The sequence below is a fragment of the Musca vetustissima genome, unplaced genomic scaffold, assembly GCF_032173495.1.
Source record: "Musca vetustissima isolate MV318-11 ecotype Yass unplaced genomic scaffold, APGP_CSIRO_Mvet_v1 utg21725, whole genome shotgun sequence".
Classification (NCBI taxonomy): Eukaryota; Metazoa; Arthropoda; class Insecta; order Diptera; family Muscidae; genus Musca; species Musca vetustissima.
In genome coordinates, this window is record NW_026879482.1 from 133980 (window position 1) to 206068 (window position 72089).

The 72089-nt window shown below is 34.4% G+C and overlaps 1 protein-coding gene across 1 annotated transcript; it reads right to left on the reverse strand.

Moving 5' to 3' along the window:
• Positions 1-20853: 20853 nt before the first annotated feature.
• Positions 20854-43915, reverse strand: LOC133324400 (putative tyramine receptor 2; the record flags this gene model as incomplete). The annotated part of the gene is made up of 2 exons (XM_061533242.1): positions 20854-22143; positions 43757-43915. Coding segments are annotated over 2 exons (1320 nt in total), but the record flags the coding sequence as incomplete, so codon positions are not given.
• Positions 43916-72089: the final 28174 nt, after the last annotated feature.

The following is a 72089-nucleotide window of genomic DNA, read 5'->3' on the forward strand; positions in this document are numbered from 1 at the left end:
TATAATATCATGCGAACGCACTATCCGATTTCAACCAAAATATGCACAACCTATTATATTTACCAAGCCTATATCAGGTTCGAAGATGGGATTCGTCGGCTCTCTCTTTCTGGTACTCCTTCCCCCTACAAAAGGTCAATATTAAACGTGAATATTTAATTTAAAGCTATTAATTAAATAATCAATCAAAAAAATAAAAAAAAATAAATGGGTTTTAAACCATTGGTCGACTCCTTCTGGAACTTCCGCACAAAGTGTAAAAAATTTCCAATATTTATGAATCCAATATCAGAGGAATGGAACGTCCGATTTGAACCAAACTTAGCACTACCTATTATTTCTACCAAGCCCAGATCGACTTTGAAGGTGGGACCCGTCTGCTCTCCCCTTCTGGTACTTCTCCCACAAAAGGGTCAATATTTTATAAACTTGTAAATTTAATTTGAAGCAAATTAAATAACCGATTTCATCAACATTTAATCCGAAACCACTTTGATAAAAACATGTACCTTATATAAAGTGATTTATATAACATGTGCGTAATTTCGAAGATGTACGCAGCACTGACTGATACTTTTCAGATCGTAAATGGTGAACAACTTTATATTTGTCTGTTTTTCTAGATAATTATGAACCAAAAATCCCGAATCCGGGGATGAGGATGTGATGATGATGATCTTTCATCATTAGCGGCTTAAATAGAAGGACAAATATTTAGACTTTAAAGTGACAAAATCTGTATGACTTTCTGTGGCTCTTTTTTAATAGGTTTATACAATTATGGCCCGAACTTCTCAAAATCTGGGTAATGAATATTCATTACTGCTTTGATTATGATTGGTCGACATTAGCGTGTTAAATGGATAGACTGATAAGAACAAATAAAAAATCTCACTCTATTGCGTATTTGCTTTTTCCAGAATGACATAGTCCAAAAAAGTTGTCTGTGTATCCAATTGACCTGTTCATGGGCTGTGACGGCAGTCGGCAACACTTATACAATAGTTCACCCAAATCTTGTGAGCGACATAGATTGCGATTCAGGAAAATATAGACGAAAATAACGCACAAGAACTCGATATTGAAACAGGAAATGTTTCACAAAAATATTCCTCATTCGATTTGATTGAAGACATGTGATCTCAAAAATAGCTTTTAATAGCCGAATACAAAGATATAGAGCTTTTTTATGTGCTTCGGAGTTACCAGCAAAATATTAATCCCGCCATAACTTTAAAAATGACCACAATTCTGTTTCACAGTGTTAGTCTATCTTCCTTCCTACTACAAACTTAAGAACATTAGAAAGGCTGTTGGACCTCGAAAGTAAAAAAGGTCTTTTGGAAAATATCAATAAATCGAAAATGACTACATCAAAGACTTTGGGAGGAAAATGGATTTCTCCAGCTTTGCATCTCTCTATTTCGCACTCGAATGTTGGGGATTATCGGAAAACGTACACTGGCCTTATGTTGCGGTGGATCTCCCTATATTAACTTACTGATGTCTTGGATGGTGGCAGATACCTGCAAACGAAGACTATGGTCTAATCTAAATAGTGAGCAGTGATCGGCGCCGTTCATTGTAATCATTTTCGTTTATTATTTTCGACAGCGGAATTTTCGACCATTGATTCCGTCCGAATCTAAAAATTCGAACGGCATTCGAAAAAGTACATGTCTGGCGCTGGTATGAACTAGGTTTATTAACATCGAACACAAATTAATAAAATGGCGGACTTATGAAAATTTATTTTTGGAAAAATTTCTCTTTTTGGCCACAAAGCAAGATAGAAATCCGAGATATAGAGTGTCCCCTGAAATGGGATGGTCGGACATGTTAAGAGGAATATACATTAGTCCGGTTTCACCATGGCTGCGTTTCTTCATATTTATATTTATCTATCCTCGCCACTCGAATGTTGGAGATGAAACACAGAAATCGTACACTGGCTGTACCTTACGGGGTTTCTGTATAAGATAACTTGGTACTTAACAAAAGAATATGCTTAACCCATCTAAAAAGTGTGCAGTCGGATAACTGAGGTCCTCAGATATCCAAAGTAGATTTGATAGTTATTATTAATATCCAGCAATTATACTTCTTTTGTTAAGATCCTAGCAACAAGAGAGGCTCAAGCCACAGAGACGATACGGACATGATAGTGTCTTTAACATGATTGGAAAATTGTGATTATAGGCATTTGTCAAATTACGACATAAATGTTTCTACCCTACAATAAAAAATTACAGCCAATTTAATGGGAGAATGTGATAAAAACCTGTACTTGTATATGTCCAAACCTTGACCTAAATTGATAAGATTCTGAAATATGTATGTCAGCCTTAAAACCCCATGCAATGCGAAAGATTTATCCGTTTTAATCCAAACTTTGTATAACCTAATATTTTTACTACAAATATATCTTGTTCGAAGGTCGGAATCATTAGCCCACTTCTTCTAGTACCTCCCTTCAATGAACCATATTTTGAAAATGTGTAAGTTATCCGATTTTGTATAATCTCTGCACATTGTAATATATTTGTAAAACTTTCTTTAAATTCGTTAATTGTATTTATAGAACCACTTTTTGTGAAAATGTGTAAATCTAATACGAACTCCTTACTTTATCCGACACCAACTTCGCACGAAAGAAATATCTATACCACAATCTAAATCATATATGCAGATGGAAACTAACATTCCACTCCTTCCCCAAAGAGTTTAGAACTTTAAAAATGGTAAATCTAGATACCTTCCAAATATGTGTCCTATGGATCCAATCCCTTAGGAGCCTCATCCACAAATTGCCAACATCTCATCTATTTCTCATTTTTTCTTCATACTTTCATACATTGAATTTTTGCAAATTTTTTGGCCCTGTACACCATGAGAACTTTAAATATCAAATTATGTTGAAATTGTGTCCAAGACCTCTAAAACATCAATAGCATTTGTGTCACTAAGGAAAAAATCGACCAGACACAATGTAGGGGTCAAATTTATTCTCAACATTTATGATCAGTTATGTTGTACCGATATCCAAATTCCAGCAACTGTTTTGCGTTCATTCATTTTAGTGTAGGGTACCATTGGGTCACACTCCCTCCCCTTTTCAAAACACGGTTGCTTCTTAGAAATATATATAAACTACCCTTTTGTTTTTTTCCTCACTTTTCGTTTTTAGGTGTTTCTATGTGTCACATCGGCGTTCTTTAACCTTTGTCAGTAACAGCAAGCCTTCGCTTATGTTGGACGTTGGTGAGGTACCTAATTTGCATAATTTTATGCGTCCTTCATTCAAATTCGTCCATTTCGCAACAATTGTTGTTATTTTTGTTATTCGCCATTACTTTTATTTTTTCCTCCGATGTTCATATCATTTGCATACCTGTCCCTTGTCGTTTTGTGTTTTTTTTACATGGATGAAATTTTTTATGGTTTGCTGCTTTTTTATGTCAGTGCTATTTCGTTAAAAAAAAGGATAAGCTGTTTATTATTTTGTTGTTGTACTTTCGGTGTTATTGTTAGTAGGTGCCATTAGATAAATAAAGAGATTAGCTGTTTCGGAGAGAGAGAGAGAGAAAAAGGGTTCAAAAGCAATTTACTTTGAGATTGGCTATCTTTAAATGGGGTTAGTTTTCCGGGGGGATGAGGAACTCTAAAAGTGGAGATTAAAAAAATGCATGATTGGTGGCTAAAATATCTGCTTGGGATCGACTTAAGGGCTACATAAAACGCCTTAGAAATCGCTGGACCTTCATATGGGAACATTGTCAAAAAATTGAAAATTATTGAAAATTTTCTGTCAGGCCAAAATATAACTTCCACTACCAAAACTCTAAGAAGTTGAAGGCAAGAATGTGCAAAAATTCAATGTCGTATTGTGAGCTTTATTCTGATTGGAGTAAACAGACATATTAAAGGCATGTCTCTCTGACTATATTAAAATTGATAACTGGAACCGATGAAGTATCCGATGAATGTTTTTAGTTTTCACAAATTGCAACATTTAATGTACGCTTAACCCTTGGTGGAGGATAACGAAAAACATTTAGGGAGCGTATACTTAATGAGTATCAATTTTTGTAAAAGACCTCGTGTATCATACGCACTGGTGTCCAAACTAGATATGTTTTCTTTGCAAACATTTTAAAATACAAATTGAAATCTTTAGGGAAAAAATTACAGGTTACATCTCCTCCCGAAAAATAACGGTATATGGATAAAACGATACATTTTCCATATCAGAAAATTCCCTTTTGCCTGAGGTCTGAATTTTTGATTTCATTTGTTTGTAGTCGCGTAGTTTTTTATTTTAAAAATAGTGTATAATATTGTGTGTCTACATATGATTTTTTCACATACTTTTTATAATATTATTTTTCTTTTGTTTAATATTTATTTGCTGCTGCTGTAATGATAATGACATTATTTATATGTTTGCAGTTTTTGCCCGGCCATTGGAGAAAACAAATAACCCAACAACAATAACTCATAAATATAATAGGTTTTTATGTAATTAATAGTCATAATTGTATTCATTACTATAGTCATTTTTTATAGTAATTTGCAATTGTATTCCAACCGGATAAAGATTATTTATTAAATTATAATTTAATAGTGAAACATAAATAAATAATTAAATAAATTCCCATGGAATATTTGAAACTGGTTAATGACATTGGTTGAATTTGTATGGATATGTGTGAGTTTATTAAACGGGCACAGCTGCATGTTTGAAATGTTGTTAATTTTTGTATTTGACATTAAGGAAAAATTTACACAGTTAACGTTGTGGGTTTAAGTGCTGACTCGCTGTTTTGAGCACAAGGTTTAACTTCAAACGTATATAAAATATTGTTCGATTTGTATGGTGCCTGTATCCCATTATAACCTCCTTTATTATGTTAAATAGCCTTTTCAAGAAAAAATGCCCCAATGCAACATTCCAGTATGTAGATAAATAACCGATTTCATCAACATTTAATCCGAAACCACTTTGATAAAAACATGTACCTTATATAAAGTGATTTATATAACATGTGCGTAATTTCGAAGATGTACGCAGCACTGACTGATACTTTTCAGATCGTAAATGGTGAACAACTTTATATTTGTCTGTTTTTCTAGACAATTATGAACCAAAAATCCCGAATCCGGGGATGAGGATGTGATGATGATCTTTCATCATTAGCGGCTTAAATAGAAGGACAAATATTTAGACTTTAAAGTGACAAAATCTGTATGACTTTCTGTGGCTCTTTTTTAATAGGTTTAGACAATTATGGCCCGAACTTCTCAAAATCTGGGTAATGAATATTCATTACTGCTTTGATTATGATTGGTCGACATTAGCGTGTTAAATGGATAGACTGATAAGAACAAATAAAAAATCTCACTCTATTGCGTATTTGCTTTTTCCAGAATGACATAGTCCAAAAACGTTGTCTGTGTATCCAATTGACCTGGTCATGGGCTGTGACGGCAGTCAGCAACACTTATACAATAGTTCACCCAAATCTTGTGAGCGACATAGATTGCGATTCAGGAAAATATATATGTTAAATAGCCTTTTCAAGAAAAAATGCCCCAATGCAACATTCCAGTATGTAGATAAATTTACAAATGTCTCCCAAATCACCGTCTCTTGTAAAATATTCTTCCCCAATTGTTTGGGTTCTGGCAAAATCGACTTGGAAGTATTAAATCTGAATGATAGGTATAAATCGGTGGTTTGAAACCGGTAAACATATTAGAATATTAAATCTGAAAATCAGGTTCGAAAACGTAGTGATCTCCATCAGTCTCCCACAAATAAATGTTTTAATAATAAAGAAGAATCTGATAGCTCTTCATAATTATGATCAATAATTTATACGAAGTTGATTAGTGTGCATAGATATAGGTTTACGTTTCAAGAAAATAAGGGAATTTTAACAAAAAATGGCTACCCATTCGTTTTGACTGAGAACATTTCATATCAAAAATATCCTGTAATAGCCCCAAGAAAATATACAAAGTTTTTTGTTCAGAAATTGGATGGTTCACGTCATAACACAACAATCTTTACCAATGGAGAATTTGTACTTCTGGGTTCTTAATATATTTTCCAAGTTGTTTGATGCCCCCAAACCATGTAATTCATTTTGTCATACTGTGTAATCGAATATCATTTAAGGGTACTCTCCATTCGCGGTTTCAAAAATAGATCTTTTAATTTTTTTTTTAACATTAACCTATTACTTCTCAAGAATAACTCATAAAATTTTGATTTGAAAATCTCAACAACTGTTGAAGATGTAGCCGATTTATTGTGTTAGCATCAAGAAGGACATGAGTGATTTTCAAACTTAAAACCCGTGATTCTCAGTGATGTTCAAACTTAAAACCCGTTTTTCTCGAAATAATGTTTTTAATAATGTTTAAAGAAAAGTTTCAGAAGAGTTTATGAACCTATAAGGTGTGGATTTTTTTAACTTCCCTACCAAGCTCCCAAAGTTTCTGGCGTGTCACTGTTGATGTGTTTGGCCTAGCGTTGTCCTGGTGGAACACGACACCTCCCGACGACACCTTGGCCAATTCTGGCCGGTTCTGGTCAATTGCTATCTGCAAACGGCCCAGTTTTTAACAGTAGAGATCAGAATGTAGCGTATAGTCCTGGTTAGACCACCGTTTGAGGTGCTTCACCGCCCTTTGACCACAATCGTTTTCGCACAGGGTTATCGCATGTGGTCCCTTTCTCATCTCAAATCACCATCATTTTAATAAATGGGTCTATCTCATTCAATCTTGCTTCGCAGATGGAAATTCGATCCATCCCATTTTTTTTTTTGTTAATTGGTGTGGCACTCAAATATCGAGCTTCTTTTAGAACCCAGCTTTGTGTAAATGGTTTAAAACAGTTTCTTCGATTTTATCGACATTTTCGACGACCAGAATCTACGAAACAAAAATTGCACTTAATTGGCTGTTACAGTATCGGAACCGCTTGGCTTCCATTTTCGCCTTTGTCAAAGAAAAGATGTAAAATGTACAGAATTGTCTCTTTTTTCACTTCTACTTTGAACACCCTGTCTATCAGTACGGCCATATACCGAAAAAATAATGGATTTATTTTTCCCCAAACTAATATTAAACTACAGACACTCGGCTTGGGCTAGGAACATATGGCAAATTATGCGTTGTTGAAACATATATCTCAAAATCCCTAAAATACCGAATAGTGTGGCTACCATTATATGGCGATATATAAAAAGGGTGCCATACCCAATGAGATTTGAAAAAAAAAACAAATTACAGCAAATTTGTTTTAATAAGGCGCCCAAACTCCCCAAAAGATTTAAATTTTGGAGGATTTGGAGTATATATTAAAATGTTGACTAATATTGCTAGTTTTCGGTAGGAAGATTTCTTCCGCAATAGAATCCGAAATACAAAACTACAACCAATTAGGTTCAAACATATAGCAAACACCGCCAAAATAGCGAATATTGTGGGCTATACCTAAACGTGAACCGTTTTATCCTGTGTTCAATACCAAACATCCTAGAAAAACAAGCAATGCCTTTACAACATTTCAGAGCTCTATCATAAATATTGGGCTCTCCATTAACATTTTCACAGATGGACAGAAAGAAGGACATGTCAACAATTTTCCCGGACATGTATATCTTTTTCTGATCAAAATTGTATATTCTTCCCGACGATTATTTCGAATCGTGGCAAATAGAATTACAAATTTAATATACAATCCATTTTATGAAGTGGGGTAAAAAACTGGTGCACTAAGCATCCAATAGCTCAGGTAATATAAAAAATGTTAAAGAATGTTAAAAAATCATAATTTGTTCAGGGCTTTCGGAAGGATTTCGAGTAATCATAATTTGAGCGTGTATTAAGATTTGTCACGCTTTTTACTTAATTATCAAATCACTATGGGATATTTCCTTCTATGACCAAACCCCCTTCAAAAATTCGCAACCTATTACCATTTCCAAATTGTTCAGATTTGTTCAGTCGTTGAATATACGTATGTATGCATTTTATTCAATTAGTGAAATCTTTCATGTAAATCCATTTTAATGCCAAATTACACACACACAATCACATTTAGCGCTTTAACCGCAATAGTTTTTGTCCAGTTCGGTTAAAATTACTAAAAACAAAATACCATCGAAAAAATATAAATATTGTTGCTGCTGCCGCCACTGCCATTATTTGGCCTGGTCAATGAAATGTGGTTGGCAAAGTTTTTTTGTTTTGTTAGTTGTTTCGTGATTGTTTCGAAATCTGTTGCATATTTTATAGTATTGAATTCAAACAATTCAATTATGTTACACTTTAATCCCAAAGCGGCTTGTTTTGTTCGATGGCAGATCTTTTTTTGTGTTTACCTCTATTGTTTTTGGAAAACAAAAAAGAATATTTTTTTTATTAATTTTATTTTGTTGGTTTGTTATTTTTGACAATATTCCAAAACAAATACAAATATGTCAGCGCAAATGTTATGGACATTTTAGAATAATTTTTTTCTAATAAATTGTTATTTTATAGGGGGTTTAAAAAATATTTAAACATTCTATTAATTATTTAATTTTTTATATTGAATTTTGATGGCATGAATTGAATACTTGTGCCTATATTAAATATTGTGAAGTTAAAAAATCGAATCTTGATATGATTTATCAATGTCTGGATGGGCGTCTGTATGTATTTCCGTATGCAAAAAACTGGTCACATTTAGTGTCTGAATGATCTGAAATTTGGCAAGTCTTATTTATTTGACGATATTTAAATTGGTGAGGGTCGCATTTTAGAATATTTTTTTTTTTCTAGTAAATTGTTATTTTATAGGGATTTAAAAAATACTTAAACATTCTTTTAATTATTTAATTTTTTTATATTGAATTTTGATGGTATGAATGCTCACCATACCTACCGATTTTCTGTATAATAAATTCCATACAATATTTTTTTTACATTTGACATGCATATCGTGAATGTTTCTGTATGCATTTTTTTCAACTTTTGTTGTTGTTGTTGCAAAAAATGTTTATATAAAATGCACATTCACACAGAAATGAATAAATAAATAGTTAAGTTCTCTAAAGCGAACATAATTCCCAGGAAAAAAAGAAACGAAATAAAACAGCACTAACACTGAAATCAATTTAAATACAGTTTTTTATATATAAACTGTTTCATTTTACAGGCTTTTATAGATATTTTTGGTAAATAAAATTGCATGTAATATTTATTTATTTATAAGATAAAAAAACAACTACAACAACTAACCAAATACATGCAAACGTGAATTTTCAGTTGCAATTCGATTTGACCATAAAACAATTTTTTATCATGAAAATCTTGATTTTATTTTTGTGAAATCTATTGAATTGGTATTTTTTGTGTATTTTGTGACACCTTTTAGTTTTGTTTTTTTTTTCCGGCTTGGAATATTTAGTATTTAAAATTTACATCCTTGTTTGTGGTCTTTGCAATATGGCCCACCGAGAATATGTAAAGTTATGTAATATGGCATTTTTTATAGTTTTGTATTTTGTTTGCATTTTTAATTGAATTATAAATTCTAAAACCCAAGCATATTGATAGGATTTCTAGTTTTTTTAAACAAATTTTAAATCTCAAAGATAGAGGGTCGATCATAAGGATATCAAAATCACATAGGAAATTGTATAGCTTAAGGAAATATAACCATATTTATGTTTGATTTTTTTTTGAAAATTATAGTATTGGTGATTTATAAAAATATTTTGTTTTGTAAAAAAATCGCATAAAAATAACACAACGAAATAAATTGTGAGTAAAACCCAAAGGTAATATCTTTTATTTTTGGAAACATTAACATATTTTATTTAGATTTTGTTGGATGCTAAATCTATATAAAAAGTTTAATGTTTAAACATACCATATATTTAGGTTGGGGGAAAAGATGGCTGCACTAATAGACAACTAGAAAATTCGGTACATTTTACAGTTTTTCTTTAACAAAGACAAAAATGCAAGCCATGCGGCTAAAATTGTGAATTGTGTTTATGGTTCAGATACTGTTAAACGCCAATTATGTGCTATTTTGGTTTCGTAGATTCCGTTCAGGAATTTTTGATGTTAAAGATGTACCTCGTACAGGAAGGCCGTTCGCCGAAACTGACGATAAATTTGGAAATGATCAAAGATGACCGGCATGTTAGCAGTCCTAGCATCGCCCGGGAGCTGAAGATCGGGCATAGAACTGTTTTAAACCATTTACAATTGACCAGACACGGCCAGAATTGGCCAACACGACACCTCGTGCTCAACCAGATTGGGAAGTTTTAATGCATCCGTCATACAGTTCGGACTTAACACAAAGCGATTATTATCTTTTTCTTGCATTGCAAAGTTTCTTTAATGATAAAAAATGGTATTTAGGGGGGATTGGGAATCGACTTCTAGAGTTTTTTCTTTCTTTTTGCAAATAGAGAGGACTTTTATGAGAGAGGTATTATGAAGTTACCTTTAAAATGGCAACAAATCATACAACAAAACGGTGCATATTTCGGACATTCCGAAACATGTAAAATAAAGTCCTATAGTTCATATAAAAATAATGGATTTCTTTTCCCCCACACCTTATATATCTACAGCTTCGAGGTAGTGAACGATTTTATATACCTCTATTCCGCCATAAACGAAATTAATAACATCACCTTTGAAATCTGGAGGAGAATAGTGTTGGCCAGCAGATGTTACTATGGCTCTAATTAAAATGTTAGTACAGTGCAGTGCCATGTGTTTCAGAACTACCTCCATATTTCTGAACTATACTTCGATTCTGACCGCAACATTAATATAGCTCTTCACTAAATTTAGTACCATTTATTACCATTTGCACTCATGTAGCATTAATTTTCCAAACTGATTCAAAATTTTATAATTCGAGCTTTATGGGTTCACCAAATTATAATTTTATCAAATTTAGTACCATTTTGTAGCCATATATATAAATCCCATCACCCCATTAATATTAATAGGAATTATGTTTCCCAATTTCAGGATTCCAGTCCAATCGCTTAACCCAAATATAATGGTACCAAAGTTAGTACCATTTAGAACACAATACTGCGAATTTCTAAAACTTCCTACATACCTCATACCTTCTACTGGTACGCCCAAAACCAAATTTGGTCGCATTTAGTACACATTATATACTTTTTAAATACTCCAAACCCCAACAATGATCCTAACTCCAAATTCCAGTTCTATCGGTTCACACAAAATTCAAATTGTACTAAATTTAGTACACATATGTACTAATTTTCAAAAAATAGAAATTTTATTTCCCGATTTCAGGATTCCAGTCGTATCGGTTCACCCAAATCCAAAATCATTTCCCAATTTTAGGATACCAGCCATGTCCAAATTGTACCAAATTTAGTACAATTTATTACACTTTAGTACAAATTGCAAAAGCTAAAAACTACAGAATTTCGAATTGAATTTCGTACCTTTCGTATACATGTGTTCACTTTCCAAAAGCACCTCCTTTTATCGATCATACATCCCAATCTTGATTCACATTCTAAAATTTCAAGTTTTTAGCTCAATCCGTTCACATGCAACAAAATTGTACTCAATTTACTACATTTTAGTACTTTTCGGATACATATAATTCAAATTTTAAATTTGCCTTTGGTACGCCTATTCTACACTCCATTAGCTCTCTACCAAATACAAATAGTCCTACATTTATTACTTTTCGTACCGTTCTTGTACGAATTTCCAAAAACCCAACCTTATCTGACAACTTCGGACTATGAGTAATCCTCACCCCAAATTTCAAGATTCTAGATTCAGCCTTTGGGCGATGATGAATTGTCAAATCAATCAATTAATCAATCAATCACTTTACTCCTTTATTAGTATAGATAGATATCACCTATAACAACAATCAGATAAATAGCGAGGAATTTCCATGACCATAGGATCAAATAAGGAATTTCGACTGCTTTACATTATTATGTTATAATTTAAATTTTACTTTAAAACCCCATATATATCTTGTAAAAATAAAATCCTGAAATTGACAAAAATTTTATTAAAAAACAAAAAGCATTTTGTTTTACACCTCAATCTTCAATTTTATATCCCATCATTGCATTCGATAGTTGGCTGTTTTTATTATTTATGTTATTTATGAACCTATTATAGTCCGAACCACAATTGGTGAGTGTGTGTATGTATGCGTATGTTGGTTCAAAAGGAGGGCAAAGATATCCTTAAGTCTCTCCTGTCACAGGCAGTCAGCCAAGCCATACGATGAAGAGGAATTTAATAAAACGATTGTAAGAATGGAGAGGACGTTTTAACAACTACAACCACCGACAGCATTACAACATGAAACAACAACCGACAAACATTTTATTGGGGGAACCTGGCGTCATCGACCAGTATCAGTGCTCCCTTTGGTTGTATGCATCTGTTTAAGTCATGACAGGGAATAATGGCACAGGAAAACAGATACACATACATGTACATGCATGGATTACATGTACATACCTTCGATCTTTATGGGCACTTATGGCTGGGAGTGTATGTATACCGTGCGTATGAGAGGTGGAATATCAGTTGTGTTAAAGTTGGCATTGATGACCCAAGATAATGTGCTTGTATTTTAATGGGGATTTAACAACAGCAAAATAGTAATAATAAAAAATAAAATAAGTAAATTTGAAGCCATCTAGCTAATTTTTTCTCTATTGCCAAACATTAAATAGTCTAATAAAAAATAATTATTTATATTCTTTAACCACAAAGATAAAGTTGTTCCACATTTCCTTCTACATTTGAAATCCCACATCGTTGCATGTGTAATCGTATCGCAAAAAAGACCCCGACCATGTATCAACGTTTCACAAGTAATTTATTTTTAATAAATATAAAGCCCCAACACCAACTGTAGGTATTATCTTAATGGTTCATCTGGGCCAATGGTGGTAGATGGTGCCATACACAAAGGCGAATGGACACACACACACGTATGAGGGGAACGTGGCGACGAATATTTATGGAACCCATTGCACAATAAAACTATTTATTTTCCTTTTGTGTCTTGCCATTACACTCGAAAAATAATAAGAAATATTTGTCTACTTATGTAGAAAAAGGTGGCCTATAAAAAAACCTATTTAGTGACAAGAAACGGGTAAAATTGAGAATAGACCCTTAAGACATCGATTTCTTTGAGGACCCAACTTTAAACCTTATGACAAACATTTTTGTAGAATATTGTGAGGATGAAATAATCGCACCTTGTGATAATTGCAGTTCTCTTCAATAAATCAAGGACGAAATGACACACTCGGAATCAAGTTAGAATGACGAAATGTTCTACAAATTCCTCAGTCGATTTTCCAGAAAAAAATCAATCTCAAAAAATACCTACAATAGCTACAAATGTAGATATGGAGCTATATTTTGATGTGTAAAAATGATCAGGCCATATCTCTGAACTTTGACCTATGACAATTCTGTTTATACCCTTCACCACACTGTGGTACAGGGTATTATGTCTTTGTGCATATGTTTGTAAAAGGCAAAAATAATCGAGATAGACCCATGGTTACTTTTGAGAATATGCATAAAATCACTTTCTGAGTCGATTTATGCATGTCCGTCCGTCTGTCCGTTTGTCCATGTTAAGTTGTAAACAAAGTACAGCATTTATGACCCGTTTTGGATGAAATTGACACAGCTCATTTGTATGGCCCAAGGGTGTACCAAAGTCCCTATATACTATATATATACTATATATACTATATATAGTATATATACTATATATATATATATGCTCGAAGTTCACAAAAATTGTGGAGGATATGCAGAAGTACAACTTTTCCTTGAAAAAACACATCATCGTCTATAAGAGAACTTTCTCAGGAATGAATCAGAGATATATCAGTAACCACTTCGGTCTGTGGAATTTTCCTATTGTGACTTCGTGTAAGTGATCAATAGTAGAGAGGGAAAACTCTTAAATTTTCGAGTTTTTTCCAGCGAGCTTTTTCTTAAGGAAAAAATCAAGAGCTCCTTTCAGATATAACGCTTTCTGTATGGAAATAAATATTCCATTATATACTCGTATAGAATATTATATCATGAGTGGATTGGATCGAAGCCTCCATCGTCAAATTGGAAAATATTCCTTTTATACGAGGAGATACTCAATTACCTTCATAGAGATTTACAAATTAGAAAAATGTGGGGAGGTACTCCATGTGGGGTAGACACTCGAATGAATGGATTCAAAAAAGGATGCTTAGTCGTATTATAAAGTAATACTGATTCAGTTTGAAATAATATCTACAAATTCTCAAAATACTCACACACACACAGAGAGGATGGGGTCCCATTTTCTGTCTAGATGTAGGTTTCGTGAAAATAGTAAGTAGGGGAAAAATGATTGAAGTTGACCGGAATGTTAGCAGTCGTAGCATCGCCCAGGAGCTATAAATCGACAATAGAACTGTTTTAAACCATTTACATAAAGCTAGATTCAAAAAAAGAAGCCCGATGTTTGGGTGCCACACCAATTAACAGAAAATAATAGGAGGGTTCGAATTTCCATCTGCGAATCCTTGGCCAAACGGAATGAGATAGTCTTAAAAGGATGTTGACTGGAGATGAAATGGATCAGATACGATAACCCTGTGCGACCACAATCGTGGTCAAAGAGCGGTAAAGCACCTCAAACGGTGGCCAAAAGAGGACTAGCGGCCATACATTTGGTGGGACTGGAAGGGGATTATTTATTATATGGTGATACGCTAAATTCTGATCTCTACTGTCAACAACTAAACCCCTAAACTGCCAGAATTGGCCAACAGGAGAGTTGTCGTGTTCCACCAGGACAACGTATGACATTGTCCGCCAAGGGGTAATATTTTTAATTACGTTTTATATTGAAGGTTTTCAACTATTCTTACTATAACTAAGGGCAATAACAATTATCTAGGTAGATAATCTACAGTGTAGGTCCGTTTTATGAGCATATAAATGAAGTGACCGATTTTTGGTATTTTGGATGCGAATATTATATTAGAGGGTATTCATAAGTTCGACCCTTAGGTATGCTAGATTTGGGCGTATATCTTTAATCTACAGTTAAAATAATTTAAATTGTTTTCTGTTCAACGCCTATTTTTGCTTATGGCTATACACAAAAGGCAAATGCTTTATGGGCAGGAATGAAAAATGATAGTGTTTTACGGAAACTGGTAAACACGCACACACTTATACATACATACACGACGCATATACATGAAGTCATTTTGTGAAAATGGAGGAAAAAAAGGAAAGTACAGCATAAATTTCCCAGCATCTGTGTTATTTGTCGGTACTTTATGTATTCGGCAACATATAGTGTGGGCAGTAAACTAACTGACCAAAAGGAGTTCATATTCCACAACTAAATTTATAAATAGTTTATATTGTTTAAAGGATTTAAGAAAACTATTTTTGTTTAATACACTAAAAAATATTAGTCCCTTCCTGACCACCTCAATAAATCTATTATTCATTCACCTTTAATTTGTTTAAAATTTATAAAGTTTATTATAGGGAGTAGGAGTTTTTATTTAAAAAAGGAATGTTAATTTTTTGTTATTTTAGTTTAAAAAATAAAATTGAAAATTAAAATTACAAAGAAAAATATCCCTTTCTTATATCATTCCTTGACCACTACTAAAAATTTGCTTTTAAATTCACCTCTTTGACCACTTCCTTGACTTTCTGTCTTTTTAAATTTTACTTTAAATTACAGTTAAAGTTTATTTTAAGTGTTTTCCTTTTGAAGTTGTATTTGTTGCTGCGTTTTTTCCACATGCTTTCCCATCCGTGCAAGGGCAATTTTCCAAACATTTCATGGAAGCTTGTTATTTTTTCAGTACTTTTTTTCAAAAGTGCTGTTCGGTGTGAAAGTGTCATTCAAAAACACTTTCAAGAGGAAATTCACACTTTTATTTATTTTGAATGTTTGTTTGTGAACTCTGGCGTTTTGTTGTTGTTAGTTTGTATTTTTTCTAAATTGCTAAAATAAAGGAAGCGGGCAAAAAAGTTTTTTTTTTGTTGGTTGTTAGCTGAGTTGCAGCTTAGTGTTTGAATTTCAATTGACTGCATTTTAGAAAAGGATGCGCTTTTTTCACACACACACACACAAAAGGAACTAGTAGTGTAAAAGGATACTTTGTTGAAATTTAATTGTTGCCATCAAAGTGTTTTGGAATCCAATTTTCCGAAATGTCAATAGTAGACATGAAAATTGCAGAATAATGTATGGGACAGAAAGAAAAAAGAGAGAAGCGTTTGAGTGAAATTAAAAAAAGGTATTTTTTCGGATATTAATATAAAGTAATTTTTTCACAAAGGAAACTTTTTTGGTCATTTTCAAAAGTGTATTATTTTACAGCCTTATTTACGATTTATATCAATTTTCACTACTGGGCCTCGCATATACTGTATAGTGACAATAAATTAAACCAGTCAATGCTATTATCACTTGCCACCGGCAACATCAATGGATTAAATGTTAAAAATTACAGTAAATTGCATCATCAGAAATATTCACATTGTATATAACAGGATGTTTGACATTAGCACACTATGGAAATTTGTTACTTTTTTCACATTTTTCGCTAATCCGTCGTCAATTGTTTTTCATTGATGGTATTTATTAAATAAAGTAACATTTAATACATTGAGGCTTTAAATTAAATTTTACTTTAAACGTGAACAACAAAACCTAATCTTTTGTCAAGGATTTGAAATACGATTTCGGAAAAATATATAATTTTTCTGGGAATATACTTAAGTAAATAATTTATTAAATTTCATATACTTCTTCGACTTTTTTAACAAGTTTATTATATATAATTTTTAGTCAAAGACTTTGAAAGATCAATTTTGGTCGAGTTGAAGTATGATACTAATCGATCTCGGGACATGTTATCAATGAACATTGAAAAATAACTTTTATATAAAGAAATTTCAAAAAACGGCAAGGTTTTAAAAAAAAGGATTATTAAATAGAGTGCAGGAAAACAAAAATATACCAGTTTTGGATACGATGTCAAACAGTAGCTCGACTCCGTAACTCTGGTTATAAATTACGTTTGTCTTCGAATTTTTAACACTTACAAATTTAATTTCTGGACAAATAATTTGTATATAATCATCGATGAGCACCTTATAAATTGTAATCAGAGAAAAATAATTCATCGAGAAAAATAATCACTTTTGCTTTGGGAGAAGAGATGAACCTTATTGTAGGCATTTTAACATTTACTTGTCAATAATGTTAAAACCGGAATATTTGTTTTTTTTTAGATTAATAACTACTGAAGACGTAGCCAAATTTGACTGGCACAAACTTTTTTACTGTCTCTACCATAATTACGCATTTATTTGGGATAAGTAGTCTTTATCGTGTAAAAAAGGAACTAAAAATAAATGACATTGCGTTGGAAAAAATTAATTTAAAAAAGTCTGTCTCCCGAAAATGAAGAGTAATATGTAGTAAAGTAGGACGGTACCGACTATATGATACCCTCCCAACAGTCGTCGTATTTTTGAAGGACCAGTAAAATGAAATTGGATCCATAAACATGTTATTCTGCAACCTATACTAAATTTTTCATTTGGTCAAATATAGAGTTGTTTCTTACAATGGGACAAAATTATGTAAATCCATTTAACTCTAATTCAAGAATATCCCTACAAAATTTCAAGTGCAAATCTCAAGAACTCTTGAAGATGTAGCTGATTAATTGTGTCAGCATCAAATGACGGCTAAAGGGCTTCTCAAACTTTAAACGCGTTTTTCTCTTTTGCGAATGGCGGGCACAATAACTCAAAAACTAATAACCCAATCGATTCCGAATCCTAAGTCAATAATCCTAGTTCATACGAGAGCCAGACATGTACTCTTGCTAACACCGTTGTAATTTTCGGATTCCGATGTTCCGCCATCAAAAATAAGGACTTCTCTTAAATCACAAAAAACAACAACAACATATTTTTGTAAATTATTTTTCTTCATTTTTAAATATTCAAATATATATGTCCAAAGTTACAAAGCTTAACAAGTATTGATATTGATTTACCAGTCCATTAAAAATCTTGAAAAATTAATGGGGGGGTTCCCTTAAATCAAATATTAATCGGACACCCGTTGGTTATTTGGATAAATATTTGATAAACATTAGGAGTTTGGTGCATTATTTACTTTCAATCGGACGAAAATATATATGAAAGCTATATCGAAATCTAAACCGATTTCATCTAAATTTCAAATCTAAATCGGCCTAACTTTGGGACCTTGGAGCTACATCTAAATCGGAACCTATCCCTACAAAACTTGGCAAACATTATGCAATACTAAATTCAGTACGTTGTTCAATATTTTATGGCAAACGGCTTAACATTGGGTCTTTGGTACACCTCTTACTTAAAATCGGAAGAAGATATATATGAACTATATTTAAATCTGAACTGATTTCAACAAAACTTGCCACACGTTATATTATAGTAACTTCAGTAGTTTGTGCAAAATTTTGCAGCATTTATATCTAACATGTAGGTTATACTAAGTTCAGTAGGTTAGGTTAGGTTGGGTTGAAAAGCCATATGAGGCCTGTTGTGCGCTCTAGATGTGCGGAGAAAGTACAAATCAAGAATTAGTGAAAGTGTATTATAAGGAAAACATTTGGGTTTGATTCCCAATCTTGAGTAGATGTGCCTTCAGGCCCAGTTGTCCCGTCAGAACACCCGTCAGCCATTCCTTCATTTCTAGGCGTGTTTCGCTAAAGGGTTTGGCGGTATACACCTCTATTGTGGGTAGTGCAATGGCACTCCTGGATAGTTGATTTGCTATCTCGTTGCCTATGATTCATTGGTGACCCGGTACCCATATAATTCGTAAAGGTCCTTCTTGTGAGAAATCATTAATGGTATTTATACATTCCAGTACAGTTTTGGATTTAACTGTTCTGGAAGATTTTGCCTTTATACCTTGCTTGCTGTCCGTAATAATGGTATTTATACATTCCAGTACAGCTTTGGATTTTACTGTTCTGGAAGATTTTGCCTTTATAGCTTGCTTGCTGTCCGTAATAATATTTACTGTATTTGTCTTTGGTTTGAAATTTACCAGTTAAGACACTCTGTTATAGCATGAACCTCTGCCTGTAAGATCGCACTGTGATCTGTGAGACGAAGAGAAATTTCGGTACCCGGTTCTTCGATAAAAAGTCCCAGTCCAGTTTTTCCTCCTAGTCGAGAGCCATCCGTGTAGTTCAGTACGTTGTGCAAAATATTGTGTCAAATCTGACGAAAATGTATATGTAGAATATATATGTAAAGCTGAACCGATTTCAACGAGACTTGCCAGAGATTAATTCATATTAATTCATATTCATTGTACAAAATTGTGTGGCAATCGGACAAACTTTGGGTCTTTAGTGCACAATTTATATGAAATCAGAAGAAAATATATAGGAGATATATCTAAATCTGAACCGAAACTTAGCACACATCATTCTAGACTTAATTCAGTACGCTATGCCAAATTTTGTGCAAATCAAAATATATATAGGGACTTTGGTACACCATTTACATTAAATCGGGCGAAAATATATATGGGAGCTATATCTAAATCTGAACCTGACAATAAAAATCAACTGGGAGCGAACTTAACATGTGTTTCAATGTTTCTGCAACTGTAAAAAAGGGTTAATGTAAAAGCACTGGCGTTATCTGGGATAATGAAATCACAGGTTTAGTGACACCGCCGCATAATTGATAATTCATTAACATTGTAACTAGAACTTGTGTGGACCCGATATTTAACACTTATATACGTAAAACCACAATAAAAATGTGAATAATTTAAATTTTAGAGAAATTATTGTTTGAAGTGTTATTCCAATTTGATAATAAAATTAAAAAAATGGCAATTTTAATATTTAAGTTATCACGAATTAAAAATCAGTTTATGAATTAAAAATAAATATATTAAGTTTTTGAAATATGAAATAAATGTTCTTATTTTTGTATTGTTTAGTAATGTCCCAACTTCAGCATAAAACGAAAAAAATCTGCAAAAGTAACTAAAAATATTTACAAAAAAACCGCCGAATTAAAATACAAATATATATTGAATATATTTCACAGCCTTTTAATGCTTTTAAAATGAGCTTTTCGTTTTTTGGGGAATCAACATAAAAGAAAATAAAACAAAAATAAAAAAAATCAAAAACAATAAAAAAATAAAAATTTGACTTACAAATAACCGTCAAAAGCCGCCAGCCGTTGCCTTGAAGTGCAATGACTTGTTTCCAGTGAGCTATTTAATTCTTTAAGGCTTCTTCTTCTGCATCATCATATCTTCGGTTACATCTCTCCTTCTCTCTTCTCTAGTTTGACATTGAATTTATTTTGCTTAGAGCAAATATTGATTGTTTTGATTGATGGATTTCGTCTAGTTGGCTGATTAAAAAGATGTTTATTTTCAATATTTATTTTTGTGATTTCGTCGTCGTCTTTTTTATCATGTCTTTTGTATTTTGCTATGTTTTTGGCTACAAAAGTGATGAGTTAACTGTATTGGATTACGTTGATTTTGATTTATTGGTGTTTTGAGTTGCAATTTAAAATGTTGGTTTTTTTGTTCTTATTTTTATGATTTATGGTTTGATTGGGCGTTACATTTTTCAAATATTTTACACGAAACCTATGACCACAGTCAAAATGATTATGGTTCTATTCGAAACGAAACAAAAACTATTTCGAAACTTAAGCAAATAACCAAATCTAACGTCGATAATGATACATATTGTAACCCATGGGTGTGCTGCCCATAGCACGTTCCGTTGCCTTTTCGATACTGGCATGAACGCACCGATAACAGCACACATAGGCCAAACATCACTTGAATAGTATGCGTCGAAATGCCCGCCGGAAGTCCTTATTGAAAATGGTATAAATGGCCGGATTCAGGGCCGAGTTCATATACCCCAGCCAGAAGGCAATGGCAAAGGCCGATTCGGGTATGTGACAATGGTTGCTACACGCTGGCACCAGTATGTACAGGAAGAAGAAGGGCAGCCAGCAGGCAATGAACGAGCCCATAATCAGACCGAGAATTAGGGTGGCCCGTTTCTCTTTCTTACGGGCTATTCGTCGTTTTTCTTTTTCGGGATCGCGGGGTTTCTGTACCTTGGGTATGGCAGGTTCCAGTTCGGCTTTTACAATTTCCGCCTTGGAAGATGTCGTTGTTGATGCAGTACCGCCACCATCGGCCTTGGCCCCCGCTGCCGCCTTGCCTTCGTTCTGCCGTCTATTATTGGATTTGCGACCAAAAATAGGCTGACATAAACGAAATTTTAGCGGTTTGACCACAGCACAACGACTTACCACACCCGAATCGGAACTTGATGGATCAAATTCACTTACCATATCGGTGTCGATGCCCACCGAAAGGGCACGACATCGCCCGGCAATGGGTGAGACTTTCAGTTCATTTGTGGTGGTAGTTGTGGATAATGTCGTTGTTGGCTTTGTATTTAGTAGCGTCGTGGTGGCTGTCAGTGTCGCTGTCGAAGACGCTGTGCTGGGCAGGGTGCCATTATTGTTGTTGTTAAGGGCTGCCGTACTGCCGTTATTGTTGCCCGCCATTGAAGGCGGTACGGGTACATTAAGGGCCCCATGGCCCGTTGCTATTGTACTCACCCTTAACGAGGCCGCTGAGTCTTTACAATTGGGTGTTGAATTGTTTGTCGTCGTTGTTATTGTTGTTTCTATGCTATGTACAGATGTGCCCAGCGCTGCTGCGGCTGTCTCAGCACTGCCAGCGCCCGCACTGGGATACATTAGCGGATGGGGTTCCATATCGGCCGCCTCGGAGGTGGAAATGTCTGAGGCTAAATCGCAGGTAACTGTGGGTATTTGCATTGGCAGTGCTCCCGCACTGTTCGGTGGTGTTTCAATGGTGGCTATTTGGTGTTGTTGGTGTTTTTGCAGTGCCCCCGCACTCGAGGATGGCATTGGTATGGTACCTTTTTTGTTGGCGGTGGTAAAGCTGGTAACCTGAAAAAAGCGAAACAAAACCCGAAAAGTGGATTAATAGAAAGGAACTGTGTGTTGGTGTTTGCTGTTGCAGCAATAGTTGTTATTTTCAAGAGTTTAAGTGAATTTATTTATATGTGTAGTTTTGTTTGTTGTTCGTTATGTTGTGTATTTGCTTTTCAATCATTCCCTGTAACAGAATGTGACACTTTTCAGTTTTTGGGTTTCACATCCAGTTGTTTTGTTCGGTTTAGTTGGAATGTATTTTTTCGAAATTTGATTTACATTTAAATGTGAAATATTTACATTTTCAACAGAATGCAGCGTGAGATCAACACACCATGTGTTGGAGGACTTATACAAGCAAACACTCAAATATGTTTAGAGATTTTGTAGTAGTCATACAAAAATGCAAATAAAAGTTTTAAATAATCAGCAATTTTGGCCATTTTAGTCACAGATTTTCAATGGTTACTTTAAAAATATTTACTTCTCATATTTTAAATTTTTGCTATATATATATATATATATATATATTTATAGTGTTAAAATTGTTATTAAAGTGTCGTCCAAGAGTTACTTTAATGTCTTAAATATTAAGTTTCCCTTACAATTTAATATTCACAATCATCTACAATTACAAACTGCATGCCTGTTTTCCATTTCCTTCAGATTTCCTTCCCTTGGCATGATTTCCTTCACTGTTTATTATTTACTGTTACAAATCTATGTACTACTGCATACACACACACACGCTTGACCTTCAATTACATACACCGTTTCATTTCGGAAATATGTATGCTGATTCGAAGTGAAATGATTACAGACAGTTTTCTTCTTCATCCTTCAGATTCGTAGTCATCATCTCAATTTTCACTTCGTCATGGGGTGGGATTTTTTGTTTGGTTTCATAAAGCTATTTGGCACAGTATTTTGAAAACTTTGTATAATGACAATTGTTTTTGTAAATACAATTCAATAGTTATAATTAATACAGTGAAGTCAATATGGTATTTATTTCAAATTACTATAATGGAGAAAAATATGCAAAACTTATGTTGAACAAGTTTACATTCAATATATAAGCAGTTTGAATAATGAAGCGTGTTATACATATTAATTCGGGGCTATGTGAACAATGGAAGAAATTTGAATTATTAATTTAGTCACACTTGTCTACGGATTTGTTTTCATGATTGAAACAGCAATTTACTACTTCGGCTCCACAAAGGATAAAAATATCGCGCCGCATTAGTTCAATGATATGGCATAACCTCAATTAAGGGACCAAGATACGTTGTAAGTAGTTAGAAGGCCCTAGTCTCATCTTTTGATTGAACAACTTATAATTTAAAATTTCATGGCTTCCGACGGAAGGTCTTCAATTTACATAGACGAATCTTGAAATTGCATTAACCGTTGTTTTTGGAAGTTCGAACTAGGAGGGCCATTTTCATTGGGAACGAAGCACCATACCATAGCACTTAAGATGCACCTCGCATAGGTAAGCCGGTCGTCGAAAATGTCAATAAAATCGGAGAAATGATCGAAGTTGTCCAGGAGTCCAGGAGCCCAGAAGCTAAAAAATTACCATAAAACTGTTTTAAACCATTTATAATTGACCAGAAACGGCCAAAATTGGTCAGCATGATAGGTGTCGTTTCTATTAGGTCAACGCTAGGCCACACACATCTACATTGACTCGCCAGAAACTGCGGGAGCTTGGTTGGGAAGATTTAATGCACCCGCCACACAGTTTGGACTTGGCACCAAGCGAATATCATTTTTTTCTTGCATTGCAAAATTTCTGTAATAATATAAAATTGGTATCTAGGGAGGATTGTTAAAATCGACTACTACAGTTTTTTGCAAATAGAGAGCAGAACATCTATGAGAGAGGTCTTAAGAGGTTTACTTTGAAATGGCAACAAATCATACAATAAAACGGTGCATATCAAAATCGGATATTCCGAAGCATGTTAAATAAAGGTCTATAGTTATATAAAAATAATGGATTTCTTTTTATCCGACCTAATATATATATATATATGGAAGCCGAACTTAAAAAAATATTTCCATGCACGTCGACATTGTGAGCAGTTTTTTTCTAATTTGAAATACCATGCTTTGATATATATCTTCCTCCACTTGATCTTTACTTCGAATTCGAGGCCATTCCCTTCTGCGTGAACCATCAGTAGGGTCGCTTTCGTATGCCTTTTGAGTTGGGGCATCGTCATCCATTCTCACAACGTGACCTAGACAGCGTAGTGGATGCAGCTCGATACGTTTGACTATGTCGATGTTCGAGAATATATAGTACAAGTCAGGGTTCATTCGAAGGCGATATTCACCGTCGACACAAATCGGCCCATAGATCTTTCGGAGAAGTTTTCTCTCAGACACTTCAAGAGCTGCCTCATCTGCCTGCGAAAGTATCCATGCTTCTGATCCATACAACAACACGGTTAGTATCAGCGTCTTGTAGAGTGTGCGTTTGGTCTGGCGAGAGGTGGCATTATTCTTAAATTCCTTACTCAGATCATATTAGTATCTGTTGGCCAACACCATTCTTCTCCGGATTTCAAAGCTGATGTTATTAGTTTTGTTTATGGCGTTACTGAGGTATATAAAATCGTTTACTACGTCGATGCTGTTATTTTCAAGTTCCACAGTTGGTCCTAGTCTACTGGATGTCTTGCGCGTTGATTTTACCATATTATTATTCTTTACCTGATTGATATGCTGACCCACATTTCCTCGTATTAAAGGGCTTACAAGAGGTCCTAAGAAATGACTACAAATTATACCTTGTGCAAGTTAAATTTATCTTGCATATCGGTATTAATTTTGTAGAAATGGCGAACGCAGACATGCCTTTAAAAACCTCTGAACGGATATGGCTGTCGAATGCGGCTTTGTAGTCGACGAATAGGTGGAATGTGCGGATGTGTTTTTTCGTCGGTTTTTTACAGGATTTTGAGACATACTGAAAATCTGGTCAATGCTGGATTTGCCAGGCCTGGTCCAATAATGTTCTTGATGGGAAGAAGACTAATTCCTCTATAGTTGGCTCATATCGTCTGAGATTTCAATCATTCGGAATACATTCAACTAGCCAACTTGTACTAATCAGTTGGTACATGCTCCTGAACTGCATCTGACCACCGGTCTGGAATAGTTCGGCTGGTTGCCGATGGGTTATCAGCCGAAATATTTTTTTATAATTCTTTATCCGATTTATTGATATTCTGACATCATCTTTGCTAGGTGGTATACAATTGAAACCAATAAGAAATGACGGTACAAATTATAGCGTCATGTGTTACTCTTAAGTAACATTTTTGGAGTTAATTCCGACCCCTGTACATCTGCTGTGTTTGCAGCTTTTCGACGTTTCCGTGTTGTGTTAGATATCACATTTGCTGCTACATAAGGACGAGTGCGAACCTTGGCTGCTACAAAATAATTGTCCGAATCGATACTCTCTCCTCGGATCGATCGAACGTCTAAAAGACTGGATGAATGCCTTTCAACTATCACAATTTGATAGATTTCTCGTTATTTGATCAGGAGAAATACAGGTGGCCTTGTGTATATCCTACACTCCATCTTAATTCCAAACTTCAGGATTCCATCTCTATGGGGTCACCTAAACACAAATTATACCAAATTGAGTACAATTTAGTACACATTAGTACGAATTTCCAAAACCACCTATATCATACATCCAATAAAAATCTTATTTCCCAATTTCAGGTTGCAGCCTTATCGGTTCTCCCAAATCAAAATATGGTACAATTAGTAGGGATTTCCAAAACTTCCTACATATCATATTCAGGATTTCAGCTTTATCTGCTCACCCAATATTCTATCGTTAATTGATTCAATCGTTTAACTCTTTTATTAGTATAGATATTGAGCCATACTAAAATATTTACAGGGATCTGCATATCTTAATTATGTTTAGTGATGTCATATTAATCATTTTTTTTCAGTTGCTTCGCGAAGAGCAAGCGTGCAACGAAATGCCTGCGTCTGCACTACAGAGTGGAAACAACGAATGTCCAGTGATTGTTGTGTATGGTGTCACACGATCGATCCAATCCCTCTATACACATTCGCTTACTCGTTATTAATTTCTTTCAAAAAAATCATCAAAACATTTTTCTCAGTCTCCAAAATACTGTACTCCCTTACCTTCCGTACTAAGGACATATCCTTGCAGAGCATTCATATGCGTTTGTCATGTGCCAAATTCTTCCGTAATCTATCAATAGGTTCATGTGTCGAGCAGACTGGCTTGGTGGCATGCCAGTCAGGCAGCAGCTTGAAGATGCAAAATACGTAATAAAAATTCACGCTAATTGGATTTTTGCCCCATTCCAATTTGAGAGGTTATTTGTTTTCAGTTTACTTTTTTGCCGCTGTTCTTGTTATTATTTGTTTTCTTCTTCATCGCTTTACTTCGAAATGTACATTGATCTACTCTGTCAAGAAATACGTTATTCAGAGATGTTTTCATTCTCGATTTTTTTTGTTTTGTCGGTTTTTTTTTATTACGATGCAACAGTAACGCAGGCATAGCGCGACAATTCTGGCATGAAAATGGAAAGCAGTCATATGGATGACTGGGTATTAATGATGATGAATTTACACTTTTTTCGCGAGTATGAATAATGTATTCGATAGTGCATAACACCTTTAAAAGGAACAAGAGAGAGCCTTGAGTTTTTTTATCGAGTTTGTTTTCTTGTGAATACATAAGCTGTGCGTATATTAATACCCTACACAACTATGTTGTCAGGGTATTATAGCTTTGTGCAGTGTGCCAAGAGTTTGTAACGCCGCGAAATATTGATCTAGACCCACCTTCAATAGGTTCATGTGTCGACTAGCTGAGTCGATCTGACATGTGTGCATGCCAGTCTGTCCGTCTGCCCATTATAAGATGCAAAATACAGGCCACATAAAAATTCACGAAATTTTGCATGTAGGATGGCCCCATGGCCAATTTGAGAGGTTATTTGTTTTTTAAAGATTTACTTTTTTGCCGCTGTTCAAAAACGTAATTTTTTTGTTTTTTCTTCATCGCTTTAGGCCGAAAATGAATTTTTACATGGAGAAGGGAATCGGTCCAAAGAATAAGCATGCCGGTTTTGATAGAGAACGCAATATTTATCGGGTCAAATGACCTTTTTTGTGTGAAAAATGACAAAATTTGTATTTTATAGCGTATATATTTACCCCTGAAGAACATAGACCCGAGAAGTTGATATCATATCCAAGAGGAGTGGTTAACATTTAAATTGATACCAATATTGTCGTATGTACCAGGATGTGAGAGTTACACTTAAATATTTATATTATTATTATAGTGAACCATATAGTATAGTATTATAGTATTATTATAATAAACCATTACCACACTGGAGGTTGGAAATATAGCGCTGATCGTTTTGAAAGTTTGCATGAGTTTTCAGTTATGGTCAAGGACAACTCCGGTAATTTTCGGTGATGATTAGATAATAATTTGTTGATGAAGTGCACCGAAAACTTATTTTTTGTGTTTTTTTTTTCATTCAATTATAAGCCGAACATCGCAACAGAAGGGTGAAGGGAATGTGGACAAGTAATTAGAGGGGCTGTACTGAATATTGTTAATATTCGGAAAATATTTCAAGGTGATGCCAAATTCAAATTCAATACATTCACCACAAGGTTGAGTGTACATTCCGCAGAAATATAGAGTTCATTCCGTTTGCTTCACCACGACATTTCCCCCCAGAGACCATATAAAATGTACATATTCGTGATCACAATAAAATTCTACGTCGATTGACACATGTGCGGCATTCTCTGGGAATCACGATGGCGCTCGCAATACATAAGATATGGCTTCAAAATAATACTCCTGGATGTTCGAGATTTATCGGTACACGATTTATTATGGCTCCCATGAGTATACTTTTGAAACCATATACTACCAAAATGAGCAATATCGATCATGATAGTCCTCAAATAACAGTACCTTCCAAATTTTTGGTACTTTTGGAAGCTGGAGTTACAAATTGGCTGGAATCCGGTTATTTTGGTTTCTTATTGGGTAGAAATTCTTCCTACCAAAAATATCAGTATTGACTTAATTTTGTCAGCCATGGCTATATAGTTTTAGGACAAATATAAAATTGAGGCCAGGATGATACTTAATTTTTAGGGTCATGTAATTCTATGTTCTGAAATTTAATATTAAATTCGCATCCCTAATATATTAACAGTTCAGCTTTCTTTTAGCCTCATTTAATATTTCGGAAATTATTTATTCCTCATCAATATATTGATGACCATGAGTAACTCTTACAATTTGGCCTTCGTATTTATAGCAAGGACTTTTTTCGTCCTCATTTTGCAACACTTTATCAATAATTGTATACACTTAACGATTGGCTGTGAACACAAAAATAATATTACAATCATACCCACATACTGCATGCGTGTAGTATATGAAACGTTCATTATTATTATTTCTTTTTTTCCATCTTATGATTGATTACAATAAAATCATTCATAGAGCTTTTTAATGTGGCAGATTTAAGCCTCCGACGTCGTAGCAACAACACCCGCAGCAGTAGCATCAGTTCATTGTTAATATATGGATGAGAGCTTAATGAAGAGACCGACCGAACGCACAACATTTATCCCTGTCAATATTGAATGATTTTTCTGAATGATGATTAATGTGAAAAGTGATCGGATAATTGTTTTGGTAGTTTGTTGTTGTTGTTGCTGCTGCTGCAGCATTATTACAAAACCATGTTAAATTATATGTGAAATTTGTTTTCTATGAAATTAAATATCCTTACAGCGTTGTTTTCCATTTCAGTTAGCATGTGCGCAAAAATCCATGAAATTAAAATAAAAACAATAAATGTATGGTAGGATAGGCATTACAAAATGCCATGAAAAATTAACATTTAAAGAAGCATCAGGGGGTTATATTGTTTCTATATAGTTATCGAGAAATTTTACTTTCGTAAACATCTATTAACATGCTCTGCACCAACCAAAAATACTAGGGGTGATACAAGGGGTTTTAAGGCGAAATATTATTGCGGGAATAACTACATTACCTCCATACACGCTTAATAAATGAAATAACCTGTTTTTTTAATATTCATATTCATATTTAAACGAAATAAATCATAATATAACTTGAATAGTCCTGAATGGCCAGATAGGTAATATATTAGGTTGGAGGGAAAAAAACCATTAGGCCAGTCGTCGAAAATGTCGATAAAATCAGAGAAATGATCGAAGTTGACCGGCATGTTAGCAGTCGTAACATTGCCCAGGAGCTAAAAATCTACCATAAAACTGTTTTAAACCATTTACACAAAGCTGGATTCAAAGAGAAGCTCGATGTTTGCGTGCCACACCAATTAACAGAAAAAAGATTTTCAATAAGCTGGTAAATTTCCAATGCTTGTTAAGGTTTGTAACTTTGCACATATATAACTGAAGATTTAAAAGAGAAGAAAAATAATTTACAAAAAATTTTTGTTATTGTTTTGGTGTTGTTTTTTTGTATATAAAAAAGTCCTTAATGGAGATAACTCCTCACTGGAACATGGAATCACGAAAATTCCATCGTGGTAGAAAAGAGCGGCTCTGTATGAACTAGGATTATTGACTTCGCTCTAAAATTAACAAAATGGTAGACCACCGAAAAAATATTTTTGGAAAATCGCCAATTTTTTTTCAAAAACCAATTTAAAAAATAAGGAAGATCTTCACCGATTGGCTTTATCCTAGTTCATACGAGAGCTATACACTCCCAGAGAAACGTTGCAAAATTTGGAACCGATTGGATTATTAGTTTTTGAGTTATCGTGCCCGCCATTCGCAAAAAAATGTTTAGAGAAAAACGCGTTTAAAGTTTGAGCCCTTCAGCCGTCACTTGATCTGACACAATAAACGGCTATATCTTCAAGAGTTCGATTTTCACTTGAAAATAGCATTCTTTAATAAGTGTAGATTCGAATTATATCAACAAAAATTTTGACCCCGAGAATGGGGGGGTCCCCTTAACAGAAAAAAGGTTAAATTGAATTTCCATCTGCGAAGGCTTGGCCAAACAGAATGAGATAGACCTATTTCTTAAACGGATGGTGAATGGAGATAAGAAATGGATCACATATGACAACCCAAAAACGATCGTTGTCAAAGAGCGATGAAGCACCTCAAACGGTGGCCAAACCAGAAGTAACGGCCAGGAAGGTCTGCTATGTATGTATTTGGTGGGACTGGAGGGTATTATTTATTATGAGGTGCTTCCATATGCCCAAACGCTAAATTCTGATCTCTACTGTCAACAACTGGACCGTTTGAAAATAGCAATTGACCAGAAACGGCCAGAATTGGCCAACAGGAGGTGCTTCCATATGCCCAAACGCTAAATTCTGATCTCTAATAATACCCTTCACCACACTGTGGTACAGGGTATTATGTCTTTGTGCATATGTTTGTAACAGGCAAAATAATCGAGATAGACCAATGGTTCCTTTTGAGAATATGCATAGAATCACTTTCTGAGTCGATTTGTGCATGTCGTCCGTGTATTTTTGTGAACAAAGTACAGGTCGCATTTATTATCCGATTTGGATGAAATTTGGCACATGTCACTTATTTGGGCCAAGGACGAACCCTATTGAAATTGGAGAAAATCGGTTCAGATTTAGATATAGCTCCCATATGTAGTTTCGTCCGATTTAATATAAATGGGGTACCTAAGTCCCTATAAATCTTTCGATTTGCACGAAATTTCGTATAGCCTACTAATTAAGTCTAGAATGATGTGTGCTAAGTTTCGTGAAAATCGGTGCAGATTTAGATATAGCTCCCATATATAGTTTCGTCCGATTTTAGGTAAATGGTGCACCAAAGTCCCTGCAAATCTTTTGATTTACACGAATTTTGGCAAAGCGTATTGTATTAGGTCTAGAATGACGTGTGCTAAGTTTCGTGAAAATCGGTTCAGATTTAGAAATAGCTCCCATATATAGTTAGGTCCGGAATGATGAGTGTTAAGTTTCATGAAAATCGGTTCAGATTTAGATATAGCGTCCGTACATAGTTTTGTCCGATTTAAGGTAAATTGTGCACTAAAGATCCACAGCTTGGCCGATTAACACTAAACTTGCCCAAATGAAATGAAAGTTAGCATAGGTTCCAGAAAGACATAAAAAACACTTATTTATGTTCGTTCAATTTCATGTCAAAATTCCTTCAAAAAGGCGACGTCTTTTCGGATACAAATGTAGAGTATACCCAAAGTGGTGAATGTTATCATATAGTCGGCCCAGTCCGCCTTTACCACTTTTCTTACCGGTTTTTTTCTTGCATTGCAAAATTTCTTTAATGATAAAAAATTGGTATCTAGGAAGTATTGTGAAAATCGACTACTAGAGTTTTTTGCAAATAGAGAGGAGGACTTCTTTGAGAGAGGCATTTTGAAGTTACGTTTAAAATGGCAACAAATCATACAACAAAACGGTGCATTTTGATCCAAATCATGCATTCCGAAGCATGTTAAATAAAGTCTTATATTTCATATAAAAATAATGGAGTTCTTTTTCCCCAATATTTATCCGATTGCTATGAAATTTTGTTCAAAGTTCCGAACAAAATCTACAATAAGGCGTATTAGTTTTTGTTTAAATTAGTTCTCATATTTTTTTAAAATCGGTCCATAATTTTAAATGGTACACATACGGCTATAAGACCTACCAATATAAATGAAATTGTGCAGAGATTAACAATTGGCAAGTGTCAGGATTGATCGGCCCACGTCCTTGGGCAAAACAAATGGGCTGTGCCAAATTTCATCCAAATCGGATGATAAATACGACCTGCACTTTGTTTACAATTTAACATGGACAGTTGACGGACATGCATATATCGACTCAGAAAGTGATATTATGCATATCCTCTAAAGGAACCATGTGTCTATCTCGTTTCATTTTGCCTGTTACAAACATATGTACAAAAACATAACCCTGTACCACAGTGTGGTGAATGGTATAAAAATATGATTTCAAACGTGTTCCAAAATAATTTACTGAATTAAACTTTAAAATCAACCGCCATTTTCGTTCCACCCTATTAAATTTTTACGTTTTTCTTGGAGAATCGTAATCATCCTTATATGTGACATTTATTTATTTCATAAACCAAATGATCTAATTATGGTAAAAAAATAGGATCTCTGGCCCATTTTGTGGCCGTAAATAACAATGTGTTCCTTATTAGTAATGCCATAATTAATATTTGACAAATGCTAAATAACTAGGGCATTAACTGACAATTGCAAGAATTATGGTTTTAAAACTGAAAATCGAAACCTTATGAATTCCGCATAAGTGGCCTCTCAAGCTACACTTAATCCATTTGAAGCCATAATATATACCGATAACAAAGATTAAGTTGTCGTCTTTTCACAGAACAAAATTATTACTGTTATACTCGAGAGTAGAAATCACGAATCTTAAATATACGTTCCAACATTTAAATAAAACATATTTTAAACTTTTTAATAAAATACCCTGCTTTGCAACACGCTCTTTAAATGCATGTTCCACTTGATTGCCACAACATTCACTTTAACTTTCTATCCAGGTATTTTTTGCTCTTGTCGTAGTTCTTTTTTTCATCATTTCTTTTGTACTAAAAATATTCCCATATTTGTTTCACTGGGTGACCTGAATGCCTGCCATTCGTTTTCAATTCATTATCGGTGGAAAGAAAATACTTGTGTCGACACTCGAAACTAACGGGGAAAAACTATCTCAACTTTAACCAACTATGAAATGTGCTCCAGCTTTTACGTTGTCCCATTATTGCCGTTGCCATTGCTGTTGCTTTGGCTTGTGCTACTCGTGTTTGCGTTTCCTCTCTGACGCCTTCTGCTTCCTACTGTCAGTTTTGGCATGTTAAAGCTGCTTCACAAACAAAAAAACCCGAAACGAGAAAGGAGAAGTAGCAGCAGCAACAGAATAAAGAAATGAAAGGCACACTACAATGGTAACCAAAGAATGAAAGGAACGTTAAACTTTTTCATTAAAAGAGATTGCGATAAATTGATTAAAAGTTTCTCCTGTTGTATGGTTGGCCAGGATGGTTGGTTCGTTCGTTGGTTGGCTGGCTGGTTGGTAGCTAGCTAGCTGGTTTGCCAGGATTCTTGCCAGGATCTCCTGCAGTATGTTTCTCTGCTGCTATATTCTACTTATGTGAATTTGTAGATGTGTTTGTGTGTCTATGTTCATGATAGGGCATGAACAATTGTTTATCACACGACGATTCTGTGAACTGGTTCAAGGGGGGACACAAACACATGCTCTTTTCCACATAGCTATCAGACAGCCAACTAACTATCCGACCGACCGACGTTCAATCTACCTTCAATGTAAGACCGGTGTTAGTGGTCAGGACAGGTACAATGATGACTATTTAGCATTTTAAACTAACCTCAATGGATGCGATGATACCGGGTAGCAACAGCAACAAGAACATTCCATATTTGTGTGTGAGTGTTGTTTTTTTTTCGTTGTGAAGTTTTTTCTTCAATTTTTCTCTTGCGTTGTTCAACAACACATCAGAAGTGAGAAATGACTTCAATTGCATGCTAACGCGTAGAGGGAGATGAGAGTAATAAGGTAAATAATTTTCTTTTGAAAATTTAATAATCTTTTGCGGATATTTATTTTGTGGAAGATATGTTTTAGTTCCTAATTAAATTTTTGTGATATTCTGTACACCTGTAGATTTGCAAAAGTATGAGTCGAAAATGATCGATACCCGACAAATAAAAAAAAAAAATATTTCCTAAAAAACTGAATTAAGATGTAAATATAAATAAGTGTAAATAGCGTTAAGTTCGGCGGGCCATAAATTTGTAAAGTCTTTAAACCGGATAACTTTGGGAAGCTATGTAATTTCGAAAAAAAAAAACAAATGTTGCTCAAGAAAATCTTGAAATCCACTGGGCAGAAATACTGAGTTGTTGCCACTTTTTACAGGACTACAGTATAATATCGCAACTCCCAATATAAATAATAATGGGTGTCATTTAGGGGATATAGCAAAAAATAGACCCTATGCCGATAATTTCGTAAACTAAAAATACTAATTTTCACATTCTTTGCTAATATCTCAAAACACTAAAAGCACCAAAACCTGCAGCGATATCGTACAAATTACAGTTTTGGGATACTTGTAAAAAATCCCATATTTTGTGGGTACCGATATTTGGAGGGCTACAATAAAAACTGGACCAATAATAATTATTTTTGGTTGGGATATGTCTATGGTTTGCGGAGGCCTACGGAATAAGACATTGGCTTTATTGTTCGCTTTATATATGTTGGACAGGTACCAGAAGAGGCTGCCCATCTTAGGGAAACATATTAGGATTTACAACGTTTTAATCACATCTGACATCCCTTGGTGCCATCTTTGAACTTGAAATGACTTTTTCAGATGCATTCGTTTAATATAATATTCAAAATGTTTCTATATGAACTGAAAGGAGTGGACCAATACGCACCATATCCCAACAATATACAGGCATAATTATAGTATTAGGTTGTGCAATGTTTGGTTTGCATCGGATGATATGTTCGCATGATATTCTAAAATTCATTTTAAGGTGAATTTTGACAATTTTTGATTTTCGAACTTAATTTGAGTAAGAAAGAAATGTAAGGATGTGGTTAGTTTCAAAGCGCACATTCCTTTAGCCTGATACTAAATATTGTACATTTTTGCCCTTTGTGGAGGAGGTACTACATGGAGTAGACCAATCTGTCCCATCTTCGGACTCGATTTAGGCTTGGTGAAGATACTAGATTGTGCAAAGTTTGATTTAAATCGGACATTTCATTTGCCTAACATTGACAATTTTGACCATTTGTCCCATTTGCCTAACATTGAAAATTTTGACCATTTGTGGGAGAGGTACTACGAGGATTGGATCAATGAGTCCCATATTACTACATTTATTACATTTTTTATACCCTACACAACTATGTTGTCAGGGTATTATAGCTTTGTGCAGCCCCAAAAGTTTGTAACGCCGCGAAATATTGGTCCATAGACCCACCTTTAATACCGACCGCCATATCTCGACTAGCTGAGTCGATCTAGACATGTGTTCGTCCGTCCGTCTCTCCATTATAATTTGTAAACACGATACAGGCCACAGTTATGGACCAATCTTCACGAAATTTTGCATGTGGCCAATGAAGACCCCTATTGTTTTTGACCCTATTGTTTCCCCCTCTCCATTTTTTACATGGAGAGGGGGATAGGGCCAAAGTATTTAAAGATCAGTCAATATTTAGCGTGTCAAATGGACCCTGACTTTTGTGTGAAAAATTACAAAATTTGTATTCTGTAGCGTGCCCGTTCGTCCGTCCGTCTCTCCATTATAATTTGTAAACACGATACATACCACAGTTATGAACCAATCTTCACGAAATTTTGCATGTAGGATGAGTTCTGGCCAATGAAGACCCCTATTGTTTTTGACCCCTATTGTTTCGGTTAATATTTAGGGGATGAAATGGACCCAAAACTTTATTTTTGTCTGATTTTCTGGTCGCTCCAGAGTCTGCAATTATGGCTCAAACATCGCGAATTTTTACATGGAGAGGGGGATAGGGCCAAAGTATTTAAAGATCAGTCAATATTTAGCGTGTCAAATGGACCCTGACTTTTGTGTGAAAAATTACAAAATTTGTATTCTGTAGCGTGCCCGTTCGTCCGTCCGTCTCTCCATTATAATTTGTAAACACGTTACAGGCCACAGTTCCATAACCAATCTTCACGAAATTTTGCATGTAGGATGAGTTCTGGCCAATGAAGACCCCTATTGTTTTTGGCAAAGATCGGTTAATATTTAGGGGATGAAATGGACCCAAAACTTTATTTTTGTCCGATTTTCTGATCGCTCCAGAGTCTGCAATTATGGCCCAAACATCGCAAATTTTTACAGGGAGAAGGGGATATGGCCAAAGAATAAGCATGCCTGTTTTGATAATGGTCGGTCAATATTTAGCGGGTCAAATGGACCCTGATTTTTGTGTGAAAAATTACAAAATTTGTCTTCTATAGCGTAAATATTTACCCCTGAAGGACATAGACCCGAGATGTTGATAATATATCCCAGATAAGTGGTTGATTTTTAAATCGATACCTATTATATTGTCGTGTTTTCGAAAATGATCAGATTATAATATTGGGATGAAGTGTACCGGAAACTTAATTTTTTGTGATTTTTTCGAGTCGACCTATACGCCACCCACGGTGAAGAGAATCTGGACAGGTAATTAAAAGAGCTGTACTGAATATTAGAAATATTTGTTGACCTCTAGTCGGTCAAAAAGGGTTCGCGAACTATATATATATATATGTATATATACACCTATATATATATATGCATTTCATCGTTGAGAATAGTCTCACATGACGTAATGCCCTCCCGAAAATTAGAGCTCTACAATGCAACATTTACATTAGAGCAATACAATTGAAACGTCTCTGCTCAAGTTAGCATCGCTTTACAAAATCAGAAACTTCTGATAGCCATAACAATGTTCTAGTCATGCCTAATCTCAGAACGGAAATAAAATTCCTTGCATTCAAATACATTTATAATTAAACAGTAAGCATAAGCTTAGACCTCATAAAAAATTCAGTACATAATCCGCTAAAACATAATATAAAAAACTAATACTTATTGGACTTATTCAATAATCCACGATTGCTCCAATTCGAAGGACTGAAAATTTGAATACAATTTTCAATTACTTAACCACTGCCCCTACCTACTCGCATTAATGCAAAATATTCGTTAAATTTTCGAAATTAGAAAACATTGACATTAAAAAAAAGACCCACCTCCTGTTCTTCCATTTTCATTTGGTAACCAAGATAATGACCAAATAAATAAATTCTAGCTAGCCTTGTTTGCCTTGACCGACCACAAAATACCAGCGTAACGAGCAATAGTTTCACACAAACACACCCTCTACACCACACTCCTCTCCCGCTTCTTTTTTGTCTAAATGATGTCAATAAATTGTCTGTAGGTCGGCGGTCCATGTGGTGGGCAACCAGAACCATTAGCCTTTGTCCGTTTTATTATCCGTTGATGTTGATGATGCGACCGACCAACCGACCGATGATGGTGTTGGCCGCCACTCGTTTTAATTTTGTTTGTTTGTTAGCAAAAAAACAAATAAAACAGACGGGAAAAACAAAAAAAGGAATGCAAAGAATTTAATTTAATTTTTTCGAATTGAAAACAGTTGAAATAACCACTTAAATATTTCCAGTGTGCCGCCGCCGCCACCCGGCAAGATTGCTGTGTCACTGGATATGAGTGCGAGTGTGTGTGCGAGTTTGTGTCATGTGAGCTGATCTGCGCTATGTGGCGGATGGTAGACGTCCATTTGTTTGTTGGCAAATTTCAAACTCATTTAACATCCACAAATGTTAGTAGAGCTTGATTAAATTCACTTGTGTTCTGGCATTCTGTCTGTTTGTCTGTCTGCCTGGCAAAATGGGTAGCAAAAACAGTGGGGATTTTAAGAGACCAAATATTTATTTTAAATTGAAGAGTTATGTGGGAATATAAAGGCGTGGAATTAAAGGGGATCCCCCATTCTCGGTGTCAAAAATATTTTTGATTTAGATCGAATCTACTCTGGTTCAAGAATGTCCCTACAAAATTTCAACTGAAAATCTCAAGAACTCTTGAAGATATAGCCGATTTATTGTGTCAGCATCAAGTGATTGGCAAGAGTGATTCTCAAACTTCCTTTAAAAGAAAATATTTTTAAAGAAGTACTTCACGGCGTGGACTTTTTAAAGGAGTACTTCAAGGCTTGGATTAAAAAAAAGCTTGAAGAAGGCTGGGATTATAAAAATATTTTTAAAGGAGTACTTCAAGGCTTGGATTTAAAAAATATTTTTTAAGGAGTACTTCAATGCGTTGATTTTGTAAAAAATATTTTTAAGTAATTTTGGATTAGTGTTGGCGGTTTATTTGGGATACCATTTGTATTTTGTTTTTACAAAATAGTCAGGCTAAATCCCAGTTTGTTGTTTTTATAAAAAAAAACAACTATTTATTAGTGGGGAATGTATGGCATTGTTTGCCGAGGGGTAAGACAGGGAAGACTATAGTTTCGTAATTTTAGTAATATTTTTTTTTTTAATTTTAGTAGTAATTTTGGATTTTTTTAAAAATATTTTAGAGGAGTTCTTCAAGGCGTAATTAAAAAAAACATCTAAAGGATTATTTCGTTAATAGACGTAGCAACTCTCTCATTTGTAGCTATATAATTAATAAATTAACCAGCCAGTTCAAAATACTCCCCTAATAAATTGCCACTGCCACTTTTAGTAGAAATATGCAAATCATCTCCTACTGTGCTCCACTGCTGTCCCGTGTGACGTCTAACGTCAGTTGGTATTAAAAAACATGCATGGCATTGCTATTGGCATTTGAATGTGTGTGTGCATGTGGCTAAAGGTTCTTCTAAATGTTTGCCTATATGTGTCTGGTGTACGTGTATATGAGCGTGTAAAGTGTTCTTTCTTTTTGTTACCATGAAAGAGTGCAACAAAACTGAAAACAACAACAGCAGCAAAAACAAAAACATCTACCGAGAATGTCGATGGACATGTGGTGCGTATGAAATACACTCAATTTAACATTACGTATTCACACAAACAAACAAATACAGTTTTTTTCCTGCATTCCTTGCTGAGCTGAGTGTTCGTGTGTGTGTGAGTTCTACAGTTCTTTTGCTGAGAATGACGGTGACATTGCACGAGTATTTACTTTGTGATTGCAACCCCAGTTATATATAACCAGAAACGTACTATATCCGTTCGTCAGTCTGTCCGTTCGACCAAGCATTCGACTTTATCAAACATGCAACCATCATTGCTAAAGATACTACCGCATTTGGCATCGTCATTTACATGGTGGCTGGGTGTGTGTGTTCGTTTGTATACACGCACATTCAAACACACACACACACACACATATATATATATATATATGTATACATACACACACATTCTTCTTGTTTGCATGTATAACAAAGATATACTCCTATTATGGCTTTTATGGTCGGTCTCACTTTGCAAAATTTCATACTCTTGATAGCGTACGTATGAGTATGCAGGGAAGTGTAAGTGTGTGTGGACATTGGAGTGGGGAGAACAATTAGTGTTTCGTCGTCAATAAATAAATGTTTATATTTCTTAAAAACCGTGGTGTTTTAAAGGACTTCTTCAGGTGAAAAGACAGAACATATACGTAAATAAACTAGACAAATTTGTATTCTTATAGTGTGGTTTAAACCTTGAATATACATAAAATGTGAATGACTCTTCCCGAAATAGGTCAGTAACATTTTAAGAGGCTAGTCGAAAAAAAAGTGGTATTTATTCCTTACTCAATATAAAACATCCTAGGGATTATAGAAAAGTATTATCAAAATTTCGAAATGACAAATTTATATAGTCTTGATGGTATGGAAAAATTTATATGAAATAAAACTTTTTTTGAAATGGCGTTGAAATTTTCTATGAAGTAACAATCGTGTTTATTACATAAAGTGATAGTCTAGATATCGACTATGACGGCTATCTCTTTATGTAACATTTCAAATCATTATATGTAATATTGCGACCTAAAAGTGGTATTTGTTTTTATGCCTTTTTAGGGCGGATCATCATGAAATGTTTTTTAAATTTTCTTTGCAGTAATGATCGGAGTTGCAATGAAAAGGAAAGCCAAGATACTACACTATGCGACGCTTTTCTCGTTGGCTAAGCGGCTCAACATTTCATATCATTATATGTATTACAAATGTCTTTACTTGATAAGTTGTATTTATGTCGGACATTTGGCATCACACCAGAACATTCCTTTTCAGAGCAGATTTTTCTTGTATTGACGGATTTTTTTTCTTGTCGCCAACATTCATTTCCATTAGAATCCTTGATTTTTTAGCATAAAGGTAACCAGTAGGGTCGCGCGTGTTGCATGTTTGTGTCGGTTGCACTGAATTGGAAAAAACCAATTTTCTTAGCGTATTTGCGTTCTCTCTACGTAAAATATCACTATGTACTTTAAATTTATGTATGGCTATGATCCGCCTTCTAAAGCATTGTGAAAAAAATTGGTTTATGAATTCATAATAATTCATAACTCGTTGAAGAAGCACTTCGATGCAATTGGCCGTATGATTCTTTGATATAACTGGTAATGTGGCAATTAAACGACGAAACGAAGGCAAACCAGCAAACATTTGGCAATGAATGAAGTTTGAATGAAATTGGTTACTCCAGATGATTCGAGAGTTATCGTGTCAGCCAGATGTGCGGATAGACATGGTACTTTGGATTATTAGAAACAGAAAATAAAAAGCAATAATTTCTGAGAAATAATTGGTGGTCCTTCGACAATTTTTTTTATAAATCTACGGGTTCTTTTTTTAAGTGATTAGTTATACTCTTTCGAGTCGAGTTTGATGATCTAAGTTTTGCAATGAAAAAGAAAGCCAGGAGAAGAATCTATGTACCCACCATTATGCGACGCGTTTTGCCGTTGGTTAAGCGGCTCTTCAGGCATATTGGGCTAGGTGGCTTTAAAAAGGTCGTACGTTGATAACTTGTATTTATTCCGCCCTGATGCGAAACTTGCATATGCGAATTAAATTCAAAGACAAAGCACGACATGTCTCTTTAGGAACAGTCCTTTTCAAAGCAGATTTTTTGTTGTAGCGATGGATAATTAATCCACGCACCTACAATTGCTTCCATGGTATACAAATGTTCAAGCTCGACTCGAAAGAGTATAAATAATCACTTAAAATTTTTTTATAAATCTACTGCCCTTCAAGGCAAAAAATCCTTAAAAACCTTTCCTCTTAAAACAATATTTCTCAAACTCACACCTTGGTATAGCTTTAAAATATATACTTGGAAAAAATATTATTTAGGGTTCCTTTTGCAAATCCATCTGTCTGACCATATATTTTTGAAAAAACAAAAAAATCAGTAAGGAAAGTATTAAAGTCGGACTGGGCCATATAGTCTGCCCATTCATGTTAATATCTACAATATCCTGTAGATAGAACGGTCATAGAATCTTTGGAGGGCCATTGAGGTGAAATCGGAAGAAATTAAATGTGCTATGAAAAATTGCATGTTAAAGGGCAGACTTGGATTCTTTGGTGTGCCATTTGTATGAAATCGAGTCAAATTATGTATGGGAGCTATATATAAACACATGGACCTAATTGAGTAACCGTTGCATACACCACTTGTTTTTTGTAATCACTATATTCAATTTAATACCCTCTGCACAAATTTCGTGTGACCACCATTCACAAAAAATCGGACGAAACTATATATGGAAGCTATATCTACATTTGAACCCATTTAAAAAAACTTCGCATACATTAGTCTGGACCTAAATCAGTACTCTGTGCAAAATTTAGTCCCAATCGGACAAATATTGGGAGTTTGGTGTATCATACACCAAAAATCGGTGAATGGTACACCAAAATCTGAACCGATTTTACAACATAAGCATGGACTTGATTCAGTGCGATGTGCAAACTTTTGTCTAAATCGGACAAATATTGGGAGTTTGGTGCATCATTTGCATAAAATCGGACGAAATATATATAGGTGGCATATATATCTAAATCTGAACCAATTTTCAAATTTAGATATATCTGTTAAAAACCCCTTATTACGAAATTATATATTGGGAAGGGGATCGGATCATTTAGCAAGTGTGGCTCTTTTCATGATTATCGGTTAATATTTAGCGTGTCAAATGAACCTGACGGCTATGTTAATTTCAAATTTCAGTATTCCTGCTCCATTCGTTTCCCCATATTCAAATTGCACCAAATTTAGTACCGTTTAGTACTTATCGTATACACAAGTACAAACTTCTAAAGCTATCTCCTTACATGGACCTACTTCTCCACATTAATTAACATTCCAAACATCAAGTTGTTAGCTCAATTCATTCACATGCTACGAAATTGTACCAAATTTAGTACATTTTAATGCTTTTCGAATATTTGTAGTTCAAATTTCCAAAATAAATATCATCAGTGATCCTCATTCAAAATTTAAGAGTTCTAGCTCTTTCGTTTTTTAGTAAATTTCGTGCCGTTTTAGGCATATTTCCAAAACCACACCTTCGGACCAAAATTTCAAGATTGTAGCTTCAGTAGTTTCGTATGAGCGTTGATGAATCCTTAAGTCAGTCAATCAATCACGTTATTTTTTAATAATATGGATAATTAAATAAAATATTATAATAATTGCATTCAATCATCCCAGTCTAATATACGGTGGATCGGTTCGGACATACTTGTTTGTGAAGCGTTAATTGCTTGTGGTATTTGAAGCAAATGTTGATGTTGTCATTGCATCGACATAAAGAGGGGAGAACGAACACAACTTATGAATACACCTCCACAATGCGTTGTCGTCTTTTGGTTTCTCGTGTGTGTATGTGTGTGTGCTGTTGTGTTAATTACAATGACATGAGAAACAACCACACACACAAATACTGGGTTGCACAAACAAATGCGTATATTTTTGTACACTAAATGAGAAAAACATTAACAACAACTAAAATTTGTAGTACCATGACTTAGATGGGGATTAGACAATATTACAGAAGTTCAAAGTTTGGTAAACAAAAAGGTAAAGAATAAAGTCTTTAAATACAGAGCAATTTGTTTTTAAATTTTACAACGATTTTGTTTGATTTTAAATCGTGAGCTCCTTTCATCTAAGCTCCTTTCAACGAATTTATTAAAAAAATTTAACTATCCTTGATTTAAGGTATTGACATTTTCAAAACGAGGCAAATGAGAAAATATTTATTCACTTCCTTAAGACGCTAAAGCCATCTCTTGTTATGTTCCGCAACTTCTTTATTATGGACTTAAACTGCTGTCAACTTTTGACAAAACACGAAACTAATTTTGTTTAAATTAGCTACAGCTTTGCCTTCTGTCCTTTACATTTTAATTGGTCATTACTCCTGAGACACATGGCGGCTTTGTTGGTAATATTCTATCATTTTATTTTTTCTAGCTTCCATAAAATCTAGAGCAAACAAAACAATATTTTGTTGTCTTACTTTTGAAATGATGGAAACGACTAACGAATATCTAACAACAAATCTATGGTTAGGTAGAAAGAAACCTGCAATATGCCTCAACTCGATGTTGGCAAGACACACAGCACGTGTTTGACTTTAGATGTTGAGATCTTTATTTTTCCACGTTTGCTTTCCCCCACCCTGATCCCCTTTTCTGTTTTCTTCTTTCGTAGTATTTCTTCTATGTGTGTGCTCCTGGGCTGCGAGAAAAGGTGACAGCTAAATACAGTTTGATGGCTGTTTTGTTGACTGAATGCCTGTTGGCTGCTTGGCAGGCTTGTTTGACTGCCAGGCTGGCAGTCTGGTGTGATGTGGTATAGTGTGTTGTGATGTGTTTTTGGTTTGAGTTGAGTTGCTTACCTGTTCGTTGTTTGTTTTGCGCGGATGTTTTTTAATGCCGCGTCTCGCACGCGCCTTGGCGGCAAAATAAATTCGTATATAAACGAAAACCATGATACAGCTGGGAATGTAGAAGGAACCCAATGCTGAATAGAGCACATATCCAATATCTTCACTAAGCTGTAACAACGAGAGAAAGAAAACAACAACACGAAAAATAACAATATTAAAATGCATGTCATAAATATGAAATGAAGTTTACATTAAAGTGAGTTATATTTTTCGATTTAGATACAGGGGAGTGGATTGGGAATTATGGGGGAAATAAGGAATTTGGATTTTAAGAATATATCTGCAAGAATTATTAGAGCTATGGGCTTAAGTTTTTTTTTTACAAAATACTTATTCCAGGACCATCAGAGCTGCAAGTGGGGATTTTGACACCAATTATTCAAGGACATTCAACACAATAGGACCATAGGCGATGATTTTTAATTTTTTTTAATATTTTTTAAAAAGTTTTGTTTAGGACCATAGGCATTTTTAAATAATTTTTTATTGATATATGATCGTGGATTTTCAGGATCATAGGCGTGAATTTTAAAAATAATATTTTTTTCATGCATTTTCAGGACCATAGGCATGACTTTTAAAATAATATTTTCTTCAAGGATTTTTAGGACCATATATTTTTAAAATAATATTTTCAAGGAATATCAGAGCCACAAACGGTTATCTTTTTAAGAATATTTTTACAAGGACTAACAGAGCTAAAAGCGTGGATTTTTAAAATAAATATTTTTTCAAGGACTATCAGAGCCACAAACGGTTATATTTTTTGTGGATTTTTTAAAGTATATTTTATCAAGGACTATTAGATTTATATGCCAGGATTTTTAAAATAATATTTTTTAAGGACTATCAGATGACCAAGCGTGGATTTTTAAAATAATATTTTTTCAAGGACTATCAGATGACCAAGCGTGGATTTTTAAAATAATATTTTTTCAAGGACTATCAGATGACCAAGCGTGGATTTTTAAAATAATATTTTTTCAAGGACTATCAGATGACCAAGCGTGGATTTTTAAAATAATATTTTTTCAAGGACTATCAGATGACCAAGCGTGGATTTTTAAAATAATATTTTTTCAAGGACTATGACCATGCGTGGAGGACTATCAGATGACCAAGCGTGGATTTTTAAAATAATATTTTTTCAAGGACTATCAGATGACCAAGCGTGGATTTTTAAAATAATATTTTTTCAAGGACTATCAGATGACCAAGCGTGGATTTTTAAAATAATATTTTTTCAAGGACTATCAGATGACCAAGCGTGGATTTTTAAAATAATATTTTTTCAAGGACTTGAATTTTAAAAACAATATTTTTTCAAGGACTTAAATTTTTAAAATTATATTTTCAAAGATATTTTGTTTAAAAATGAAACGAGTGGATTTTTCGTTTACATTTTTCAATGATATATTTTTTTCAGAACCAAACGCATATATTTTTGAGCCATTGATTGATCTGTATTGTTGATCTGTATGTACTACGAACGTATTTTTTAGAATATTTGTTTGAAGAATTGTCCGTGCTAAAAAAACTTTAGGAATGCTTTAAGGAATCATCGGGTCTAAAAGCGAAGGCATTTTAAGATGTGTTTTTGAAGAATATTTTGAAGGATCGTTAGGATCAAATGCAAGATTTTATTATTACTTTTTGAAGGACCATGATGGCAATAGGCGGATTTTTTTACATTATTTTTGAAAAAATCATCTGACCCAAAAATATTTTATTTTTTTTCTTATAATGTCTGCTAACCTCCCTCCTCATACAACGGTATATCTCATAGCAAAATGTTATGTGTATGCAACAAAATTAAATTTGTTGAGAAAATTTCCATTGGATTTTTTGAGTTTCTGTGTTAGCTTTTTTCAAGAATAAATCTAAACTAAGACTTGCAAAGACTTCCAGCGAATATTCTTACATGAATATTGTCTATAAATTGTGTTTTGCTTTTGCAACATAGACGAAAACTTTACACTACCATTAGAGATTGTAGTAGTAATGTGTATGCATGTGGGTGTGTGTATGTGTGATTGGTCGTTTTTTCGTTTATGCCTGGAAGGAATTGTTGCTTATCTTCCAAAAAACATTTTCCTAATACACCCAGAAAACGAGCAGATTTTATGTTCATGGGGGTGGGGGTGGGAAAGTAGACGAACAACAGCAAAAGAACAACATCGTTATGCTTTTTTGTACTGTGCCAAGTAGAGTAGTCAGTAAATATATGAGCTGTAGTTAATCTTGAAACATAATAAAAATTTTATAAGATTTGTGGATTTTATACTGTTTATATAGTGCAACAAGCAACGAGAAACACAACACGCATGCAGAGGACATCCATACCATTATGAATGCATACAACATGTATGCACTTCCTAGAGGTATATACTAAAGCTTTATACGACTTGATTTTTTATACGACAAATTGTTAAGGATTTTAAGTGGTATTAAAAACGAAACTGAAAATGTTATGGTTGTGCACAAAATTTTAATCGATGTTATTAAACTTGACAAATTAATGGCGAATGGGAGAAAATTTCAAAATTTTACTATGCAGAAAACTTTCATAAGCATGTTTTCAAGGATTTAGAAGCTGTTATTAATTATAATGGCCCCATACTGCTAAGTAAGTACAAGAGTAGGACTTGGATTTTTAGGAATATTCTAAGACGGATCTCTTTGTATGCTGCAAGAGCCGATTTTTAAAAAATATTTTGAGAATATATATATCATAACAAAAATTGATAATTTGTATGGATATTTTCAGAAGGCCTATCAGAGGTATAGGCATGGATTTTTTCCGAAGGACTCTCAGAGGTGTGGATTTAAGTGTTTTTTTCAGAAGAACTATCAAAGGTATAGGCTTGGAATTTTAAAAATATTTTCGGGAGGACTATCAGAGGTATAGGAGTGGATTTTTAAAGAATATGATCAGAAGGGCTATCAGAACAATAAACGTGGATTTAAAGGAATATTTTCCGAAGGACAGGATTTTTAAAAAATATTTTCTGAAGGTTATTTATAGCAGTATGCGTGATTTCTTTAAGAATATTTTCTGAAGGATATTCATAGCAGGAAGCGTGATTTTTATACCCTTCACCACACTGTGGTATGCATGTCCGTCTGTAGATGTTAAATTTTAAACAAAGTACAGGTCGCACTTTTGATGCGAATTGGATGAAATTTAGCACAGCTCACTTATTAGGTCCAAGGATGACCCCTATTGAAATTGGGAAAAATCGGTTCAGATTTAGATATAGCTCCCATATATATTTACGTCCGATGTGAGGTATATGGTGCACCAAACTCTCTATATATCTTTCGATTTGCACGAAATATTGCATAGAGTCCTGAATTGGGTCCAGAATGATGTGTGCTAAGTTTCGAGAAAGTCGGTTCAGATTTAGATATATATCTCCCGTATATATTTTCGTCCGATTTTATGAAATTTGGCATAGCGTAATGAATTAGGTCCAGAATGATGTGTGCGAAGTTTCGTAAAAATCGGTTCAGATTTAGATATAGCTCCCATATATATTTTCGTTCGATTTTATGTAAATGGTGCACCCAAGGTCCCTAAATATCATTCGATTTGCAAAAAATGCGACGTCTGTTAGGATACATATGTAGAATATACCAAAAGTGGTGAAGGGTATCATATAGTCGGCTCAATCCGACTTTACTACTTTCTTTACTGGTTTTAAAAATATTTTCTGTGGGATATTCAGAGCAATAAGCGTTCTTAGATTTGTTGATGTATTTCATTGCACTATTATATTCTACTACAATCTCAAAAAATTGAAATGTGGTGTGATTGCACAATTTCAATCAACGGAAAATGCCTTTACCAAAATGTATAGCATTAATGTATTCTCATCAAAGGACTTCACAACGTATGAGTGACTACCATTTCTCCTAATATCATCACGTATACGACACCAAATCCCTAATGTAGCAATTCCTTTTTTTGATAATCCAAAAAATTACATACATAATAAACATAAAACACTTATGTTAAAGGCATTACTGCTGCCATTATCCTTTCGATTTTTCTTGAGAAATCATATTTATTTTTCCTCGTTCGAATACTTTGCAACAATGCAAAATAACGGTAAATAAGAACACTGGATTTTATTTCACTCGCATCAATCCTCTTGTAATCCTTTTATCCTTCGTTTCACGATGATAGTTATTGTCAAATGCAATATACAATATAAATATACATGGGTATGGAGTGTGTGTGTATGTGTGCACTACAACTTAATGTGATTTAACTAGAATAGTTGTTGTTTCTGCTAGTGCTATTGCTTCTGTTGCCAGCCAGCAACATTGTCGTCATCGCCATTACAATTGTCGTTATTTTTGCTGCCTTTCTCACAATACAACGGCAGTGCATTTTGTACAGAAGCCAAAATAATAACAAACTAAAATCCGTTTTTAAAAAGGATACGAATTCACTGAGGCGATGTAAAGCCCCCCATCATCTTCATCTTTCTCTTTGGTTTTCTTGTTGTTGCAAGGAGGCAAGAACTAGAATTATAGCGACAATTTATCAACTAAACTTAGTATGTATGTTGTGTGTGTGTATGTGAGTTGATGCTCTCCCAGCTATGTAATGTGATTGTTAAAGAATATGGTTTGCCAAAATATTTTTCATCCTCAACTTTGGTTGTTATCTCTTTTGGAAAAGTCCTTGCATAAATTGCCACATAAACTCTTTGTTGGTGTTGTTTTATGTTCACTCACTCACTTACACACCCACTCACTTACTCAGCCAGTCACTCAGTATTGATGATGATGACAAGAACGATGTGTTCATTTGTCTTTGCCGTATTTTTGTTTTCCTTTTTTTATAGCCAAGAACTTTATTCGCGTTTCTGAGTTAACGAAATGGCAATAAATCGTCACATCACTTAGGTAAGTGAGTGTGTGTTTGTGTACCATAACGACAACGATGCCGTGTACATGGCTTAGTTTGATATATTGTCTACTATGGCATATCCTGATTTATCCCAATGTCATTTAAGTACAACAAATGGACACTTAAGGCTTCTTCAGCCTTGCGGTTTACTCCGTTCTCTCTGAACCATAAGGAGGCAGCAATGAATTTAAATTGAAAGGTGACGCAAAGAGATAGATGGTTAATCCTAATGTTTATGCGGATGAAGGTAAATTCCGGAAAATGAAGGGATATACTACGTTTGTGTTTGTGTATGTGGGAACCTATTTGAAGGACATGAAGGATTCCAAGGGTGATGATATTGATTTAAATAACATTATAAAAATCGAGATACAGGATGGCTTAATTGGTGCAAAGAAGTTATGGAAGATATGATCGCGGTTTTTAAACTGATGTCAATAAGATCGCCTCAGACGACGAATAATGGGTTTATGTGTATGATACGGAAACAAACAACAAATTAACCTCTTGGTCTTCTTAGAAAAGCAAATTTTAAAGAAGATTGTTCGACAAAACCGGTTTATGTGGCGACTATTCGGTACACCGCAATTTCTAGGTTGACATTTTCGAAGAAATTGGGAAAAAATACAAGAGAAAATGTATCATTGTACACCATCACACTTTTTTGCAATAAAAACTTCGAATTAAAGGAATATCCGCTGTATAGCATTAATAGGACACCGATTAACTTCTTAGTAATCCTGTACATGGAGAACAAAAAATGGGCCCATGAGAAATGATAGGTCATAAAAAATATTTTAAAACAAATCCACTTTCATATCAGGTTGAGTCCTGAGCTAATGGATTCATAAAAATAGCCAAATATATGACACAGCGTAGCCATTGGGTCTTCAAAAATAATATTAAAATTCAGACTTAAAGAATGTTCTTATACAAATCCGAGCTTATTGCAGCATTGATTCCTTGAAAAATGTGTTCTTAAAAAACCCATGCTTATTGTTCTTATAGTTCCTCTAATAGTCTTTCTGAAAATATTCTTACTGGATCTACGCCTATAACCCTGATAGTCCTTCTGAAAATATTCTTAATGGATCCTTGCCTATAACCTTGATAGTCTATCTGAAAATATTCTTACTGGATCCACGCCTATACCCCTGATAGTCCTTCTGAAAATATTCTTAATGGATCCTCGCCTATAACCCTGAAAATATTCTTACTGGATCCACGCCTATAACCCTGATAGTCCATCTGAAAATATTCTTAACGGATCCACGCCTATACCCCTGATAGTCCTTCTGAAAATATTCTTAATGGATCCACTTTCATATTCCTTACGTCCACTTTTACTGTACGGGTACTCAAAGACGAACCAATAAATCTATGGCATATAGTTCGTGAAAAAAATATTTCTAAGAAGATGTCGCCTGTTTCTTCTACACAAATGACCATGTGGTGATTGTTTCCTTTGATCGGGGAATGGTAAAAAAATAATTTGTTTATTCTTTCCTCCGGGAAAATTCTCATTTGGACCAAGCAAAATTCTGATTCCCTTCGAGAGTTTTCGTGCGCACCAAAATCGACTCAAAATTGTACGAAACGGATTTCGTCCAAAGAATATCACGATGAGGCACATTTTTGACGTATCCAAGGTTGTATATATATATATATATATAGGGGCTACATATTAATCTGAATCGATAATAAGCATTTAAAATACACTCGATTCTTGAGTCAATGGAATAAGTTGTGCCAAATATCCTCGAATTCGTATGTGGAGTACATTCGACATTTATTTAAAGAGGGATAGATATTGTCATTGTAGATTGTCTGCTAATACGTTGTTAACACTCTTAGAAAATGACGTCTAAGCCTACAAAATGGGTCGGAAACTTTTTTATCCACCGTGAATCCGGAAATTATAGCTATTTCAGAGAACCGAAAATGGGTAGCGTTCCACTTTATAATGGGGTTATGTCAAAAGATGGACCTATATCGAAAAAGTTCGGCAAACATAGTTTTAAAACGGAAAAGGTTCTAAACCTTTAAAGTGGGGGATATTTCCAAACATATAACTGCGTAGAAAATTACCCGCGACAATATATCCTACCCTACAAGAACCCAGAGAATGCGTCTAAAACTTCAAAGTAAAGAAGATGGAGCAGCACTTTAATATGAGGACTATGTGCTAACCTTCACCTTGACAGTTTCTCCAAAACCCCAAAAAACTGGTATTACTTGTTTTAGGGGAAATTTTACACACCATTAAAATAAAAAGTTTCAAATTATGTTCAATTTGATGGAAAAAAGTGCCCGACGTCCACAAAATTTCGTTCTCTAGGCCCTACCCTGAAACATAGACGCACATTGATATTTTTGGTGGGGAAATTTATACCTAATGAGAATCCAAAATATCAAATTACAGTCAATTCTACTGATTTCTCTTAAACAACTACTAGCACTTTTATTTGGCAATTTTTTTAGCATTTTCTGGCACTTTTTTAAACAAAATTTAGCTCTTTCATATGTGATTAAATATTTAAATTTAAGTATTTGGTTTAAATTGTATCCATATTCATCCCATTAATGAAAATCCTAAGTCCTTGAAAACAGATTAATTTCTAATTCATATCATCAATAATCAGAGAAGAATTAGCTTGAATTTAAAATTCTAATCCAATCCAGTGTGCATCCTTATGACTTATTTCTTTCATTACAGTGCTGATTACTTATTGCTTCCTTCGACGCGCCCCTTTTGTTAGTTTTCCAATAATTCCCATCCCCTAAAATTACAATCAAATTTTTCATTACACTTGCACACATATGGCATCAAAATTGCTATGTTTGTTTGTGTATGTGTCGATTTATTGCATAGAATTTTTTATGGCTTAGCTTCCGTCCATGAAACATTCATAATTAATGTCTCATCACTTTAGAAAATTTGTTGTTGTTGTTGCTGCTGTTGGTGCCTTTCTTTTGCTCTAATTTGCTGTCAACCACTGACGCCACACACACACCGACAGTATCCTCCATCATCATGTTTAAAGCTATCATCATCCTCATCGTTTGCCGTCGTCATTCATCGTTCTCATCGTCCTTTCTTTTGTATTAAACTATCATACAAAGATTAGAAGAATAACTTGACTACAAGTGGGCAAAACACAGTCAGACTGACTGACTGACTGACATCCTTTAATTTTAGCATTGCAACATTTTTATATATATATTTTTGCCGCTGTCGCTGCTGTTGTTGCTGTTTTTACTGCTATCTCTTTATTTCAGTGCTCATTTCATGTTTCCTCTTCAATTTGTGTTGTTTTCTTTGTGATTTATTTCGTTTTTTTTTTTATTCTGTATTTTCTTTACATTTCTACTATTTGTGAAATGACTTCGTTATAACTCTTTGTGAGTAATTCTGAATGTTTGCTGACGAATGATGCCTGTGTCTGATATAAAGTTATATAAAATATGATTTATATTTTATTCTATTTATGTGGAAATGTGTGTGTTGAACAATTTTTATTCTATATAATATCCAGTAATATTAATTGCTCATTTGCTTCGCCATAAATCAAAAAAAAATTGATTTTGCAGAAACTGTATTATAAGTCTTTGATTGACTCACACCTTATAGAGGAATAGCGGAACTTCTTCTATAGCTTCTCAATCAGATTCTGTAGGAGATATTCATATTTACACAACACGAACACTGATATCGCGATCAATTCTGCATCAGAAACTCTAAAATTACGAGTTTTGATTAATGCCGGTCTTGCAGCAAATGGGCGATTAATCTTTACTTATACCATTACTTTTGAATGGGAAATCGCTAATTTTTAATTTAAAGATACTTTATGAAAGTTGTTTTTCTTGGAAGCGATTTTCGATTCTTGCGCATAAAGTGTTAAATTTTAAGTATTATCAGGATAAAGTTGGCATTCTCTAGGAAATGTATGAAGGGGTCGCTACCCATTATCGTCTTTAAATTTCGACAATTTTCAACCGGCTGCATACGAGCATATATTATGTTGACGACCTGCAACTTTACATACATGTAAAGAAGAAACAAAAAATGATAAAATGTTATTGTTGGGTTTTGAAATTTAATCACTGGAACATCCGAATCTCAGAATTCCAAGGCAATTAGAATGAATACATATGTGGCTCTGGTATGAACTAGGATTATTGACTTCGCTCGAAAATTAGCAAAATGACGGACCTAGGAAAATTAGTTTTTGGAAAATCGAATAATTTGTCATGGATTACGTCCATACACAAAACCCCATGATTTGTCATCCGAGACAAATTTGTATTTTGAATCACTGCGATTGTATTTTTATATCATCCATCAAACGATGAACAGTTTCAATGGATTTGGAGTTAGTATCTATATAGGCAAGCTTTATACCGAAAATAGCCTCTATGAGGCTTTATAAGCGAGCTGAAGGTAGCCGAAGGTCAGGGAAACGACTAGAAGAAATACCAAAGAGTCCTATATATGAACTAAAATGACGAACGGGTTACATTGTCGATATGAATGCAGCAATAATAGTTTAACTGAAATCAGCCTCTATAGATGAAGGTGATATGAGGAGTTTAAGGCCAGATTAACCCTATAAGCGAAGATGATGACCAGTCTCTACAGATCAGCAAGGGGAAAATATAGTTGGACTAAAGGGTACATAGCCGATATAAATGATAGGAACCTATAGACGAGCTGAACCAGTCTTAATAGGATAGCTGCAACCAGAGTCAACCCCCCATTCTCGATAATTTTTCAAGATTTTCAATGGGCTGGTAAATCAATACCAATGCTCGTTAAGGTTTCTAACTTTGCACATATATATTTGAAGATTTAAAAGAGAAGAAAAATTAATTTACAAAAAATTTTTTTATTGTTTTGTTGTTGTTGTTTTGTAATTAAAGAAAAGCCCTTATTTTTGATGGCGGGGATGATAACTCCTCACTAGAACATCGGAATCCGAAAATTCCAACGGTGTTAGAAAGAGTACATGTCTTGCTCTCGTATGAACTAGGATTATTGACTTAGCTCTAAAATTAAAAAAATGGCGGACATTTGAAAAAAATATTTTTGGAAAATCGCCGGTTTTGTGACCAAAAACCAAGTTGCAAAATAAGGAAGATCTTCATCGATTGGCTTCATCCTAGTTCATACGATAGCTATACACTAACAGAGAAACGTGTAAAAATTTGGAATCGATTGGGTTATTAGTTTTTGAGTTATCGTGCCCGACATTCGCAAAACCAATGTTTAGAGAAAAACGCGTTTAACGTTTGAGAAGCCCTTCAGCCGTCACTTCATGCTGACACAATAAATCGGCTATATATTCAAGAGATCTTGAGATTTTCACTTGAAATTTTGTAGGGACATTCTTGAATAAGTGTAGAATAGAATTAAATCATCAAAAATTTTGACCCCGAGAATGGGGGGGGGTCCGCTTAAGTGAAACTTGCCTCTATAATCGGAGCATCAATAGCTGAAGGTAATATGCGTAGTTTAATATCAAATAGCCCCTAGAATCGCAGATGATGGCCCGGGTAAATTGTTTGGAAGTCTTATAGACGAAAAGAGGACACCCTGTGCTCAGCAAGCATGGAATCGAATAAATAGGCTAAATGGCCAAAAAGTCGCCTAGACGAGCAGATGAGCAAGAACATTTTTTGGGACGAGCAGAGGTGCAAGCAAGACCTACAGACGAACAGAAGGTTTAGAGAATTCCACGCTACAGCTGAAGCGCCAAAAAATCATAGGGTCAGTTTCAAGTCTCTATAGACGAGTCAAAGGGCAAAGGTAATATCTCCTTTGCCCTATAATCACTTTTTTGGGTAGCGCCCATATAGCGATACCTCTCATTATTCGGTATTTTGGGCAATTTCTTCAAACGATTTGGCAATAATTTCATACTGGATGCCAAATGTTCCTACCAAAAATTAACAATGACGATCCACGTTTTGGTATAACACCCATGTGACATATTCCACACAATTTGTTTGTTGAAGAAACCTCTACTTAACTAGTGTATGGTTTGGGTTGTAATCTCGCTGGAACATTTATCTAAGAGGCATTTCTGAATCGCGATATATCATTCTACTTGAAACGATCAATAGTTCTACCAATTTTATGAAAAGGTCCACTCCCCGGATAAAAAAAATCAGTAAACAATTTTAAAGTTCGGCCGATCAAAACTTCTTATACCCTGCACCATGTGGAGTGTATTAAATTATTCTGAAAAGAAAAAAATGGTTGGGTACTACATTTGGTTGCTATATCATCTTCGAATTGGTATCGGCGGATTGGCTTCAGAGTGCTCATTGCTCATTACTCTGAGCTTTCGCAATGGGTTGCTGGTCGACGCTAAATTTCGACACACAATGGTGCATCATGGTTAAAGCCGTTAGGCGGGAATCATGTAAAACCCACAGGATTCATAACCGCATGATTGTAGGCTGTTTATTTGGTAAAATGAAAAGTCAAATTAAGAGGGCCTTTGTATGGGAGCCATGTAAAAATCTCGAACATAATCTGTAACTTTCTGGAAAGAATTTTTTTCATTGGGAATCCGGAATGTCAGATTTAGCAACTTCGGAGTTCCGAAAATGGGTCGCGTCCCATTATATAAAGGGGTTATATCAAAATAGGACAAACATATTTTTAAATAACAGCCACTTCGGCGAGAAAAGTTTCTAAATCTTAAAAGGGCGCAAATAGGATGGCAAACCTTCACCTTTGGGAAAAACCGGCATTAATAGTTATTAGTGGGAAAATTTGACACACCATTAAAAACAAAAGTTTCAAATAATAGGCAAATTTGATGGAAATTCGTGCCAGACGCCCTTAAATTTCGCTTTCTAGGGCCTATCACAAAACTTAGACCCACATTGATAATTTTCGGTAGGGAACTTTTTACCTAATAAGAATCAAAAATATAAAAATTGCAGCCAATTCTACTAATTTCTCTTATAAAAATTTTAGCACTTTTATTTGGCACCTTTTTAAATTTCTTAGCACATTCTAGCATTTTTTAAACAAAATCTAGCATTTTTTATAAACAATGTTTTGACAACACTGTACCTACTCCATATTTCTCTCTGCAATAGTATTTAACTATTGCCGTTTTTTCTACGAATACACCTTCATACACCATCAAAATCCTTTAAGTTGGGCTTAGATTCGTATTATTTTGTCCGCCTATAATTTTTTCTCCGGATAATTCTTTCTTTAATTTTAAAATGAAGGCGGGTTCGAATTTGATTAGAGGATGCAATGGATACCTTTTAGATTGAAGCTAACCAAGATCAGGATTTGTGGGAGATTATTAGCCTAGGACGCAATATCGCCTGAAACAATTATTATTTTAATTTCCTATGTGTCTAAAGGATGTGCGAGAACCTGTACTTTAAATTAACTCTATCGATTTAAAAAGTATGACACACGTTCAAAATATAATTTGGAATTTTTAAACTGTATAATAATCGTTTTCCAAAACTTGTACTCACTGAAACTCTGACACCTACCATGCGAGCATCCTCAATTGGATATACGCCCACAAAATCAAGCTTTCCAAAGAAAGTTTTATAAAAATCGGCCAAAAAATAAAAACGTCTGGAACATCAATCAACCTTACATTTCACCTGTAATTTCCTCATTTCCTTCAAATGCCATTTTGACACGATGCACATTTTCTTCAAAAAACAAAAAATGAGATTTTTGACGTCTACTCTCTACACCACATCCTCCCATTCATTCCACCTTTCACTTTATTTAATAGTGAGTTTCATTTTTATTGCAACGAAAAGATAAACGGGAGATAGCATAACCACCCAAATAATTTCTTTTTTTTTTATTATCTGATTTCTACTTTAATGCTCTACGTATTTTGTTGGAAATTTCTTGCTTGCCGAGTTTCTGTTTGTTGTTGCTGTTTTTTGCTCGCTGAACTTTGATTGCTTATAAAAATGCACATTTTTTGCGTGATCTTTGCTCCTTTATCGTTGATGTACTTGATATCCAGAATGACGGCAGCGGCAGGGTGTTAGCGGTGCGGTGTTGCTTTCAACGTTCATTCTCTCAAGTGGCACTTAGGATGAAGAAAAAACAATTGACTTGTTGTCAGTACGGGTGGTATGATACTCTGCCCTCTGAGGCAAATCTAGCCAGCAATTCATCCAGCCATCCATCCTTTCTTAACAGTGTTTGTGTGGAGTTCTGTTTGAACTATCTTTAATGCCAAAAGATGTTATCATACACTCTGTGTGTGGACCTAGTCGGACGGTATAAGCAGGAGCAGCAGTACTGTGATAGTCATAAAACAGCCAGTCTATAAACTGTTTGGTTCGGTTTGTTTTCAACATTAACTTTGGTATTTGTTTTCCTTATTTTTTTCTGCATAAACAAACACACACACTCACTCATTTAACGACTTGGTTGTATACCGACAAAAACAATAAAATGAATAACCTTTACTCTTAACTTAAATTCACTTTAAGAAAGGAATTTCAATGTGTTAACACATTTCATCCGCCAAAGTTCATCATTATCACCATTGGCTCATATCAGGATAAATAAAAATGTATCACCACCACCAAAAAAGAATTTTACTCATCTGCGTGTAATGATATTCACACGCAATAATTATTAAAATTCATTATCATTTTATTCATTCTGCCTTGCCTGGCCCGTTCGGAGAAGTGTTAAACATGAAAATTCCATGGCCGATGAGCATGTGATGCGATGTGAAAATTTCGCAATTTTCATTAAATGTATACGCGCATATTTTCTGCATTATGTGTGTGTGCTGTTTTTCCTTAATGGAGTGAAGGTTGAATGCACATAATGAAAAGTTTTTTATATACACATATTTTATATGTATGGTGTTGTTGTTTTTTACATGAAATTCTCTTCTTCTGAGAAAATCTCTTTAAAAAAGTTTGTGCATATATGAAATTTTGCCAAGCTAATTGAATTTCATTAGAAGGTGTGAACAGATAATAAATGGATTTCCCATTAAATTGAATAAAATATTGTTGTCTTAATGCAATTAATGAATTTTTAATAAAAAAAAATAGAGACAATTAGGTTTTCAAAATTTCACAAAATGTAAATGAAAAATGCACATATTTATAACAGACAAAAAATTAATACACTTTGTTTTCAGCATGAACCGATATTAAGAAAATAATTAGTAGGACTCTAAGGAACTCTTCACTTATGCCAACATACCCAACCAATTCCGTACTGAAATTCGTCAATATCATACACAAATTCCTCTATTTTTATTGATAGAAACAATTGTTAAGCCACACTTTTTTTTCTTTTTTTGAAAAAAAAGGGTTGTCGTTAATGCGGGATTTATATTAGAATCATAACAATTTATATTGATATTTAATTGATATCAACCTCTCAACTTGGATATACCATCAACTTCTCGGGCAGTAAATATATACGCCATAGAATACACATTCAGAGTCCATTTGTCCCGCTAAATCTTGATTATTTTTCCATGTAAAATTTTGCGAAGTTCCTATCATAATTGCGGTTTCTGAAGAGGCCTGAAAAACCGGCAAAAATTACCAAAAACAATAGGGGCAGAACCGGACCTATGTGCAAAATTTCGTGAAGACTGATCCCTAACTATGGCCTGTATCATGTTTACAAGTTATAATGGACATACAGGCAGACGGACACACATGTCTAGATCGTCTCAGCTTGTCGATATATGACGAACGTTATACTTAAATGTGGGTCTAGACCAATATTTCGCGTAACAAACTCTTGGACCTGCATAAAGCTATAATACCCTAACAACATAGTTGTGTAGGATATAAATAGTCGTTCAAAATGTCCTACAAAAACGATCAAATTGGAAGACATTAGTCTCACCCTCAATCGATTTGGCCGTAATTTGCTATTTATACCCTACACAACTATGTTGTCAGGGTATTATAGCTTTGTGCAGCCCCAAAATTTTGTAACACCGCGAAATATTTGTCATAGACCCACCTTTAAGTATACCGATCGTCATATTTCGACTAGCTGGGTCGATCTAGACATGTGTGTCCGTCCGTCTGTCCATTATAATTTGTAAACACGATACGGGCCACAGTTATGGACCAATCTTCACGAAATTTTGCATGTAGGATGGGTTCTGGCCAATGAAGACCCCTATTGTTTTTGGGAAAGATCGGTTAATATTTAGGGGATGAAGTGGACCAAATACTAAATTTTTGTCGGTTTTTCTGGTCGCTCCAGAGACCGCAATAATGACCCGAACATCGTGAAATTTTGCATGGAGAAGAGGATCGGACCAAAGAATAAGCATGCCTGTTTTGATAAAGATCGGTCAATATTTAGCGGGTCAAATGGACCCTGACTTTTGTGTGAAAAATAACAAAATTTGTATTCTATAGCTTATATATTTACCCCTGAAGGACATAGACCCGAGAAGTTGATATTATATCCAAGAGGAGTGGTTGACCTTTAAATTAATACCAATTATATTGTTGTATGTGCTGGGATGTGGGAGTTACACCTAAATATTTAATTATTAGTATATTATTTAGTAACCATAATTATTAGTATATTATTTAGTAACCCATTATCACCCCAGAGAGCGGAACTATAGCGCTGATCGCTTTGAAATGTTCCATGAGGTTCCAGTTATAGCCAATGATAATAATTTTGGAATGAAGTGGACCGAAAACTTAATTTTTTGTGTTATTTTCGAGTCGATCTATAGACCACAAATAAAAGCCGAACATCACAACACAACCCACGGTGAAAAGAATCTGTACAATAGATGTACTGAATACTCGTAATATTCGGAAATTATGTCAGTGTAAGGAAGAGGTGCTGTTTACCTCTAATCGGGCAAGAGGGTGCAAATATCACGAAATATTGCCCAGGCTCGGAATAAACATCCGCAGAAAATTTGAGTTCCGTGGTAGTTGTGTAGGGTATCGTATGGTCGGCCCCGTCCGACTATACTGCTCCGCTCAATGGTTTGGGTTTGCATTGCTTACCAAAATTGATCATATTTTTATTCTTTTTATTTGATTTTCAAAATCTGATTTGTAATCAGTGGCCATAGCTAAAAAAAAGGGTTCAACAATAAGTTGAAGAACTAAATTTAAAAAAAAAAAAATAATTTAATTTTTTTTTTCATTTGCGTTCCATCCCCAAATGTCCCCAAACGTCATATATGGCCAAAAAATGGGATCACTGGTTCATAGTGCATGGGCTGCCATTATACATAATTAACCCGTGTAAGTTTTCACCATATGAAAACATGTACTTCAAATAACAACCTAACATAAAATTCTCTACATATTCTCTATATATATATATATTCCAATGAACCATCCACCACGTTGTAATGTAGTTTCTATAATTCCGAATTTCATGTTCAAAATCAAAAGTAGTCCTCTTTCCTTATTTACCAATGTTTAGATGTACACCTAAGTCTGTTTTTACACAGTCTTTTTGTACACGGTTTTGATGTAACACGGTTTGAAAATTGAATATTTTTAATTTTTTAGACGATTTTATTCCATTTAGCATGATTTGAAATTTTATGTACTTAAATTTTTTTTTGTCAAATTAAATTTTTGCGAAGTATGTTCATATCACAAAGTAGTATTTATGACAGAAAAAAGTATTTATGAAACCATCGATAGTATCGATAGTTTCCGAACACTAACATAAAGATTTAAGTGAATTCCCCTTTAGCACGTACAAACAATTTTTGCTGGTCAAAGCAAATGTGAATAGCACTAATTTAGGGGAATTCCCTTTATGTATAAGATCGATGTCTTTTTTTACACGGCTTCTTCTGGAACCAATCTACCGTGTAAAAACAGACTTAGGTGTAATCCCAATTGTAGGTATTTTGAAAGACTATAGATGCATGTCCATGAATCAGAAAATCTCACCAACTTTCAGATTTTCGGGTTTTTTAGATAGAATACGTCCTGACAGAAATTGTTCAATATACAGGGTGAGATGAAAAAACTGCAACCAACTTCAGACTGCTGTAATTTCTAAGCCACTCATCCAACAGCTGTTAAAATTATTCCAGTGGCAGCACGTTATATTGTTTACACGCGTACAAAAGCACTTTGGAGAGAATTTTCCAGAATGAATAGTTAGAAAATGAGGTTCCTCCCTTCATTTACAACTCACAATGGCCACCAAAATCTCCGAATATCAATCCGTTGGACTATTGTGTCTGGAGTATTTTGGAAAGCAAGATTGACACTAAAAATACTAAAGTGTCGATCATTCCACCTCATGCAAGCACTTCGCCGGGAATGGGCCAAAATACCGCAGAGCAACATTCGGACAGTGTTTGACGGTTTCATTGGCCGTTTAAAGGCCATACTTCGTGTCAAAGGTGAACCATTCAAACAAATCTAAACATATTCTAAAATTGGATGCTATTTCCGACATTTTTGGTTTCATTCAGTAAAATAAAAAAATAAATATCACTACTGTAAATATTTCAAAGGCCTAAACTCTCGGCGCTTTACACAATAATTCCATTCCAGAACCTAAAAGTATCTACTCATTTTACATGTTTTTCAACATTTTACTCGAAAACCGTTCCTCAACCCACAAAACTGGTGAAACATTGAATCAAAAGCACAAAACAAAATGGCGTTCTCTTTGTAAACTTTTTACTCGAGAAATATGGCCGAGTAAAAATGGTGAACAGGAATGCCTATTTCTGATTGGCTGTTACGTTGATTTTGAAGTATTGCCATCTAATTTTGACATATTTACTAGATTTGCGTTCCTGAACTTTTCAAATTATTTTGTACTCTGAGAGCAATTTTGAAATGTTTCCCTTTTACTAGATTTACTATTAAAGAAGTACTGGAACAGAACAAATGTCTTTCACAATACAATATATTCTTTAAATTGGTTGTTTTGTAATTTCTCATTATTCTGAACCAGAAAAATTCCATACAGACTGTAAATTATGGTGAAAATTTGGAAATTCCCCATAACACAAACATTCTACAATTTTCCTAAGAAGTATAGACACAAAAAATTTTTGATTTCTATGAAAGCTTTCTATTTCAATAATAAGAAATGTATGTAAATTATCCAAACAATAAAGAAAAAATTTACAACATTTAAATGCACATATATATATATATATATTTTTTCAATAACTGACAAAAGAATGAAAAAAGGCGAAACGAGAATAAAAAATCGTATGTATGTATATTAAAGGAAATATCAAAACTGGAAAAAAATTTCCATACAGCTTAACAAAAGTGCAGTCAAAGAGAAATTCATTTGAATATATTTTCGTTGTAATATCGAGACAGCGAAGAAATTCGACATTACAAGAATACCAAGCAGACAAGAATATTATCATCATCATCATCATCTCAACTATCAGCAGCAACAAATACAACAACATAATATTTTCAATGAATTTCTTATGTTAACTTTGCATAATAAATGTTTTCTTTGCCCTCTCTCATTTTCTCCATTCAAGCAGAAAGGATGAAAGTTATAAGGCAACAAAAGGAAAATAAAGGAACAAGGAAAAATAAAATAAATGAAAAGAATGCCAAGAAACGACATAACGTTTCCCGACGCTTGCTGGAATGGTTGGCTCTCAAGAAAAGAAACTTAAAAATAAATGTTCAATATTCCAAAAGATTACAAATTACCATGATATGCCCTCATTATAGTATACGTGTTCCGAGCGCATCACAAAAACAAATTGACTTTCTTTTGTTGTTTTTGTTGAATGGCGGGTGGGTTAGACAGAGTGATTGGAGTGATTGCGGAAATATTGTTGTAACACATATTTTTCTTATTATTTGTTATAGTAATGGAGAAGAAAATTGTGATATGAAGGAATAAGAAAAAAAAGTAAAATAAAATATTGCATTTTGAAAATTGTGATGATAACCTTAAATGATACTTTACAATTTAGAATAGAGCTGGGGTATGAAGGATGTTGAATTTAATTTTTACACCATCTGCATAAATGAAACAATGTGAGCCTTAAATTAGGATATCCTGGTTACGAGGACAGTTATATACCTGTGTATATTTGTGACTGTCGACTGCTTCGTTTGATCAATACAGGACGTTAAGGAATGAGTGATGCACCATAAATTGTTTGTCTGAATTTTAAAAATCGAACAAGAGAAGAAAAATTACATCGGCTCAAAACGTCGCCTTTTGCAAAGCAGCAGCCTTGACTCGACAACCAAAAACGTCGCCAGAAGACATTGTTGAAGCATTCAAAAACCATATTTTTGGACGTCAATGGGAGCGGAAAAAATATTCGACAATTGGTTTGCGAATATGTAGGTCAAAAAATATACAATAGGCTTCGTATATCCTCTACAATGAAGATAATATAAAATAATAAAAAATAACTTAGCGTAGATCTGTGTCGGTACTAATAATACAGGAACATAATTTGAAATGTAAAAATGTTGGTAATTTCGACCAAGATGAATTTATCTTTCTTCCACCAGGAGGTGCACATTAAAAATACCTTAACCTTGGATATACAAAGAAAACAAAATGCAAACTTTAAACATCGTGGAAATGGAATTACATCCACATGCGGCTAGGACCATAAAAATGTCTAAAATGGCTAGCGGGATATTTAAAAATGCAGCTTAAACCCGGAAACCAGAAATACGTCGAGGACCATCAAAGTAACCCATGCAATATTTAAATTTTTTATGATTTTCAAAAAGCTGCCAAATGGACGTGCATTACATTGAAGACTTGTAACTTTGTTTATAAGCACTTGACGACATTTATGATTTCCGATCAATGGAACATCCAATTCCTAAAATTCCAACGATATTTGAAAGAGGACATGTGTGGTTCTGGTATGAAACAGGATTAATAACTTCGCAAACAATTTGCATTCAAAATACCTTAAGTCGGTCGGGATATTTATATAGGGAATATATTATTTATTGTCTAGAATGACTTGTGCTAAGTTTCGTGAAAATCGGTTCAGATTTAGATATAACTGCTATATATATTTTCGCCCGATTTTATGTAAATAGTGCACCAAAGTCCCTGAAAATCATTCGATTTGCATGAATTTTGGCATAGCGTACTGAAATAAGTGTAAAATGACGTGCGCTAAGTTTCGTGAAAATCGGTTCAGATTTAGATATAGCTCCCATATATAGTTTTGTCCGATCTTCTGAAAATGGTGTACCAAAGTCCCCATATATCTTTCGATTTGCACGAAATTTAGCATTGTGAATTGAGTCTAGAATTAATGTGCTAAGTTTCGTGAAAATCGGATCAGATATATTTATATATATATTCGTCCGATTAAATGTAAATTGTGCACTTAGCACCCAAAGTTTGGCCGACTGGCACACAATTATACAATGTACTGAAGTTACTACAACCTTTCGTGTGTCAAGTTTTCTTGAAATCGGTTCAGATTTACATATAGCTCCTATATATACTTTCAACCGATGTTAACTAAATGGTGCACTAGACCCATATCTAGACTATTGATACAACGTACTGATATTAATATAATTTAATCTCTGGCAAGTTTCCCTGAAATCGGTTCAGGTTTAGATATAGCATAGCTTCCATATATAATTTCGATCAATTAACAAAATTTTGCAGAGGTTGCAGAATGGCATGTGTAGGGATTGATGTTAGTCGGTTTGCATATAGATAAAGATCACATATTTAAGTTCGTTCAATTTCAAGTCAATGTTCTTTCGAGAAGGCGACGTCCGTCAGGATACATATGAGGAATATACCCAAAGTGGTCGGCCCAGTCCAACTTTACTACTTTCCTTACTATTTTTTTTTTTCAAAACATGGACCTACATAGATAATTTCCCACACATAATTAGTAGACCTCGGATTTTTGCATATTTTTTAAGCTTTGTCCGATTGGACTCAAATTTTGTATTTAGGCGTTTCATGCTTCAATTGATCGATATTTGGAGACATGTTAAAAATATGGAAAATATATGCAAAAATAAAGAATGTGAGCCCTTCATACAATTCTAAATCCTTTGAAAGGAATTTGTGTCCAATCAGAATTTCGATATCTTCAATTAAACCAGTAAGGAAAGCAGTAAAGTCGGACGGGGCCGACTATATGATACCATTCACCACTATGGGTATATTAAACAGAACTATTAACATGAAATTGGATGAAATAAAATATGTGATATTTATCTAAATGTGAATCTACCTAGATCTATCCATAAAGTATGTAAATTGACTTCAAACAAATATAAATAGGTCATGCGTTGGGCTATGTCTGTACTTCTAGAAAACGCAACTACATAATTATATGCTCAATTGTGTACGTTGTGAAAATTTGACGTCAATCTGACTAAAATGAGGAGTTTGATGCCCAATTTACTTGAAATCGGGAATCGGAAAATATATATGGAAGCTCTATCCAAATATTAAGCGATTTCAAACAAACTTGTCACAGGTTAGGTTATACTAATTTCAGAACGTTTTGTTCCTATTGGTTCCTTGGTGCGTCAATTACTTAAAATCAATCTATAATAAAAGGGAGTTATATCTAAATCAGGACCGATTTTCACGAAACATGGCAGACATCACTCTATGCTCAATTCAGTACGTTATACCAAATTTCGTGCAAATCGAAAGATATATATCGACTTTAGTGCACCATTTACATGAAATCGGACGAAACTATATGTGGGAGCTATATAGAAATCTGGACCGATTTTATCGAAACTAGACAGACATCACTCTAGGCTCAATTCAGTACGTTATGCCAAATTTCGTGCAAATCGAAGGATATATAGGGACTTTGGTGCACCATTTACATGAAATCGGACGAAACTATATATGGGAGCTATATATAAATCTGGACCGATTTTCACGAAACTTGGCCGACTTCATTCTAGACCTAAATGATTAAGCTGTACCAAATTTCGTGCAAATCGAAAGATACATAGCGACTTTGGGGCACCATTTACATGAAATCGGACGAAACTATATATGGGAGCTATATCTAAATGAGGTCCGATTTTCATGAAACTTGGCAGACATCACTCTAGGCCCAATTCAGTACGTTATGCCAAATTTCGTGCAAATCGAAAGATATATAGGGACTTTGGGGCACCATTTACATGAAATCGGACGAAGCTATGTATGGGAGCTATATCTAAATCTAGACCGATATTCTCGAAACTTGGCAGTACGTTATGCAAAATTTCGTGCAAATCAAAGGATATATAGGGACTTTGGGGCACCATTTATAAATGTCAAAAATTGCTACATGAAATCGGACGAAAAAACTATATATGAAAGGAGCTATAATATGAAATGTGGACAACTGATAGTATAGAGTTTCAACAGTTTATAAAATAATCAAAAATAGAAACTTGGCATACATCATTCTAGACCTAAATGATTAAGCTGTACCACATTTCGTGCAAATCGAAAGATATATATCGACTTTAGTGCACCATTTACATGAAATCGGACGAAACTATATGTGGGAGCTATATAGAAATCTGGACCGATTTTATCGAAACTAGACAGACATTACTCTAGGCTTAATTCAGTACGTTATGCCAAATTTCGTGCAAATCAAAGGATACATAGGGACTTTGGGGCACCATTTACATGAAATCGGACGAAACTATATATGGGAGCTATATCTAAATCTGGACTGATTTTTATGAAACTTGGCAGACATCATTCTAGACCTAAATGATTAGGCTGTATCAAATTTCGTGCAAATCGAAAGATTTATAGGGACCGTTTACATGAAATCGGACGAAACTATATATGGGAGCTATATCTAAATCTGAACCGATTTTTCCCAATTTCAATAGGGTTCGTACTTGGGCCGAATAAGTGACCTATGCCAAATTTCATCCAATTCGGATCATAAATGCGACCTGTACTTTGTTTACAATTTAACATGGACAGACAGACAGACGGACGGACGGACATGCATAAATCGACTTAGAAAGTGATTCTATGCATATTCTCAAAAGGAACCATGTGTCTATCTCGTTTTCTTTTGCCTGTTACAAACATATGCACAAAGACATAATACCCTGTACCACAGTGTGGTGAAGGGTATAAAAATATGCAAAATCCGAGGTCTAATAATTAGTTTCAAGTAAAACCCCTCAAAATACTGACACATTGGGGCACCTTTATATGGAGCTATGTCATCGCATGGTGAGTATTGTATAAGCCACATCGGTGGAAAATGCCGCCTAAGTCTTCAAAATGCCGAATATGTGATTGAACCGTTCTATGGGAGCTATACCAAAACATAGACTGGCATTGATAATATTTAATAGGAATTTAAAAAAAAATTCCAATAATTATAATTTTCAATATGACGATTTGATACCCAATGAGAACAAACGTAGCAAATTACGTCCAATTTGTCAAAGGCCCCCATAATACCGAATATTTGGATATACTGTTATATGGGGCTATACCAAAACGAAGAACCCATTTGCAATACCAATCATCCTAGGAGTAATAGCAATGCCATTGCAAAGCTCTGTCTCAAATATTGCGATCTCTATCGTGCTTTCAACAGACGGACAGACCGACACGCGTAATTCGTCATATAATTTTATTCTGATCAATACTATATATATACTATATACTTTATGTGGTCTCTGGCGCATATTTCGATATGTTGCTAACGGAATGACAAATTTAATACGGATGACAATTTACCACGGAATAACAAATTTGATATTTTTTTACGAAAGGTCTTTTAGTTGAAGGAATTTTAAATCCTTTGAAAGTATTTTTAAAAACCCCACAACTGAAGGATTGTTAGACCTTTCCATTTTTTGTGTGGATTGATAGTGCTCAAAGCATATTAATTTAAAATATTCAACCTTGTTGGTCTTTAAATATTAACGATAGAAGGAAAAAAATAATAAAATAAAAATAAAATTTCTGGATGAATTTTATAAATTAAAATATTATAAATAAGCCACAAAAACTAAATTGAAAATTAAATCAGAGAATAGTTGTCTTTAAAGATTTTTAAAAATACAAAAAACCCACGTTTCTTTAACAAGAGTGTTTTTTAACAACTTCACGATTGGTCCTACAAAAATAAAATTTAAAGTATCTTTTCATAGAATTGATTTATAAATTTACTACAAAAATTCCTTTGCTAAGCTTAGCTTTAAATCCAACTTTCATGAACCTCGTTAAAAAAAAAGACCCATCCCCTAGAAAATCGTCATTAAAACACTAAGGCAAAGGAATCAAAAAAAATACACGATAATATTTTATAGATGTGCGTGACTTTCGAATATAACATGTACATTTTCCTGGCCAACAAAATGTGGTACAAAATGAATTAGAAAGGAAAGAAAACTACAACAACAAAAACGCCAACTGAAAGACGTTTAAATGTATTTATAGGCAATTTATAATACACTCCACAATGGAGCTTCATTGTAGCAGTTGCTGCTGCGGCTGTTTTTTGCATAAATATCTGATATGCAGTCCAGCCGACAACGTTTTAATAAAAGGAATGAAAAGAGGACGAGCAAGACGAAAAAAATACTAACAAACGAAGCAGAAAAGAAACATTTATCTCAATTATTGTTAAAGGAAAAAGGAACAGAAAAAAACAACAAGAATAACTAGAACATTGTTGCAAAAGCTATGTACGTCCATTCAATGGCTGTTGGAATGTAACATTTAAACTGATTTATTTTGATTTTGTTGTTGTTTTTTTTCTCGTTTTGCAAAAAATCTTTTTATTTTCCTTTTTTTCATAATGGTGAAGAACGAAGTCGCAGCAAAGAAAATTGCAAGTTTTCTTACTTTCGTGTTTTTTTTTGTCTACAGTTCTCATTGAAGTGTGAAGAACAAACACCTGTTTTTTGTTTCTTAACTTGTATAATTTTCTAAAGGAATTTTTTGCTGTTGCATTTCCTTTTCCGTTATCTACAAAGACGCTCAAGTGGATATGGGAAGTGGAATAAAACAAAACACAGGATATTGCAAAGATATGGTATAGTTCGGGCCTTTATTGATGAGTGTTGAATAGGACGTTTTTAAAAGGAACTAGCGATAAAATAGTATGAATTTTTGTCTAAAAGGAGGGACTTAGGAGGCAATTCGTGAGATTAAATATGTCCTTAGAAAGAATCATATTCATGGACATACGAATTAATATTACACTGCACATTACTAAGAAAGCAAACTAAGTCGACTAGCACTGGAAAGAAATTGTCGAGAATCTACATCTGAGATAAAGGTATAGGAACACAGTATTGCTTACTGAAAAAATTTCAAAGAAAACTCTAATGAATATTTCAAACCTTAAAAGCTAATCTGCCCATTATTTGAGTATTGAACGGTACAAGGCTGTACGCATCCTCAGATCCAAGATGTAGAAATTTTAATTTACACAAATAGGAGAAAATGTGTTGGAAATTGTCATTTGTTCTTGTTCTTTGTAGAGTTCCGACTTAGCACATCTTTTTAGAGTCCAATACTTAAACAATAGGTATTAGTATGCCGTGGTGTAAGGCGATATAAGTAAGAATTTCTTACGTGATAATAATAATCGGATTTATGGATTTGATATGTACCTAGGTTTGTAGTCTGAATTGGCCGAGGGGAATAATCTACCTTATGGTGGAGAGTATAAATATGGTCAACGATTTTCTTTTCCAGAAGATTATGTTGATCTGTAAATCTCTGTCGTAATAGCTCATCTACAAATAGTTTGAGAACATGAAATGTGCTGGAGTATACTTTGAAAAATAATAAAAACACTTTCACTAACTTTACGAACTAAAAAAAATTTCAGACGCGTCGTTTTCCCAATTTGTAAGACCATGTTTTATTCTTGGCCTTCCTCTTCTGCGTGAACCATCAGTATGCTCGTTTTTTATACCTTTGGCATCCATTCCCACAACATAAACTATCCAGCTCGATACGTCTGACTATGTCGATGTAGATGGTAAAACTCGTGGTTCATTCGACGCGATATTCACATTCATTGGACGCAGATCGGCCCAGAAAATTTTTGTCTCAAACACTCTAAGACCTGTGTGTGGCCTAGCGTTTTCATGGTCTGTAAACGGTCTTGTTATTAACAGAATTTAGCGTTTGGCCCTATGGAAGGAAGTAATAATAAAGAATCTCCTTCCAGTTCCACCAAGTGCGTAGCAGAATCTTCCTGAAGAGCTTCATCGCTCTTTGACCACGATTGTTTTCGCACAGGCTTATCGTATCTGATCTATTTCTCATATCCGTTCAAGAAATGCGTCTACCTCATTCCGTTTGGTCAAGGCTTCGCAGATGGAAACTCGATCTCCGATAAAATCAGAGAAATTATTACACGTTTGGTCCGAGGCCTTTCCCAGCAGGATGTTAAAGAGGACAGACGACAAACTTGTCTGAATACTCGTTCAGTATTGAAGGGCTCTGAGGGGTTCTTTCCGACCTTAACTGTTGACATTGTGCCAGTTAAATTTATCCTGCATAAACGTATTGACATAGCGGCAGTGCCGAGCACATACATTAGTCGACGAAGTTGGCGCAATGTAAAGATCAGATTTGTCAGGTCTGTTATGGTCCAATAATATTATTGACCATTGGCTCCTGTCGTTCACACAGCACGCTGTATATAACTTTTATTAGCGATCGGAAGGAGACTAATTCCTTTTCGGCGATGGTGTGTCGTAGACCCTATATAAATATAGTTACAATAGGATTCCTAGTATCATGTGTCTGGTAGCCAATCCCATCTGCCTTTGATCCTTCCTTTTATGCCTCCTTTTCTAATCAGACTCCAACTTCAGGGAACTTTTCTGTACCCTTTTATTTTACCAAAAATTATTCTCTATGGCTCATAAGACAATCCCTTATTTTCCTTTTCCTCATATCGCAAAGACCAAGTCCTTCCTCACAAAGCAATGCATTTTGAAAAGAGGCCCTTTTGTATAAATACTTCCTATTGTTCCGATTCCCAACCATGAGAACTCGCAGAGAGTCAAAAAGGAAAACCTTAACTTTGTTACCTTCGTTGCAAATAGAAAAATCTACAACAACAACAAACAAACGAAATTGCATTGTTGTTAATTGTAGTTAGTTCTGCTACTGTTGCAACTTCTGTTTGTTTGCTTCCTCACTGCTTTGTTTTCTACGTCTTTTTGCTATTATTGTTGCAATAATTGGTTCTGTTTTGTGTTCCTGTTTCTATTTACGTACAGCCATTGTTCGGCATTGCATCCGGCAGATTGTGTCCGGATTCGTATACCTTTATAATTTGATTTTTTCTGCTGCTGATGTTGTTGTTGTTTTCTCGCTCAACGTTCTATAATTCTGTGGACTTTTATGTTCTGGGTGTGTGCGTGTGTTAGCGAGTGTACGTTTGTTTGTTTGTTGCATTTTTTGTCTTAGTTGTGTCAGTTTGTAATAAATTAAGGTTTCCTTCTTAAATCCACTGTAGATTTGTGTAGCCAAGTTTCGCAAACGGCAACTGCTGCAGTGCCATTTTATATTTGTCACACCGACAGGCAACCGGGAGCTGTTATAATTTCCTTAAATTTGCAGATGGAGATCAACAGTTTGTTGCAAAACATTACGGAGGCAGCATGCATTACAGAAACGTTGCCGAACACATTGCTCTCTGTTCGAAAATGGAAATCACAATAATTTGTTTAAGCTGTAAATGCTGTTTTAACACCTGGTCCTCTTGCATTTTGTAAATAGAAAGTTGTCGTCAAAATATGGTGCAATTGGGTATTATGGAGGAAAGTCCAAAGCAAACGGAATGATTGTAAAGCTTGTTTGTAAAGGCCATGTTGTGAATTATGTCGTGAAATTATGCTAATTTCCCCATTGGTGCGGAGAAATAAACGTATGTGACCTGCACTAATAGGGTCTGCAGCTTAAGATTTATGTTAATTTTAAGTATAGCGTGCTGTTGCAATTTGCAACAGCGATCTGCAGCTATAATAAATTGCAACAATTTATTGTAGACTGTCATTGACATATGAGTGTGTGAGGTATAGCAATATGTGGTTTCATGCGATTTAAGCTAAATTGCTATAGCTGAACTTAAATGATGTTGATATTTTCAAAAGAACGCAATGCATAGTGAACCTTGAGGTTAAATCAATAACAACATATGTGTTTGAACCATCACAAATGAACTTTTCAGATTTTACTTTCTGCCAAGAGAAAGCGAATTGAAAATCGACCCAAAACATTTCTTACTTTGCTGGCTCGAGACAGAACATCCCTTCATAAGACGAGTTTAGAAAAGACTTATGTTTCGATATGTTTTATTCCACCTGATATTTCCACATTTT